This window comes from Pinus tabuliformis, chromosome 6, assembly GCF_031772625.1.
Source record: "Pinus tabuliformis cultivar Carrire ecotype Pingquan chromosome 6, CPIR1, whole genome shotgun sequence".
NCBI classification, from domain to species: domain Eukaryota; kingdom Viridiplantae; phylum Streptophyta; class Pinopsida; order Pinales; family Pinaceae; genus Pinus; species Pinus tabuliformis.
Window position 1 is genome coordinate 1,246,435,144 of NC_142292.1, and position 72,089 is coordinate 1,246,507,232.

Genomic DNA, 72,089 nt, shown 5'->3' on the forward strand with positions numbered 1-72,089 from the left:
CTTTATATGTGATGATCTGATACACTGGTTCGTTTTGGTGAAGGTGCATATACACGCTGGTTCAGCTCTTCAAAGTAGCGTATGAAAAAAGAAAATCTTGATGTTCAGGGATGACTGACCTATCATATCAGTACTACTGTTTGTCAATGATGTCTTCTTAGATATGAAAGTAGAACTAAATGTATAAGGAAATAGAGTCTGATTGATTGATTGATTGAGTAAGAAGAGTGATCCTTACTGCTATCTGTTTAGAACTCTGTAAATTGACAGTAGATCTTCAGAATGTCATTGATTGGTACAATTTGTGGTTCAGAGGTTTTATGATTCAATATCTTTAGAGGTATATGCAGGTTGGGCTAAAGGAAGTTGCGTATACACGCAGGTTGGCTTCATTGAAGAAGTGTATACAATCTGACACATGATTTTTGAGGTTACAGTTGGTTCTGACTTTTGATGCAGTGTTCTGGGTTCATATCTGTGTATTGGTTACATTGATCTATCTGTTCCAGTTGATTGTTTGAATTTGATTAAGTTTGAATGAATGGTTGATTTAGTTTTATCAAAGGTTCGTGATTGTTTGATTCAGTATGTCAGAGGTTTCAGTGATTGATTGATTCAGTTATGGTTGATTCAGAGATTGATGATTGGTTTCAGTTATGTCAGAGATTGATGATTGAGTTTTAGTGATTGGTTTTGCTGGTTGTATTTCCGTGGTGATTGATTTTGAGCTTCAATGTTACTAATGGGTCTAGTGTGAAAATTTGATGAAATGTGGCCTTCATATTGTAGTATTATGTACGAGGAGTATCCAGTGTGAAAATTTATGAAACGTGTTCCTTGGACGATACTGAGGGTTGGAGCCTTCAGTGAGGAAGTCGAAGCTTCCTTCTAGTAGTGGCTGGTGATTTGATAAGGCGGTTGGAGCTCTCTTCCAGTAGTAGCTGGAGAATGAGTGAAGGTTGTAGCCTTCTTTAGGTTGGAGCCTACGTACTAGTAAACATATCAGCTAGTACAAGAACTAGGGGGTTGTATTGTTCTGCAGGTGGGTGCTTGTGTACTAGTATGAGTCTGCACCAATACAATATTGTAAACAGATTTTCTTATTATTAAAAGAAGATAGAGATGACAACAACAGGTGGTTTTCACCCACATTGGGTTTCCACCTTAAATCTTGGAGTTCATGTGTGTTGCTTATGTGTGATGGTTTATTCTGTTATTACTGCACATGGTTATTGTTTAATGTTTAATAAAGTATTGATGCACTGATTAAAGATCAAGATATGATGAATTAACTGAATCATAAGTTCACTGGATATATGCTGGTTGCCTTAAGAATAGTTTCCTGCACACACGAGTTCCCTTCACTAAAGTAGCGTATATAAATCTAATTATGGAAATGAAAAAGTTATTGATTTGTAAATACTAATTCACCCCCCCCAGTATCATTTCCAACATTTTCTTTATATAATTTGGGGACCCTTTCTTCATAGACATGAAAGGGTTTATATAATAAAAATAGACATTACATGAAAGTGCTGAGGAGGTTAAAACAAATCTCCTTAAAATAAGTGACAAAAATACAGAAATAGAAACTGTTGAAATGATGAGCTCAAGAATGCAATTGTGTCTATTCTTTCATTTTTTTTTTTGAGCTCGCAAATATCCATCATTGCCTTAACTTCAGGAGGCTGACCTATCCTCATGCGTAGCTATTCTGTATACATTGCATCTGAAAGTGTAGGAAGCATATGGGTGGATGAGTCAACAAAGCAGCGTAGCATTAGCCACTGACTGTGTGGCTTCACCAGATATTTCCAATACACTTCCCAGTCGAGTTTGGTCAGCTGTTTAATTACCTCTTCTGTTGCTTTTGAAGTTTCTTTCCATTTATTTTCCAAGAATTTGATATCAGGAAGACTACTAGGTGGGCATTCTTGAATCAAGTTAGCATTGCACAGATTATCATTGATAGTTTCAATGATATTATTTACAACATCGGTTTCTCTGGAAACTTCTCTTTCTTTCCGCTTCAATTGAATGTCCCAATCAATAAAGAGGATTTCTTTGTGTGATCCCTTTATTCTTGGAAGAGCTGCTGCTTTGCCCTTTGGAGTATCCTTCCATGTTATGTATCCCGATATTTTATCATCAATATCATTGAAATTCACCCTCAGATCGAATGATTGATTCATCAGTGAATCACTTGTAATACACATTGGATTGATGATAGACAATAATTGACAGAATGTTGCTTGTTATCTTGACAACAAAGTGTTGAGATCTAATGCTTCTTTTATGAAATCCTCCACTTTAGGATTATCCTTCATCTAATCAAGTGAAAACTAGACCTATTGTAATTGGATATCCTTAGCACTTGTCCCTACTTGATATTGGAGCTTTAATTGATCAAAGATTTGTTGTAACTAGGACATTTATGTTTTCACTTGATGGCCAATACTTTATCTCTCTTCTTCCAACTACTGCTTCAACTGCTGAATTCTCTCTTCTTTCTCTCTGACCAGTTGTCTAACATTGACTGCCTTGTCAATCGCAGCAGGTGCATAAGCACCTGAAAAATGTGACAATTTTGTCAAATTCTCTGAAGTATCTATGGGAGTATCCTTCCATACTATATCCATAGGTTCATCACTAGGAATTACTGTTGAGGATGGTTATGTTATTCTCCCTTTCCTCTGTCATTTCACCACAACCCGATGTTTGTGACTATAAAAGACATCAAGAGGAGGGATTTATTCCACTTTGAGGATGATTTTAGATGAAGGGAAGGCCAGGAAGATCTCAATTTATTTTTTAGCGACAGCTTTATCAATATCCTTCGAAACTTTTTTTGATTTCTATTCAGAATCCTTTTATGAACTCTTCTCTGATTTTTTCTCTGAGTTCTAATCTGAGCCCTCTTCTGAATTATGCTCTGAACCTTGTTCTGATTTGTACCCTGAATTCTATTCCAAAGCCTGTTTCGAGCCATTTTATGAGTCTTTCCCTGAACCCTACTCTGAATCTTGCTCCTCTTGGATAATCAGTTGAGGGATTATCAACATATCCAAAGGGATATTTTGCAGTCTCCTTTCAATGTTTTGTCGGAATTGGGCTAGCCTTTCTGGATCCAATTTTAATGTGGCCAAATGTTGTACTTTTGAAAATAGTTCAAAAAACTCAAATAGGTTGTCATAGTCATCATCTTCATGACTGAACTGTGTAATCTTCACTTCGGCAGTGAAATACTGTACACCTTTGTTAGGGTCTAACTCTCTGCCAGGAATGGTGGCAAGTTTCAAGCATGTAATATGATCGATTTCAAGAACAACATGCTTGAAATCATGTAGTGCATAAACACCTCATTGGAGGGGGAATGAAGGGTAAAGAGACTTCTTGGATTCCTTTAGGGCATGTGTTAGCCCATCCCCTACAGTTTGATAGGAAATCTCCCTAGCAAATAATTTATCTGGGATATACAATGGGAGAACATGGGGAGGTGCTAGGCTTCCATAGACTCAGACATAGGTAAAAATTTCTTCTCCAAACCACCTTCCTATTGGTATGAAATCAATTTTTGCCTCATTAGACAATCTTGGGGCTGTTTTGTCAAAATCGACTCGGTGGATTGGTAGCATAACTCCTTGGCACATTTTATAGAAATGGGTGTGGAAATTAGATCCCCAAAAGATTTTATGGTATATATGGATGGGAGTGGGATCTTGAAGGGTCCATTTCCACCCCATGGTTGGGAAACTGGTAGTGAAACAGACCACATCCATAATATATGCACTCATGAAAAATCGTGGAACTACTCTGGTATAGACATGGCGGTGTTGTCTAAACTCTCAGATTTGGAAGGAAATATTATTAGAAAGGATAGTGCCCCAATTCATTATAAAAGAATTAACTGCTGCATCAATTAGAGGAACCCATTAAAATGAGAACTTAGCTATATTGGCGTGCCTAAACAACCTACACATCATAACTGTGATATAAGAATAGGGAGTGGTGAGAGAAGATATAGAATACGTACCTGATTTCTCATGCTTGCGTTTGTTCAGGAAGGATATCCATTGTTGCATTCAGTCTGATGCCACATCATTCTCGCTTGAAAAGTGCTCGAGAAAGGCTTTGTCATACACCTTCTTTGGGTCAGTTATATGATACATTTTCTTCAATTCTTCAGTTGTAAAGGATTCGATATCTGTTTTCCTTGAAGTTAGGAATATCTGATCGATAATGTTAATACTTTAAATGATCCATTTTACCATATCGGTATAAGGCAGAATCTTGGGTTGAGCAACAATTCTGTGAATAAAAGAGCTTGCAACTTCATAGTGGGAGGCTTTAGAAGAGGAAGTAGCGTCTGTTGTTTCCACTCTTTCAATTATCTTAGGACCTTCGCTCTCTAGAAATTGGTACATGGATTCCCATGAGGAGGTTCCATTGTCGATTGTGCATGTAGTATCTAAGAAAAGTGGGGGAATTTTTGTTACCTCAGGGGTAGAAGGTATGGATTGTGAAGTCTCTATGGTTTTATTTCCTTTATTCGACTTAGTCATCCTGTTACACAACTTCTTCTCGGGTTAAACCTGGAAATTGGAAAAACAGAGGAATGAAGAAAAATAGGTGTGAAATGCGAAATCGTTTGAACATACAAGGCTTGAAATGACGAGAAACATAGTTTAAATGTGAATCAATCTATATAGGCCATCAAACCACTGTGGGCTTTTAAATCATAAATACCGTTAGAATTATTTAATAACTAAAATCATGGCTTCGTGTGGTTATTTATTATCTCATTAACATATATCACATCGGAGAAGCCTTTCAAAAGGTATATAAAACCTATTTCCATGTTCTATAGTGATATGCAATAGAGATATCACTATATTGGTTCATTGGGTATGGGAGATGTGCGATGCAATGATCGTGATATCACAATCAGAGGTTTTTGAAGAGTAGAGGTGAATGGATATAGTTGAAGGTTTTTTGCAATTGCGAAATCGTGAGAAATGCCGTGGCGTTGTAGCGGGCCCAACTGATGATTAACAAGCACAGATTTTCCTTTACATTATTCAATATTATTATGTTATTAAAGAGCACCTTTTAACAGGTAGCTTTATCGCAATCGAAAGCTTGGAGGTGATACAAGTGGCGATCTTTTTTGCTAATTTGTGATCCATCTAGATGCGATATGTTTATAGTATGTGTTAATAGTTTTATTGAGTCCGAATAGCTTATCACATATCACAATGAGAATGATCCTTGGGTTTTTTGTATATCGCGTTCATTAAAAAATTGTGATGTGGCCAAGTTCCAACATGAAGTAGTTTCTTGGCAATACTTGAGCCTTTTGAGATTTGAACATGTTTGGTTCTCGAGGGCTATTATTTATCACATCATAAGTTTCGAAAGGATAAAACAAGGCATTGGTCATTGAAACTTGCAAAATGCGACAAGTCGAGATTTTATTTAATGTAGGCTTATCCAATTTGTTTGGGCCTAATGAATTTGGATTTGTTTATTCAAAAATTCAAATTTGTCCTTTTAAAACCCTAAACTATGTTATTTTCCTATGTTTTTTAAATTTTAAAGGGTCCCCATTTATTTATATAATAATTTCCTAAGAGATTTATATATAACTAAATGGGGGGTTGTTGCACAACACAACAATTGGTGATTCACTGGAAGAACCAGTTATCTTTGATTTACAATAATAAATTCTAAAACTTTCCTAAGTAAAAATAATTTAGGAAAGGAAGAGTATTTTCGAAATATTTAGATAAGTAACATTACTTTGAATATAAAAAAAATCACTTAATCATAATTCCTTTTATACCCTCTTATAGATGAAAATACTTTTTGTCTATATCTCTTTAATTGGTTGTAAAGATAAAGTAGGAGGATTTTTAAAACTTAGTATTTTAATATACTCATTTGTCAAGCATTCATAACCTCGACAGGGTTAACTTTTTAACCATCAATTTTTCAGAATCCCATCCATTTAAGAGTGCAATCTTTAGAGATAATTTCAAAAGTATATATAAATTCCATTTATTTATTTACTTTTCTTTTGATAAATTTTTCATTACCTAAAAGCCATTGTCATGGTTTGGTGACCAGAAAGTGAGAATGCCATTCACTGGTTGCAATTGAGTTGAACAAGTTGGCTCATGATGAGACCTCTTGTATTAAAATTAAGATAATCATAAGCCATTACCTTGGCTTGGTATTTAGTGTTGGTAATGTCAGTGTATTATTTCCCTATGAACATGGTAAGCAGGCTCGTGATGAGACCCCTTATCTTTTAAGGTTAATATATTTTTGAATTACACTCTAAAAAAAGTAAAGTTAATGAATGGGGAGAATCATTGACTCCTTAAGAGTTTTGGATGACAATCTTAGAGTTGGAGATTCTTAGCTGCAAATATTCTTTACTTTGTTAAAGATAACTTTTCTTGACTAATAATAGAATAAAAAGATTTTATAAAGTTTAGGGATTTTCAAAGAATTTACAACTTCAATTGAAAAAGAAAATTTGAGAGCTTTATGATACTTAGATAATTTTCAATGTTGTGATCATTTCCTTAAGAATTCCTACTTTCAAAGCGAAAGATCATAAAATGTTTCAAGGTATTTTATTGTAAAGCCAAAAGTAATGCTAATTAACATATTTTCTAACATAACTAAAAAAAGTAAATGCAATAATGTTACAATAGAAGATATTATCTTCTAAGAATATAATTTTTCAAAATAAGGCCATTGACAGGAAGAGAATCTCTCTTTCCTGATAAATCTTGCAATATGAATGTTGATGGGCCTACTTGTTCAGCAACTTGAAATGGTCCAAGCCACATTTTCTGGAATTTATTATGCTTTCATTTTTCCTAATGTGCCTTGTCCCATTTAAGGACTAGATATCCGATTTGAAAAGATTTTGTGGAAACAAAACTTGCATCAAAAGAGCATTTGACTAGTTGTTGATGGCGAGTATGTGTAAGTTTGGCTTTCTCCCTTTCTTCTTCTAGTTTAAGAATTTGAGACTGTTTGAGCTATAAAGAAGAAGAAGGTGTTTCTACGATAAATTGGACTAGGGATAACGAGGGAAGATCTATGTTTGAGGGGATGATAGCCTCTTTCCCATATACTAGATTGAAGGGAGAAGTTCCTATTTAGGCCTTTTGATTTATTCAATCTGCCCATAGAGAAAATGTGAAAGATTTATGCCAAGTCTTTTGGTGTTGATAAACGGTTCTTTTAATAATTCTTATGAGGTTCTTGTTGGTTGATTCTACTAAACCATTTCCGTGGGGGTAGTAGTTAGTAGAGTACTTAAGTTTAAAACCCATCTTAAGAGAAAATTCAGTCATATTATTTCCTAAAAAGTAAGATGCATTATCAAACATAAGTGCAGTTGGTAAGCCAAATCTAGTAATAATGAATTGATCAATGAATTCAATGATAGCATCAAAATTGGCTACCTTTAGTGGAATTGCTTCCACCCACTTAGTAAAATAGTCTATAGCTGTAAGGATATAATTATGTTGCTAAGAGGAATGAGGAAAAATCTCACTTATGATATCTAATCCCCATTGTTCAAAAGGTTGTTCAATGTTGACTAGTTGCATAGGTAAGGCTGGTTTCCATTGTCTTCCAGTAGCAGTCTGGCATATTTTGCATTTCCTCACGTATTCATGGGTATCCTTGAACAAAGTTGGCCAATAGTACCCAACATGCAGGATCTTATGTGCAGTAGTATCTCCTCCAAAATGTCCACCTGCTAGTCCACCATGGAGTTCCTGCAAAACATTCCGTGCTTCATACTCATACTTTTTAAGGCATCTTAATGATGATTATGATGATGATGATGATGATGGTGGTTAACGTCCACCGAGATCAAATTGGTCTATCAGACCTATAATTTTCTTAGTTCTTAATTGTCTGGCTTCTCGTCTTTCTTGGCGAGATTGGTGTTGTAGCTTTCTTTTTTTTTCTCTACGGTCTTCCAACTTCCTTTATCTTGCCTCTTCTTAATCTCTTCTGGTTCTTAGGACATTAGTGTCTTGGCTTCATGATCTGTGGTGTTCGTCCTTTTGAAGATAGTTGGAGAAGAAGTTTGGTCTGGGAGATCTGCTTTGCTGTTAAATGAAGATTTATTTTGTGCGGTATTCGAATCCTCATAACTATTGATGCTTGAGGGGTTGTCAAGTTCACTTTTTTGTTGTTGGGTGGGGCTTTCCCCCTGCTTCTCTTGAGAGTTGTTTCTTTCTTGCCCGATGTCTTGCAATTCAGAGTTTTCTGGAGAGTATTCTTCCTTGATGACAGTGTAATGTTCTTTTTGTGCTCCTTACCACCATGTAGATCTGTGGTGATTCTTTCTAGCAGAATTTTTCTGGTAGGCTTTTGGGAAATTTTTGGCTAGATGCCCTGTCTCAAAGCAGGATCGACATCTGAAGAGGACAATTTCATAATCAAGTTTCTGGTTCCACACATAGTATTTACTTGTTAGGTTTATTTCATAATCATAATTTCTCCTTAATAACACATCAGCAATGATTTCATATTGTTTTTCTTTTAATCTTAAATCCCTTTTCCTTTTGTGATTGAGTTCAAGGGGAGAATATCCATTTTTCAAATAGAAAATGAGATCCATGTATTAGGACTCTGAATCGTTTAGTATTACCTCATATATGTATGCAGTGTTACCTGAGTCCTCATCAGTTGGTAGGTTGGAAGCCCCTATAAGCAACCTGCAAAAACCTTTTCCTTTGACAATTTTGGCTGGTTTAATATCAATATCATATTCTTGCAGGGTTGTTACCCAATTTGCCCTTTTTTCCCCTACTCTTTGCACAAGCAATTTTCTCACTACTGAGCATGGGACTATTATTTTAGTGTGGGTTTCTAGGAGAAAAGGCCTGAAGTGATTTACAGAATTGAAAACAAAAAAAGCTTGCTTCTCCACCTCTGAATAATTTAGTTCCACAAATAGCCATGAAGTTTCTTAGACTAGTCTCTACTAATAATTAAACCATAAAATTTGGGAATATCAAAAACTAGTATGTCAATTACCTGACAAACTTTTGGATTAGAAGAAAGTCTAATGGTGACTGAATTCATTTCCCCTAAGACTTCAACTTTTTTTCTATCAAGTTGAACAATGTGAAATGTAGATTTTTGGGGTGAAACATTTAATTTGGTGCAGAATGATCTTGACATTATGTTTGAAGAGGCCCCTGAGTCTATTAAGCAATTGCATAGATTTTTATTGAAGATTTCATAAGTCAAGAGAGAAAGGGGGAGTATGTGAGTTAGATCTATCGCCAATTAAGATTGCATTGGTAGAATCAACCTTATTTCATGAATCGTTGGGAGGCTTACCCATTCCTCTAGAAGCTTTGGATAACACAGCAACAGGAAGAGGAGAAGCATGAACTGCAATCAATTCTTTTAGTAATAGATTTTGCTGGTGTTTAAGCTTACTGAGCTCATGAAGAGAGATATTTTCTCTGGCTTTCTTCATGTCCTCCACTATGTTATATTCCATGGTATCAACAACTACCAAGGTTTTGGATGAAGATGGAGGATTAGATGAGGATGGGGTTGGTTGAGGAGATGTAGGAGAAGAAGTTTTACTGACCACTTTATCCTTAGTAGTAGAGGTTGAGGGATTTTTCTTTTGGGTTTATTGTGTTGAATCAATAGAGCCTTTACTCCTAGTGCTAATAGGTAAATCTTCTTGCTCATCTTCATCATCGGGAGTATGTAGGACAAAATCCCATATACCATGTACTTCAACCAATTCTTCATCTTCAGTCTCATCATCAGATAATGCAGTTTCTTCATCATCTTCATCTATATCAGACTTAGCATTGGATATTGTATTTGGAGGTTGAGGATTAGATGTCTAATTCCTATATAAGGATCTAAAAAGTTTCTTAGAAGAGGATTCAACCACCTGTTTCTTAATTTCTACCATATAGTTTGACATCGTTTTAAGGAATTTTTGCAGGCCTTCAAGATCAAAAGGATACTTAGGAGATTTCTTCTTTGATTCATCCTTAAATGTGACCTCTTTCGTCTTTCTTTCTTCCTAGGCAGTCTTCTTTTCCAATGCAAATATTCTCTTTTCTACAAACATGGCTTCTTTCATGTTTTTTACTAAAGTAGCCTTATTGGCTCTATCCACAAAAATCGCTATATTGGAAGGAAGAGAAGAAATATACCACTCGACCTAGACATCAACACCAGTGCTTAATGTGGTTGGGATTTTGTTTAGGAATTTATTGAATTTGGAACTGAAATATTTGATCTTTTCACCTAACTTAGCTTTTAAATTAGAAATATCATTAATAAGGGATGCGATTGTTTAGTCATCACCAAATTTAGCTAAGAATTTTCTTCAAACATGTCCCAATTAGCAATAGATCCTGGTGGTAATGAAAAATACCATGAACTTGCTGATCCTTAGAGGGTGTAGGGAAATAATCTTACTACAGACTCTTCTTCAACTACTCCATTAAGATAATTAATGGCTATGATCCAGGTGGATGTTGGTGGCCAACCACCTATCCCATTTGGACCCCCGCAACTATCTCTTTCAATTTTTCAGTTTCCATAATTGTAGTACAACTTACTATTTTTAGTAGTTTTTCGGGTCCTGAACTTCCGAAGCTTTTTTGAGGCCATAAACGACATTTTTTGGGAAATCTGGGGGCAACATGGGTCCATGGACCGATGTTGCCCTTCCCAAAAGTGGTAGTGCTCAGATAGATCTTTCTAACGAGCTATTGTACGCGTCAAACAGAGATCGTATGCTAAAGTTACGACCTCGGGAAGTTGATGTACCAATTTACCCAAACGGGGCCCACAGTTTGGCGTTTCATCTTCTAGGGTTAGGTTTTGGGATGTTAAGGGTTTTCCATTGTTTTTCAACAATAAATAGGCCTTTGAACCTCATTGTAACACAGTTCAGAGGCATGTAGCCACCACATCTCTTCTCAAAGATAAGCTACCATCGCCCTAGCTAGTTTATTTCCATTACTGTTTGTAAGCATATTTCAGTATTTTACATTAATGAAATGAAGTATTATTTCCGCTGCATATCTGTGTTTATGGTTATCTCTGTAATTTTTTGCGTTCCTGTGTAAGTCTGGATCAGTGTTATTAGAGCGGTCTGCTTTTTCATTGTTTTTCTTTGCATGTCCCCAACGAGGTCGAGATATAAGGAGTTAGGGCTTGAACTGGTCAAACCTTTGCAAGACCAGCCTCGCAAATCTGAGTGGCCTCCCATGGCGGATGAGAAAAAAGACAAGGGGGCAGGAGATCCTATCAAAATCTTGCTCGAAGAAGCCCTCGAGCGACAACGGAACGCGATGATGGACAACTTTGCCCAGATCCTTCAACGACTACCTAGAAGCGACACATCGGCTTCTAGCAGCTACTCTGGAAACACCACGCCCTTTAAGGTACAAGTTAATTTTGAAATCCCCATATTCGAGGGTTAGATAGATGTAGATGCCATAGATAAATGGTTAAATCTGCTAGAGGGTTATTTTTCTATTCATGAATTTTCGAGTCGGGAAAAGATTGTTTTTGCTCTTCTCAAAGCAGCCCCCCATGTCAAGGACTGGTTGGAAAACTACCGCGAGCAGAAGAATGAAAGTACTGGCTCACTATTTTCAGCCGCACCCACTTGGAATTCATTTCGGGATGATGTCAAGGAGCAATACTACCCTGTCAAAAACTATGAGGACAAATACATCAAATGGACCACACTGTGGCAGGGACGAGACCAAGATGTTCCAGAGTTCACAAATATTTTTCATACCCTTCGCACACAGTTGGGTATCAAAGATTCTGAGCTGCATTTGGTACTCAAATACTGTGGCTACCTACATAGATACATCCAGGAAGAGATGGAGTTCCTGAACATCTCCTCACTCAGCACGGTGTACCGATACGCTGTCAAAATAGAGCAAAAGTTCAAACAGAAGAAGCGAGACTTTGGATCTGCAAATCCAAAGCCCAAAGGACAAAGTCAAGGCTAGTGACCCAAGACAACCTGTCAAAGCCGCAAGAAAAGAACAACACCATGAAGCCAAAGAAGGACATAGGAAAGTGGTGTGAGTTCCACAAGAGTCCCACTCATAACACAAGTTAGTGTCGGACCAAGTAGTCGTTGGTGGCCCAGTTGAAGGCTTCCAAATCAGATGCATGTTCTAAACTTGAGCCAGAACCCGACAATGGGAATGGCAAAGGGAAGCAAATCATTGATGCGGATCCCAGTGCCACTATTTCCACCACCAAGATCCAAAAAAATGAGCTCGAAGATCCAGAGGAGAGGGAACATCTTTTCCACTCACAGATGTGGGTGAAGGGTTTGCTGCTGCAATTCGTTTTCGACAGTGGCAGCTAAAAGAACCTCGTTTCAACAGATGTCATGAAGTGGTTGGGCCTACTGACTACACCGCACTCGCAGCTGTACAATATCGGGTGGCTTCACGAAGGACGAGATCTTAAAGTTCGCCAGCAGTGCCGCCTTCCCTACAACATCAAGCCCTTCACAGACGAGGTATTGTGTGATGTTACACCTTTGGATGTTTGTGATGTACTATTAGGCCAACCATACTTGTGGAGGCGACATGCTGTGTATGAGTCAAGGCCTCGTGCTGTCATTATTTCTTTGGATAATTCATTATACAGGATACCGGATGTAGCCCCACCTACCGCCACCTCTTTGATCACTGCCAAGTAAGGTAGCAAGCTCATCTCCCAGACTAGGAAATTCATTTTCTATTTGGTTCGCTCCCAAAGTAAGGGGAAGATCGTTGCTACATCCATGACCCCCACAAAGGGTTCCTCCACACAGCAGCGACAACAAAGGGATACGGTCATGAAAAAACACAGGAATAACTTCTCCTCACCCATAGGGGTACCACACAAGTTTCAGTTGAGAAATAAAGTCTGGTTGCATCGACAGAAAGAACGCCTTACCAGAACCCATCAGAAGATCAGACCACTTCGACATGGTCCTTACAACAGTACCAAGGATGTGGGGAACAATGATTTGGAGCACATCATTCATCCATTCCTTTTCCTGCACCAAGTGTTCAATGTGGATCATCGTTGGCCATGCTTCGCACCATTACTAGACACATCAGAGACTGCAAGGCAAGTTCAGCAGATGGAGGAACTCAATGTAATGGGGACCATTGCTTCCTAAGGGGGGAGGAATGATCCAGGTGGATGTTGGTGGCCACCCACCTATCCCATTTGGGCCCCCACAACTGTCTCTTTAAGTTTTCAGTTTCCGTAATTGTAGCACAACTTACTATTTTTAGCAGTTTTTTTGGGTCCTGAACTTTCGGAGCCGTTTTGAGGCCCTAAACAGCGTTTTATGGGAAATCTAGGGGCAATATGGGTCCATGGATTGATGTTGCCCTTCCCAAAGTGGTAGTGCTTGGATAGATCTTTCTAACGAGCTATTGTACGCATCAAACGGAGATCGTATGCCAAAGTTACAACCTCGGGAATTTGATGTACCAATTTACCCAAACGAGGCCCACAGTTTGGCGTTTCATCTTCTAGGGTTAGGTTTTGGGATGTTAATGGTTTTCCATTGTTTCTCAACAATAAATAGGCCTTCGAGCCTCATTGTAACACAGTTCAGAGGCATGTAGCCACCACATCTCTTCTCAGAGATGAGCTACCATCGCCCTAGCTGGTTTATTTCCATTACTGTTTGTAAGCATATTTCAGTATTTTACATTAATGAAATGAAGTATTATTTCTGCTGCATATCTGTGTTTATGGTTATATCTGTAATTTGTTTTATTCCTGTGTAAGTCCGGATCAGGTTAACATATAATTATGGAGATGCTCTTCCATAGGTAATCCATCGTCAGGATTAAATTTTGTTAGCGATCTTTTAGGATGCTTAGGTAGATCATGGAGAGGTGCTGCCATTTCCACAACTCTAGGATTGGCCCATGGTCTGACTGGTGGTGGTGGTTTTTGTTGTCTTCCTACCATTATTGGAGTTTGGGAAGAGGTGGATATTGAGCATGATTGTGTGGAAGAAGAGGCAGATTGTTTATTAGTGCTGGATGAACTAGCACCAGTACCTTGAGAAGAAGGGGTATTAACAGGAATGAATGGAGGGAATGAAGGTGTTTGTGGAGGAGAATTAAAAACCTCACTAGTTGATGTCTGTGACTCATATTTCTTTGTCTTCTTTTGAAAATAAGGAAGAGGAAAATCAAAGGTAAGAACCCCAAGCTTCTCGCTTTGAGAATGAGTTAGAATCCAAGTAGATTGCAAAATAGAAGTAATACTTCCTTCAGAAGCTTCAGATGGCACAAAATTTTATGCTGAAATAGAGATTTCTTCTAATTTCTTTATTAAATTTTTGACCTCAGGTGATTCAGGATAATAATCTGAAGAGGGTGCTTCAAGAAATGTGCTAGGATATTTCAGAGGTGATTTCTCAAATTTTGATCTAGAAATATGAGCTCTGAATGAAGATCTAGAAGTTGGAAGTGATTTTGAGGGGGAGTCACTCTTGGAATGGCTTGTTAATTTAGATTGAGTTCTATTTTCCATTCATAGTCGATGGCATTCCTTCTAGCACCAAAATGTTGAAGCCTCGAAAATCGCTGTAACAACATGGGGGAAAACCACCTAGTCAAGGACTTGAATATCACCCCTTATCTGTTTGGAATAGTGGCTCCGACTGGATATAATGGGATCAGTTTCCCAATAGAAATGTGATAGGATGGATAAAGTGTTGATGACCAAAAACCAAGTGATAGATGGGGTGGTTTTCAACTGGAATACATGTATATTAATCTATCTATTACCTGGGGTTTACTTATGTTTATGTGATCTAGAAAAATTCGTCTTAGTGTATGATAATAAATATTGATCAAACACTTACAGAAATGGACATATTTTATGATAATTATTTTGATTAAATAGTTAATCACAATAATTGATGAAACACATATTGCATCAAATAAAGTTCAAACATTGTTCATATATGTATCAAGGATGATAATTATAGCATGTTTAGAAGTCAATTAATACATAACTTCATTAAAAGAGATACATATAATAAACAATAAAAATAGAAATGGCCATCAATTCATGAAAAAAACAAATATACAATGTGTTGACGGTGCTGGACCCGCCAACATGTCAGGGGATCTCCCTGGTAAGAAGTCCCAACTAGATCTTAGGCAGTTTGGTGTAGGAGTCCTAGTAGTGGGTCGTACAGTATCACCTTGACTGCGGTTGCACGCAGAGGCAAGTAATATGTCCCCGTTGGTAGTGAGGGTTTGACATATACAACAAGTCAAGGAAGGTGCATGAGTGGTTCTAACACATGGAGGGTGAGGTGAGTGCGCCCCTTGGAAACCTGTGAAAGCACGGAGTTAAGAAGGGAAAATGCATCACAAACTGGAAGGCAAGTAAGTTAGCAATCCAAAGTGATGGTTAAACCAATAACACATTTTAGTAAGATCCATACATATTTATATAGGAAAGACATACATGCATGCGTAAGAAAATAGATACCTATATCATTTAGAGTAAACAAGATAGCTGAAATATAATACGACATATGTGTGAAACATGCTAGCTCTGTTATATTAAGAAGTGAAAGTTCTAATCATACAATACAACCATGACCAACCACTAGTTTCGATAGTGGAATGTTACAGTCACTGCTGCTTGCTCCTCCAAAGAGATATACTAGCTCTACACAATGGAGAAGCCAAGGCTCGTTACAATACTCTCCAGGCTTTCTCTAAGATACTCCTATCAGAAGCTTGGCTGACTAAAAGCCTCCACAATGAGTTATGAGGGACTATATATTGAAAAGGGTGGGGTGACCCTTGACATTCCCCTTTATGACTGTTCATCTACCCTCATGACTCTTCAATTACTCTATGACTGTTACATTCACTATCGAAACTTGAACTTCCACTTGACAAGATGTTACATACAATCTGCACATGTACCCATGTGAGACAAAATAGGCTTGACCAAGCCATGCAAGCTATCACTAACACTTGGACAGTTGTGGTGAGACAAACTCTTTGACATCCTTGCGATGATTGACAGTGGCGAATTGATGCCAAGCTTGGTCATCCGTGATGGTGTCCATGCACTCAATAGTGACATCCTACTGAAAGCGAACTCTTGCCTCCGTTGCATCCGGGTACACTGCTATGGCTCCTCTATCCAACTCATCTGATAATATGTGCATCACTATCTTGAGTGCAGCTGGACCAACAACATACTGATGCATAGTGTCTGTGCTGGTGACCATGTGCATCAACTTGTCAAAATATAGGTTCAGCTCCAGTCAGACTTGCTTCTTGTCTTCTCCTGGGTGAGTGTGCAAAATGGGTGGGATTGCATGTGTGCGCACAATGACATCTAGTATTTTGAATACCCTTGCATGCGATTGATAGCACTACTCACCTTTTCTACTCCATGCCAGCTACTGAATGGATCTATAACCTTTATTGGCGCAGTTTCATTAGTCTATGCATGTTGTGCCTCTTGTTGTACCTATTCCTATTGCAACTCCTTCTCTCGTCTATGCAACTCCTGTTCTTCATTTAGGCAATACTTTTGTCGCATCGTTACCTCATAGCCTCATTCTCCAAAGTTGGTTTCATCACAAGTGGATCTACTGGAACGTGCAACTTTGCTCCGCCTCTAGGCTTTCAACAACCTTCCTCTTGCATGTGTCACATGCAGGTGTGATACCTTCTATTACTGCTGATGGTGTTGTTCGCTATGATGTCGCTACCATTTCATCTTGATATCCTTGTCCATGAATAACTTGGTGTCTTCATAGATAAGAAAGTTCATAGACACTTGATCGACTGCATCCCCAGTTGTTCTATGAATGGTGTCATCGAGTCTGCTCTCCTGGAAGCCATTGTACCTATGCTGCTGAGAGGCAAACAAGTAGCTGTGAGACATGGAGACATAACAACACTTATGACAAACAATCTATCAATCGAAAATGAAAACAAACTGGAGGACTGACATGAAACATGCTTGTGTGACTGTTTGTGAAGTTTGTGTAATTTTCACCAGGAGGCTGAGAGACTGACCACCAAAACTGTGCAAGGAATAGTCCGGGCTCTTGGGAGGCTGAATGACTGTTGGAACTATGCAATGCATAGCCCATCTTGGCATGCTGAGGAATAAAACTGTGCAATGCACAATTTTAGTCAGTAGTGACATGTAAACCAGCAAACTACATTGCGCAATTTCTGGGGCTAGCAAGGCACTACCTCCCAGAATTGTGCAATGCAAGCCTGGAGGTCAGTGCTGGGCCAGACTTCTGCAATTTCTGGAGGTTTTATAGACATTTTTGTGCCTCGCAGCATGGAGCATAAAATGTCAATAATTACAGGGATCCTCAGTCCCTAAACATGTTGTTCTTACCCCTAGAGGAACAAGGTCAGCAAACCACAGCACTTCCTATCAGTTCTCCACCTGAAAACACTCAAAAACAGGCTATTTTTGGATCATGTCAGCTGCTCCACTGAGCATCTGCGCTGAATGTCAACTGCTCCTCCTTGTACCTGCGCTGAAAGTCAAAACCAATGAAGGCTACCTGCGCTGGGCGAGATTGGCCAAGTGGCACAGTCATTCTGCAAGGTGTCAACTGCCCAGGAAGCTTCCAAACTGACACTTGGTTCAAGGAATTCGCCCTATGATGAGTAAGAGGTACTTGATCTCCATGTGGAAGCAAGGATCTCCAAGTGGACTCAAGAACTGAAGTTTAACTGAAGAGGGAGAGGACACAAGGCAGCTTTAGGTCAGTCTCAAGCTGACTCATCCTTTCTCCAAATCTCCTATATATAGAGCTCTTCTATGAGGTCTAGGGAGGCTGGAATTTTGTGCAAAGTAAGGAAGTGCTGTTGGTTTACAGTTAGAGCTATTGGGTGATTGCTTTTATAGAGGGGAAGAGGAGATTTCTTGCTGCTGGGGAGGTGCTGCTGGATTGGAGCCATTTATGGTTGTAACCTTCTCAGAACCTTTTTCTTCTATCAATAAAGCTTTGGTGTTCTCCTATATACTTGTATTGCAATGATGTATTGTTTTCATCTGTATATTTGATTCATCCTAATCCATGCATCAGTTATGAGTACATGTTTCTTGTAGTTTCCCTCTCTTGTTTTTGCAGGATCTTTTTGTAGCTGGGCCGGCAAAAGGAGCAAGGAGCTGGGAACAAGAGGCAAAGAGAGAAGACAGGATCGACAAAAGCGAAAGACATCGGTTGGTCAATCTTTTCTTCCTTCTCTGTACTTTCGTAAAGGAAAAATATCAAAGCTTTACTTTCAGTTGTTGCTAAGGAACTATCACCCTTAGAGTAGGGATAGGGTCATTCCGAGTCGGATACTTTTCCCCACAACAAACTAGCGACTCCGCTGGGGATCTAGTATCTTGTTGGTTTATTGTGTTTCTTGCTATTCATCTCATAAACAAGGAGAGCACCAAATCGAACTGCAATTGAGTCCTTCAATTGCAAAGTAGAGGGCAGCTGCTCTGGCTCAGTTTCTGAGCAAGTTTATGATTTGAAGAGCTGATCCACAAGGACTCTTGTGCTCTTTGTGATAGCTTTTCATCCTCTTGATCATCCCTTAGCTTGTACTTGACCTATAGCTTTTTATTTCAGCAAAAACAGTGAATTTTTGAGGTTTTTATGACCCGGAAACCCTTGTAAACGCAACTCTCGTGTCTCAGTGCAGGCTGTCCAAAGGCAGTCTGCATTTCAGCGCAGGTACTCCCTTCGGGAACTACGCTGAGAGTCAGTTTGACAGACCAGAGCCTGCGCTGAACCAGTTAGGCTATGTCTTCCTGAGGTTTCCCACTGAGTCTTGGCCTTGTTTTCACTGTTGTTTTGCTGCTGATTGCTTGTCATTTGTACTTGCTGTAAACCAACTTTCCTTGACATTATTCCGCCTCAGTTGTGTGATGAAACTGTGATTGTTCTTTCAGTATTTCTTGTTTCAGTTACAGTTTCCCATTGTGAAAAGCAAACCAGTATAGCTGTGGCCTCTTAGATCCTGAACTGTAAAAGTGTCTTTGTGATCTTAAGAGCTAGTTTTATTACTGTTCATGGCTGTTTGAGTTTGTTTGTTTTTCATTTTGTGGTTTGAATCTTTACATTTCCAGTGTCTAAACAAGTCGATCTTAAGGTGTCTTTTGATTTTGGACAAGCTTGTTTACTTTCGCTTGAAATTAGATTCAAAGTTATACAACAGTTTCCTTTTTGTCTTACATCAACATTAAGGATAAAGAAAAGAAATATCTGCATTGTGCATGTGCATTATTGACAGTTTGCATGTTGATTTAGGAAAAAGTGCATTTAGTGTGTGTGCTATGATCTGTGTGAAAAGTTGATGTCTTTCTTTTCCCTCAGTAGATTAAGGTTTTCAAAGTTGAAAGATTGAAAAGTTTTGCTTCTCATCTTAGATTGCATTTAGGAAGTTGTATATATACATCTCGTGGTGATCCTTAAAGGCAAACTGCTAAGCAAGATCAACATTAAAATGAATTGAATTTACATAACAACGCATTGAAACATAACACAAACACATAGAGGTCTAAGCTAGAGACGTGTTCCGGCGTCGTTAAACGTGATATCTTAGCGTTGAGTGGTTGGGTGATTCCTCCATGGTGAAGCGATAAGTATCAATACGGACTTGTGCTCCCGCGTACCGTCGAGTATATTGGGAGACCCCTATAGGAATAAAGCCTTTATCCTTAGGAAGCCGTGTCGGCCGCCCTACTGATCGCGATGCAGTGAACACAGCATTCACGAAGATCGACCACCCGTACCGTAAAACGTATTCTGTGGTTTCGCGAAAGGTTTGGCACACCCTCTGCCTAGATCTCCAGAGCAGTTTCTTTTGGCTTTTTTCAAACTCTATAACTGAAAAAGTCCAACCGAGCATTTGTCACTTCGGGCTCGTTAATACATCGAAGGCGACTAGAGTCATCTTTAGCTTTTTCTCGACTCTTAAAACATGAAAAAGCAAAGTTGTGTCTAATAAAGCGTCGTTATAAAATTCATTTTAAACGGAACATAATCACCTCTCATTCCCGCGTTGATCTGTAAGTTGAGAACATGGAACGCCCCAACCAAGGAAGTCCACAAGATGGAAGTCCTAGTCCTTTCTCCTCTTGGGGAGAAGTTGGTGCGCCCCATATGGCCACATTGTCGCTTCCAGGACTGACAATAGGCCTGCCAGTTTGGCTGTTCTCAACCAATGTAGTTCAGGCCACCATGGTTCCTGATCAATCGAGTCAACTGTTAGATCAGTCTAGAGCTGCCCACCAGCCTTCTACTTCTGACAACTCTTCCTCCAATCCTTCATCTTCGCAAGGTAGAGCCGGCAAAAGTCAGCCTCCCAAGGAGAAGAAGGAGAAGAAGAAGAAAGAGAAGAAGAAGAAGGAGCCTAAGGTGACTGGGGGCAAGCAAAAGGCATCTGACAAAAACCCACACACTGCACAGACCGGGCCTAAATCGCCATGTGTCATATGTAGAGGAGACCATTTCCACAGAGATTGTCCTTGTATTCCTCGGATACTAAGGGACTGGTCCCCTCGTCTGCACAATTCGGGGGCATCAACCTCTGACAATCAGGTTGATTGCTTTCCGTCAACCAGCGAAAGTGAAGGATCAAGACAAAAAGGGGGAGTAAGATTCCCCTGTAAGTTGTGTGAAGGCAGTCATGCCATCCACCGTTGTCCCTTCTTAGACGAAGCGAAGAGAGTTTTGGAAGATTGTCCGGTTTCACCGGTAAAACTTCCTCCTGGATACAAAAAACTCGTGCCAAGTCCTTCGTTGGTTGAAAATATAGCTGGCCCGCTCAAGTGGTCGGCTGAAGCGTCAGTCACTGAAAATGAACCTACTAAATCCAGATCGGACGAAAGTCCAAAGGTCGATACGGCAGTTGACCCGGTTCTACCTTCAGAAGTTTCATCTTCAAATGACACCGTCGCCGAAGAGTCATCTTCATGCGACACCCTCACTGAAGAGAATAAGGATGACACCATCCAGGTTCTTTTCATCAGCACCGACTCTGATGAGCGTCAGGGCAATGCGCCCATTCCTTTATCGCAGGAAGGAACATCATCAGGGTCATACCCGGCCGTATATTCGGTCCCACCACCAAGCAACCTGGTTGTATCCTTTGATTGGAATCAACTAGGCAGACCCCGGTTACCAGCCAGTATACCATTCAGAATCATTGTCCAGATCTATAGAATGATTATGGCTGGTACTATCATTGATGAAGGGGCGTCTGTGAGTATCCTTTCCTCTGTTGCTTGGAAAGCACTGGGTTCCCCGGCGCTTTTACCTGAGTTAAGAAATCTCTCAGGTTTTGATAAAGGAACCAGTCGACCATTAGGAATCCTCCCCAATGTGCCTGTTACATTGAAAGGGAAGACCGTTAATTTGAACGTGATGGTCGTCCAAGGACCCTTGGATTATAACCTACTCCTTGGACGTGACTATATTTATTGCATGGGAGCGATAGTCTCCTCACTCTTTAGAGTAATGTGTTTTCCACACGAAGGGAGGGTGGTCAAGCTCGTAGACCAACTTTCATTTCCGGGATCTCGCATCGCAAATAGTCAAATACCAACCCTAAATGGTCTGTTCACTCAAGATATGCCTCCACCCCCAGTCCTCCTTCCCGATGAGTGCGAGTGATTCGGAAAGAAAGACTGGAACCCAGGGGGCATGCACCCTGGTCTGCTTCGGGCAGAAGAAACCCTGGGTATAAGGTAGAATTTCCGCAGAAGAATATGACTAGTCCGTACCCCGTCCGTGGATGGAAGAGGGGTTGTTCTGGAATAGTATTCTTTTGTTAAAATTATGTGTTTGGCAAAAGAGTCATTCACCTTTGTCTAAAGAGGTGGGCAATGCCCAAGTAGGAATTCCCTTATTGCGACAAGCAGTAACCATCTTTGGGGAAAAGCAAGCCTCACCCATTAAAACAAATGTTTTGAAGGATAAGTAGGGGCAGCCTCCAAAGAAATAGATTCTATTGTTGTGACATAGGGTAACCATCTTTGAGTAACCTAATGATAGACATCGCCGAAGAAAGAGATTGATTTGCGGCAGCAAATAGAACCCTCTTCGGATAATAAGAAAGAGGCAAGCCTCCCTCAATAATACCAATGTTTTGTCTTTGAGTAGTGTTCTTCTCTTGTCACGAATAGCTGTTCGTTAAAAGTTGGTCCGACGGGAAGACAAGTACCGCGTAAGACCCCTTAAAATAACGAGAAGACTAGTATCGTTAACATTAGATTGGCAAGATGACAAGTAGCTGTGAACACCCAAAGAAAAGCAGAGGTGGGGGAGAGGAGGGGCAGCCTCGAAATCCTACCCTATACCTGGGGGCATGCAAACCTTTTGGAGTGCAAGCTAGGGGCGGTTATTTATCTGGTTTTAAGATTAACCGTTTTCGGAACTTACATAAAGGAAGGATGAGTTGGAGCATAGCTGTGGTAAGGCGCAAGCTCTATAAAAAATGGATCCTTAGAGGAGGCATTCTTATCTTATGACTGGTATATCGAGCAGTTTTAGCACATGGTTCATGCTCGTTAAAAAATAAACGCAAGATCCGAGCAGTTTTAACGCGGTCTTCATGCTCGTTAAAAAATAAATAAAAGCAGTGAGCAATGTTCCCTCCAGAGTTTAAGCTCATTTTTATCTAAAAAAAGAACCTATTCCGGTAAACAACCTTCTGAGATCGTAAATTCATCAGCCATAAAAGCCTTGGTCGTGTTTGTGCACCGTCACCTCCACCGTCATTTGGCCGATCATTCACTTCCATTTGTGTGTTTACCCATTTTGAGGAACATCTGCGAAGAGTGATTTCACCTAGCCATCCTTGTGACACTGCCGTGATTGGAAAATTCCAATTTTGTACCTGGAATCAGTTGCTATCCCTGTTTATCACTCGTTCCTCAAAAGACGAGTCATCCTTGAGCTCTTTTCTGACTCGTAAAATATGAAAAGTTTGCCGAGTTCTGGCCTTCCAGCTCGTTAAAGGGACCGGAAGAGCTATCTCTCTTTTAGACTTTAATCTTTTTGGACCTGAGGGATTATTACACAAAAAGATCGAGCGCTTGTCTTGTTCGGCTCGTTAAAAGTACCGAACACCCATCCCTTCTGTATTGTTTTATACTTTTTCGGACTTAAGGGATTAGATGACGAAAAAGGAATTATGGAGTTAACTTTCTGTACCTTTTCAGACTCTCTAAAAATGAAAAGGACCGAGTTTTCCTTGTCGTTAGACTCGTTAAAATGATTAAATAGCGACAAACTTGTCTTTAGACGAGAACGAGTTTCCCTATCGCTAAGCTCGTTAAATCATAGCGATGGGCTTGCCCGAAGGGCAGGTTATAGAACAAGCATATGTTATCCTCCTCAAGCTTGACAAAAATAAAGAGGTACTGGTCAGAAATGACTGGGGAAAAATTGGGAGAACATCAAAGCTTAATGGTAGCAAGTCGCTCTTGAACATGACACTTTTCTTCCGTACCACATCGGGTTGGGTTGTTTCATTCACCGGTCTCATCACCATGGTCTTCGCCAAACCATCCACATTTTGGGGTAATGCTACCGATCCATCGCATCAGTGTCGTTATATGTTCAAGAGAGGTCATTCTGAAAGTGTCAACCGTGTCCCATCCACTGCCATACATTATCCTTCATCCATTCATGATCGCCACCCTGAATCATATGTCACAGTTTGTTTTCACCTCCACTAAAATCATTAGCTCCGTTTCGTGTCATTGATGTGGGATTCATTAAGGCCCTCCTTTGACGGATCGCTTCTTGTCGACTTCAGCTCATTATCCAAGAAGTTGATCTAGGAACAACCCCATCAGTACTTTGAAGCTTGCATGCCTCAATGGCAAGTTTCTCACTTCCGGCGACAGGTATACATCAATGACCTTCAACCAGAAGATTTTGCGTGGCGTTCGACGCCAAGTCCTTTATTCACGCCACGTGAATTGTACTGCAGTACCTTGAGGGTCATCATCCTTATCGGTGATTCCTCTCGCGCTTGTTAACGGTTTACATCATTGACCGGTAATCAAGCGATGTCTTTCCATGTTCGACTTCAAGAAATTCTCACATGGATCGACTTGTACATCGAGTGAAGATCGGAAGAGATTGAAGACCCCGGATCTAGTTTCATCCATCCGGGCTGCGATATATATTCAGGACATAAAGACATTTGATATGTACATCATTACAGCAGATGATCATCCTCCTCAAAGGATGATAATTTCAGCAGAAAATTATCAGTCTACCATCAGACGATCGTCTGTTCTATGTACCAAAATGTATTTATAAAGCTGAGCATGGGAATGCCCGCCTCAGCTAGATCATGAAAACAGAATGAAAAATAATGTATTGTATTGTATTGTATTACAGGGCACCTCTCAGCACTTGAATGAACTTCGGACCCTCTGGATAAAGCATTTCACCCGATAAACGACCTCATACTTTAGGGGGCAACTGTTATAGACATTTTTGTGCCTCGCAGCATGGAGCATAAAATGTCAATAATTACAGGGATCCTCAGTCCCTAAACATGTTGTTCTTACCCCTAGAGGAACAAGGTCAGCAAACCACAGCACTTCCTATCAGTTCTCCACCTGAAAACACTCAAAAACAGGCTATTTTTGGATCATGTCAGCTGCTCCACTGAGCATCTGCGCTGAATGTCAACTGCTCCTCCTTGTACCTGCGCTGAAAGTCAAAACCAATGAAGGCTACCTGCGCTGGGCGAGATTGGCCAAGTGGCACAGTCATTCTGCAAGGTGTCAACTGCCCAGGAAGCTTCCAAACTGACACTTGGTTCAAGGAATTCGCCCTATGATGAGTAAGAGGTACTTGATCTCCATGTGGAAGCAAGGATCTCCAAGTGGACTCAAGAACTGAAGTTTAACTGAAGAGGGAGAGGACACAAGGCAGCTTTAGGTCAGTCTCAAGCTGACTCATCCTTTCTCCAAATCTCCTATATATAGAGCTCTTCTATGAGGTCTAGGGAGGCTGGAATTTTGTGCAAAGTAAGGAAGTGCTGTTGGTTTACAGTTAGAGCTATTGGGTGATTGCTTTTATAGAGGGGAAGAGGAGATTTCTTGCTGCTGGGGAGGTGCTGCTGGATTGGAGCCATTTATGGTTGTAACCTTCTCAGAACCTTTTTCTTCTATCAATAAAGCTTTGGTGTTCTCCTATATACTTGTATTGCAATGATGTATTGTTTTCATCTGTATATTTGATTCATCCTAATCCATGCATCAGTTATGAGTACATGTTTCTTGTAGTTTCCCTCTCTTGTTTTTGCAGGATCTTTTTGTAGCTGGGCCGGCAAAAGGAGCAAGGAGCTGGGAACAAGAGGCAAAGAGAGAAGACAGGATCGACAAAAGCGAAAGACATCGGTTGGTCAATCTTTTCTTCCTTCTCTGTACTTTCGTAAAGGAAAAATATCAAAGCTTTACTTTCAGTTGTTGCTAAGGAACTATCACCCTTAGAGTAGGGATAGGGTCATTCCGAGTTGGATACTTTTCCCCACAACAGGAGGGTAGGCAAAGCCTTCACCTCTAGAAATGCGTAATGCTAGGCAGGCAAGGCAAGGTTTGGGCTAAGGCAGACCAAACCCGCCGACGGGTGACTGAAAGCATGAGAAATCTGAATGCATGGTGATACTGAGTGTAAATGTGAAAGCATACATGTGTGTGAAGCGAGTCGCTGCAATGGCGACTGTCGGTGCAAAAACAGTGTCATGCATGCCACAACAGTGAGATGCGAACAAAAACTAAAACGGTGCTTGTACAAACTCACATACATTGAAATGACAACAAGCGCTCACTGAAATCAACCAGACAACACTCACACAAGACGAAACACAAGAAATGACAGAAACGCAGTGCAAGACATGCAAAGTGGGCTTACCTCGAAACAACTGAGATGAATGTGCCGACGACTCCTAGATGTGATATGGGATGTCAGAGTTGCAAGATGGATGTGAGGAATGAGCTCTGTAGTGTCTGGTTCATAAATTTTGATAAAATTGAGGTTATGACGCACATGCCACAAATCTAGGAAAAGCGACACTTGGCAGGAGGTTTCTAAAATGAGCATTGCATGTAACCTCTAGCTACTAAAAATAGATATCTAAATCTAGGGATGCCTTTTCATGCTACCTTGGGAAAAGTAGTCCATGCATAAAAATCAATTTTTGCTTGGTCCCGAAGGGAACCAGTCAACCTGAAGGCACATGCATCGGTCTGCGAGCCTAGGATGAAAATTTGAGCAATTCTTGGGCTGAGCTAGGTTAGCTGTCCCAGAGGAATTGCACAATTTCTGGGGTTAGTAGGTGACTGCCTCCTAGAATTGCGTAATTTTTGGGCTGAGTAGCAACGTTGGGTTAGATTGCGCAATTTTCTGGAGGAAGACTGCCTGACTGCTCTATGCAATTCTGGAGCCCAATAGCTTCCAAGCTGATTTGCACAATTTCTGGAGGGAAGACTGCTTCCCCTCCAGAATTGCACAATTTTCTGAGGGAAGCCCGACAGATTGATTTGCGCAATTCTTGAGCTCATCAGGTTGACCAGTTGATTTACGCAATTTTTGGAGGGAAGTATGGTTCCCCTCCAGAATTGCACAATTTCCTGGGGTAGCTGCTTGGCCAACACATGGTCTAAGTCTGGAAAGACATTATGTGAGGGGAGTGAAACAAACTGACATGAACAGGCTGACAAGACATTGAGAAACAATTGAAACATATATGCTTGACGGTGCAAGACATGTTGCTGAGGGTGATTGGTAGGGAGGCTCCAAAACGAAGCTAAGGCAAAATTTTGGAGGGTGTTTGTAGCCACTACAACACTTGGTGACACACTAGTAGAACTCCAACTCTCTAAATGGACCTTGTTCGTGAAAATCAAGTCTAACACCTCCGGAATTATTGTTCAGTTCTCCATTAGTCTTGGTTTCCACACTTGCTTGATTGTAAGATGTAGCATCTGCCAATCCCTTGGTCGGTCGACACACATTCCAAGCTAAGTGAACATAGTTGTTTTGATTGGGGAGGAGGGGTATAATGGTGCACAAGCCATATGATTGTTAGAGTTGTAGTTTCATCTCTGGTGTTGCTCCGTTACCAGCAAGCCTAGACAGTACCCCGTCGGATTCACGTAGGAACACAAGCATCACCCCTCTGCTAGTGAGCCTGGTCACTACCCCGACGAAGTTACTTGCATCACCTCTCTGTGTAGGAAGCCTTTCTATTATTTCTCCTTATTCATTTTTCCTTTTTTAAAATTTTCACACTTTCATTTTTCATTTTTGTAACTATGCATAACACTTATTCATTTCAGAGGCAGAAGAGGGATCCTGACTTATTAAAGCAGAAGAGGTTTTTTTCCTTTAGAGAAGTAGTTTATATATACCTATGACGTGCTTGTTAAGGTTTCCCCCCTCACCTTACTCGACTTGAGTGAGCTGAAAAGGGTTAACCCAAAAATAACCGAATAGAGTAGGTGACACTAGTTAGCATGCAAGCATTTTGTTTTCACCAAGGTTCACTTCGAATAGTACGTATTTTCCATCGACGTATCATGGACTAAAGATAACAATTTCTTCATACAAAGGCAAGATGACAGATATACAAGTATTGATAACTGCACAAGTCCTCTTGTACTTTACCCATGTCATTTTAAGTGTCACGCACAGTCTCATGCGAAACTAACCTACGGTTGTAAACAATCAAAAAAAAAAAAAAAAAAGAAAAACAGAAGTAAATGCGTAAGAAAAGCGAGTAAGAAAACAAGCAGGCAAACACACAAGCATGCAAAGTAAGAAGAACACACGCACACAAGAAAACAAAACAAAAGCAAACACTACTCCTACTCCTAAGCTAATGGTGCATGGGTATGCTTATGTAAAGTGATACTTCCAATGCAGCCATCGACACATTGGTCGACCCATGTTGGTGAAGGAATAGCTCTCGTACAAGACAGTTGTGCAAACCAGAAAACAAGAAAGATATAACAATGAAGACAAACACACTCTGAGTTTAAGAGCATCCACAAAACATAAGTGAGTGAAAGCGCATGACATGCAGTCTGTGGACTTGCCATGGTGCTGTGCTACAGTGTGTGTAGATGTGAAGTGTATGCATTTTCTTGACTGTGACGTGCAAGAAAATGTGAGAAAGGTAGACCACTTACGTTGCACAAGTGTGCTTGTTGTTTAAGATTCCTCTAATGCATGAGCAATGGGATCATGTAGTTCGAGTGGAGGAAGAAAAATCTGTGGGTGAGATTGACCTTCAATGCATACAAATGAGTGATGAGGAGCCTTAGGCATTTGAACAATTTCTTGATCGGAAGTGAAACCAACCTCAGGACAACGAGAACCTGACATAACCATCAGCTCGAGCTGAAGTGCTTTGACAGTCTGCGGGGTTTCGACTCCATCGAAATGTAGATCATCGTAGACAAGTGTCTCAGACAAATTAAATACAATTGAATCAATATCGTGATTGGATGAAGAAGTAGAGAGATCATGACAATCAAGATCAGAAAATTCAGGATGTTTTTCAGCATCCTCATGGTTTGATGAATCAGACAGAGGGGTAGATGAGAAGCAATAATGTTCATCCTCTACATTTTCAGAAAAAGAAGATGAAAAATCAAGTGGATTTTCAATGAATGATTGGTCCTCTCCATTGTCAGATGATGGGCTAACATACGATGTGTGTTGCGGGTAAGAACACCCTAGGGTCTTGGGTTGAAAACCCCAACAGAATGGAGGGAAAACAACAACAAGAAATGCTCAGACAAACAATCTAAATGCTTATTCTACTGAACTGGGAAGAAGTGTCCTTACCCAAAGGTCCTATGTTTGGGTAGATCCTGTAGGGTGAAAACCCTCTGCTTCTCTTGATGCCTTTGAAACCTGTAAATTATTGAAGCAAAGCATATACAACAGTAGAAACGTAAAGCATATTCATGATATATACGTTAGATCATATAAGCGAATGAATAATTACGCATTAATATAAGATTTATAAACAAATCACAATATATATCAATGCATAAACATGATTAATATTAGGAACAAAACATCATTTCTTTATTGATGTAAGCTACAAGAAAGGTGGAAAACTACAACCTAAGTCTTCCTCCAGCTCCAAGTGGAACCATCCTCCGGATCCGTCCTTTCCCAGCCTCAGCAATCTTCCTCCATCATCATACACAAGGATATCTCAAGAAGGATGAAGGATATCTCAAAAGAGGAAACAAGGGTTTCCTAAGGCTTTGGGGAGTGCAGGAGGCATAGGGATTTTGATTTTTTGTTTTTGTTTTTGTTTTTGTTTTTGGTTTTTGTTTTTGTTTTTGTTTTTTGTTTTTGTTTTGTTTTTTGTTTTTTGTTTTTTGTTTTTTGTTTTTTGTTTTTTGTTTTTTGTTTTTTTGTTTTTTGTTTTTGTTTTTGTTTTTGTTTTGGTTTTTTTTTTTTTTTTTTTTGGTTTTTTTGTTTTTGTTTTTGTTTTTTTTGTTTTTGTTTTTGTTTTGTTTTGTTTTTGTTTTGTTTTTTTTGTTTTTTTGTTTTTTGTTTGTTTGTTCGTTTGTTTTTTTGTTTTGTTTTGTTTTGTTTGTTTGTTTGTTTTGTTTTGTTTTGTTTGTTTGTTTGTTTTTTTTGTTTTGTTTTCTCCAGTTGGGAAACAATTGGGCCACAACTATAGGAGGTGAGTAACAAGTAAAACCTGTGAACTCTACCTGAAATTAAGGAAATTTATTATTTTTAAGTGTTTTAACACATGTACATAGGTTGGATATATTCTAACCCACGTGTACACGCTTTTATCATAGGGCAAAGTAGTGTATAGGAAATAAAACACTATTTTTTTAGATTTTGGACTAAGTCTAGAAAGGAAAGGTTGCCCTAGGCTATCATCAGAGCATTGGATCTACCAAGAGTGGTAGATGGTGCTATAACATATGCCCCATGATAGATGAGGTTAGAACGAGTACATGATGGCCGAAATGTATTAAGTGTATAGAAGGAATCATGTCAAGACCGAGGAGGAGTTCACCAGAATTCAGCCTGCCAAGCCAGTGAAAGAGATAAAAAAGAAACCGTTGTCTGAGGTGGGCATACCCATGCTCAGAGATAGTAAATCATGTCCGCATGTCAAGTACAAAAGCAGATCCAATATGAATAGAAGTATAAAGGAACTGAAAATACATAATGGGTCATCCGATCATATCCAAATAAGTACATGTCTAAATATCACATATAAAGAACTGATTAATGATGCTAAAGTATGAAGTTGATCACTGAAGTCATAAAGCTTATCCAAAAAGTACCAAGTCAAATGGTGGAATAAATGGTACTACACTGCAACTTGGGTGCCAACATATAGGATGTCACTGTAAGGAACTGCAACATATAATGTGGATGGTGTCAACTAGCAGAAATAGGAGCAACTGACAAGTGAACCAAGAAATGTTGATGCAAACCCGAGGTCTTCACCAATTGCTGTGGTACATTTCTACACAATGGGAATAAATGATCTAGAGTCGACCATGTGAGAAATCATTTGATTACCAATCATTGATGTATACCATTAACAAATGCGAGGCTACTCACTGATAATGATGATGAGAGCCAAGGTACCCAATACAAACTAACAAGTGCGAATAAATGAGCTGTAGTCAAATACTTGGAAGAATCTATCAATGACGAGACAATGATGGCTTCCCACTATTGATAATGAAGGAGTCTGCCACTGATGACTGCAAACCCTAAGGTACTACCAAATGGACTCTAGATCTCTTTCCCAGAGAAATGAGCTAAATTTGATGGGAAGAGATCCGCTAGAAGGAAGGCATTAAGGCATCCTTCATCAATCTAGCACGAGTGTAACCCATAGGCCAATAATGTGGAAGGAATCAGACAAATAAAGATGTAGTAACCCAACTGAAGCATGTTTCCGGTGTACACAAGATGTGGCTAGTGCATGATAGAAACCCTCTGAACCAACCAATAATGAAAGCTGTCACAGAGGCGAGGAATCCACCAATAGGGTCAAATGGAAACTAAGGCACTACACGAATCCCAATGTGTGATAATGAAAACTGATGTCAAACACAAGGGAAACCACTTAGTCAAAGACCCATGATACTTATCGATGCTGAGCACAAGGTGACCTATCAATAATGAAAATAGGGCTAGGGTGCACCTCTAGATCTGCTCTCAGAGCAATTTGTCGTAGTCAATAAGAGAAAGACCTGCCAACAAGAAGTTAGTGGAGACCTTCTCAAACCAACACGAGCAAAGGACCAAATAGCTGATGTGATAACGAACATGACTCTGACAAGTAGGGATGGCTGACTGAAAAATAGGTCAAGAGACACCGCAAAGAGGCCGACTCAAGTTTACTTCCCTTGAACAAAAGCACGACTCAACTGTGACTACATGGAAACATATGATAACTTTGTATAAGTTTTTCATGCAAGAGGCATAAGCAAACTCTCCATATGATTGGAAGAGATAACCAATCAGAGGAGTACTAACTCAATAACAAGGTTAATGCTCTCCTAAGTCAAACTAAAGCCCATCCCAATGGAGGAAAGACTTATTTTTTGAGTGCTTTGCTAAAGGGAAACACAACTAACTCTAGCTGCCATCAAATATGGAAATAATGTCCCATTCCCGCTCTTTTTTGGGATATATAATTTTTTTGTCTTTTTCATTTTTATGAAGCCTAGAAAAAGAATAAAAGAATGTTATAGTATAGTGGAAAGAATGAGTGTAAAAAAGGAAAATTCTCTAGTTCCTGAGAGGGGAACATTCCTATGCTCAATGCAAGGTGGAAAAACTTGGTCAATGACACTCAAAGGAATGTTATTTCCACGGGTGAAAGGGTGCGTCAAGTTGTAGAGGCTGAGTGATTTCAAGGTTGATTTTGCAGAACACATGGTCAAAAAGTGGCTTAAACACGAGTTCAAGTGAAGCTGGCTCAAGGCAAAAAGGTGAAAACAGTTAATATGCAATGCAACAATACAACTCAACACAAAGGAACCTCTAGGGTATAAAGCCAGAAAATAGCGAAGAAGAATGAGAATGAGTCTCCAACGCACAAGTCATGGTGGGACTAAAGAGGACTCCTGAGCCTACTCAATATAGCAGCATGGGCAACATATGTCAGTGAGGATCTAACTAAGATTCCCATGTAAAGGTTGGCTCTACCATCACGTCATGATTTTAAAAGTCGGCGAAGGAAAATGGTTTGTGAATCAAGACATGATGGGGTTGACCCTATGGAAAAAATATCACAGTATGGAGGCTAGTATGCAAAATGTAGCGGAAAGTGATATTCCCTAACCTATATTCGAGTAAGAAAGCGATACCTACCATGACAGGTCTGCAGTCATGGGACCAAAGTGTGGTGAAGTAAAATTATAAGTGCGGACACAAATGAATTCCTCTAGCCCGATGATGGGTCTAGCCACAACATGTACATTCTATGGAATATTTCCTTAGGTTAGAACCAATTTAAGAGGGCCTACCTCTTAGTCTGCTTATCCTATTTGATGATGTCATTGCTTGCTCGCTCCATCTATCTCTCGCTTCCTTCTTCAAGCACCTGAAACAAGTAAACAACAACAAACAACAAACGTAATAATAGACAAATTGCAATTCAACCTCCTTAACAAGTCAAGAAAAATTAAGCCATGAATATGTAATATTACAAAACATGTAGGAAATCAATCGATAGTTGCATATATTAATATCAAAGAGAGATTACAACCATTTTCCTTGACATTGCAGTCCTCCTCTGACAAGACCAGGTTCCCACACACTTCTGCTAGCATTCCATGATGGCCTCAATCAACAATAGTTTTAAGGCTCTTCCCTTGAGGCTTAACTCCAAACCAAATCACACTTCTCCCTCACATAACTAGATAGCTACAACTAGTAATAACTTGTTGTCTACTCCAAACCAAAATAACATTAGCACATCAATATCAACACTTCCACACTAACACTAGCTTGTGCTTAGGAAGAAGGGAGGTTTATATAGGATGAATGAATGGGAGATGGATCCTCTTCTCATGGGAGAAGGTCTTATCTCTTGAGGTAGTTCCATCATTATAGGGGAAAGGAGCCCAAATTGACATCCTCGACCCCATCTGGCCAAACCATTTACCAAACTTCCGTTACGAAGCTTCTAGAGATGGAAACTTCAGCTCTTAATTTAAAAAACTTTCCATAACAGGACCAACACGTCTGGAACACAACTTAGTCGCTCTGGTTGGCACTAGGGATAGTGGTAATTTTTGCACATCAGTGCAGGGAAGACAAGGGTCATTAGCACTGGTCTTGTAAACTAGGCAGAACAAAAGTTTCAGATGAAATGGTGCAAAAGGGAATTGATTTACTCATAAAGAGGGACACAATGGGAGTCTATACATGAAGGAAAAGCATGTGGGGTTCACTGTAGAGGTCCTCTAGGATCAAGGAATGGGGAGTACAGGGACAATGACAAAATGCTGTGTAACACAAAGCGATTTCTCAAAAAAGTCTCCAAAATATCCTATAAAAATAACCCATTCTCGACACTCCAAGCCAAAAGGTCAAAAAGTCCATAAGATAAAAAATAACTTTCATTTTTCAACCTATATAAGGAATTTTGGACTCACATTTATGTCATTTGTGTTTTGAGTAAGGAGCTGTGTAGAAAAACTCAAACAAACTTCCTCCATCAAATTCAACCGTTCAAATTGCTTCAAATCTTCCAGGTAACCCTTTAATCATGCTTTTGATCTTTTTTATGCTTTCTAGATGTTTTTTCATAATTTTGACTGTAGGAAATTATGTTAAAAATTTAAATTCCGCATACACTTAGGTTGGATACAGGTTAAATGCATATACGAGGGCCCTACATGCGACTGTGTAAAAAGAGAACCTGCGTGTGCGCAAGTAAAAAATTTCAAAAATTGATTTAATGATTTGAAACATATTTTTTGGCAGGATGACAATTACCTAGTGTGAAAGGGAGCATAGTGCCATTGATAACCAAGTGATGGAGGATAAAAACGCCTTAGATGCTTTGAGAGGTTTTGGTTTGTTAAAATTATTCAAAATGCCAAACATGAAGGTGAATACTCGATTGCTTGAGTTTCTAATTCACTATTGGAGTGTAGAAGATTATGCATTGATGATTGATCAGATGCCCCTAAGGATCAAGGTAGAAGACATTTATTTCATTACAGGTATTTCCCGAAGGGGGGAGAGAGTGAACTCAACTAGCGGGACGAGAGGTAGTCTCAGTGTAGAAGACTGCATCCGTATATACTGTCCTGGCAACCCAAAAAGGTTGGAAGTCAGATTCCAATCAAGTATGTAGAGAGTTTATCATTGAAAATCCTACTATTTACCATAGCCAGGGTAAACGGTTCTGCTGCTCTACATCAGGCTTCACGTGTGTCCATGAGCCTAGCAGTGGATTGACTCACTATTGTCTTTGATTGGTGTACACCTCTGCTGACCAACATGAAGAAACAAATCACTTCCATTCAGAAGGGTCAGACGAATAATTTCAGATACGCATTATCTTATGCTCGTTTATTTTTGACAGAGTGCTTGGGCTTCATCCCTAGGTATTATCTACCATCAGTAGCCCTAAAGATCCACGGATGGGCAGATGGGCTGATTTGATGAAATGCCTAGGGGACAGTGAGGTCCCTAGGATGACTTTTTATGACGAGTTTTTCCTTTGGTGGGATCAACACGTCATTGTAGTTGACCACTACTCGTATGCCAGAATGGATTTTCGAGGAGATCCAGATCTAGTATTGCCAACAGACGCAACATGGGGTTCCATGGGTATAAATGATTTTTTAATTTTTGAATTTTTAATATTTTTTGGATTTTCAATATAAATGAATTAAAAATATTTTTGATGAGACAAGACACTTACAAAATTTACTGATCATGTTTTAGATGTGGGACCAGTGAGACCTGATGGATTTCCTTGACATAGGCATCATGGAAGAGATGCGGAAGGGGCTATAGTTGAGACTGAGAGAGTTCTCCATGCAGTCCAGAGAAAATTGGTGAGATTGACTCACCAAGTACCCATGGTGGCCATTGGTGAGCCCCAGTATTGTAGCAATAATGCTACATCTCCTGGAACTCCCTTCTTTAATTTTATCAACCCGGTAGTTCGTAACAAACTTGGAAGCGACGGTGCTGTATGCACAAGTACTAGCTCTTGCCGCAGCTGTCACTTGGTCAGCTGGCACAAGTCCACTAGGAGCTTAAGCCAACTTCTATGAGCTCTTAGAAGAAGCTTTTAACTGATGGATGAAAGCTAACTCAAAGGAAGCTAATCTACTTGCGGAAAGAAACTGAAAGCCAAAAAAAAAGGCAAACCCTAGCAAACCCTAATTCTACCAGCTAGTCCTACTGACGCAAAGGAGAGCATGCAAACTACTAAAAGAGATGCCATTACTTCTATGAAGGTAAAATACATGTGCCTAGACTACCTCTATCTGAAGAAAACATCTTTTTGTATTTTTGTTTAAGTTGTTGGAATTATCATGCATGTGCTTCTAACTATTTTTGACTGTGCAGAGGTGGATCAAGGAGGAGAAATGCTTGGGAAAGGTTGGGAAGGTTCAGAGAGGGTCTAAGGGGTCCCTAACACCCTTCCAGAGAGTCTCACAAAGTTTGGCTGCCAAGAAACCGTGTTTATGAGCTTCTACAGGAAGTCTGCAGGGGTTCTACAGGGTGTTCAGGATTTCTACAGGATGTTCTGTAATTCTTCTACAGGATGTTTCGAAATGGGATTTTGGAGCATGGATGGAGGGAAAAAGATGGAGGAATGAGTATGGAGGTGAAATAGGGGTGTGAAGAGGTCTAGGACTTGGTGGATGAGGCTAAGGAGCGATTGGATTTGTTCAAGGATGGAGGAAGCGATGATGCACAAGAATGTAGGAATTAGGGCAAGGTGGGGAAAGTATGGCAAATGAAGGGTACGAATCATGGACTAAGGGTTGGAGCAGATTATCTGGTGGATTATGGGTAGATAGAGAAGGATAACAGGTGCTCTGCAAGTTATTTCCAACTTAACCAACAAAGACATGCAAGAAAACAAAGATCTAGTTATGCTACCCTAATATGATCTAGCTAACAGTAACAAGAATGGACAGCAGCTTTATTTGCAAGGAAACCATGTATATTAACTATGCAATGAAGCATTCAAAGATCTGAACATGTAACCAACTTCTGCAAATGAAAACCAAACACTAATGATTGCATGGCAAAGCAAAGTCAGTGCTTTTGTGGGCAGCAAAGTCATCCTAGTCACAGCTCCTGATCCCACTAAGGGAGAGGTGAAACCACAGATGTTTGTTGGCCCTTTTCTTGAAGCTTTTTCTGTTAACAACCTATCAATGAAATCTGAGCATGAAAAGCTATTTTACATATAAAATAACAAACTAAATAACAAAACAAGAGTTAGATATAAATAGCAGATTTTATTCTAAGAATGCAGCAAAAACACATAAAGATAATCAAAGGAGGTATTGGGCGCTTGAGATGGGCCCAACCCCAAGAGCTACAGCCTCCTAAGAGAGATTTAGAGCTGGTGCAAAGCTGGATTCACCTTTATTGATCAAGAAATGAAGAGTTACATCAAAACTGTCCACAAGGAGAACTTGAAAATGAGCTGACAGCAAAACTAATCTATTGCCTAGAAATCGAACTACAAAATGACTACAACAAGACTATGAAATGACTAACTACCAGCTAACAAAATGACTAACCACTAGCTACTATCTACTGGCTAACTAGCTAACATCCACTGGCTAACAAAATGACTAATGGGCTAACCCAAATGAGTCCCTAAGCCTTCTTATTTATACAATTTGAGGACCCAACAGTCCTCCTAAAATTTAGGGACTTGGCTGCCCAAGACTTGTAGTTAATAGCAGTCCTACTTGACTTGCTTGGCTACCCTTGTGCTCATTGATTTGGTGGCCTTTGAACTCCGAGCTGATGGTGGAGAATTCGAGGTAAGGGCCCATAAATGAGGGGGACACCTTCCTACAAATCCTCTAGCTTGTTCTCCCACGAATTTGGCTGCCAAGTGCTCATTAAGACCTTCAATTTTGTCTCCAAGTGGACCAAAAAGGCTACACAAAGCACCCATTAGACTTGTTGGCATAATGACTAACCAAATTCACTCTATTAACATAAAAATAATAAAAAAAATGCAATAAACCAATGAGAATGGTGGATTAAGTCAACTTAGGAGGTTGAATGAGCCCAAATAATTGTACATTTTTGGGGCTCATCATCACCCCCCTACTGAAAGTGTTGCTCATCCTCTGAGCAACCAATCTCTCTCCTCATCTTTGATGGCCCTGGTGGCTTCTTTGGCTAACATCTCGGCCGATTTCTCCTTTGTCTTCCCTCTTTTCAAACTTCCTATAGAAACAGTTCGCTGGCTTCCTGTAGAAACAATCCTCTGTCTTCCTGTAGAAACAGACAACACCACTGTATCTTGCTTGGCTGTGGGCGATTTTCCTTTCAGCTGGGCTGTGGCAGCCTTCATCTTCTCCTCCTTTCTGCTCTTCTTCCCCACTGCCTGCTGCTTGCAACTCTGAGCTAGTGTGATTTGATTAAGTAATATTTGAATGAGTGAGGATTTAATGAGGAGGATCTATCTCCTATAATCTCTCCTCCTTGTCTCATTCAAGTTTCTGCTCTTAATTAGCCAAAATTGCCATGATTTTCTCCCAAAAACTCAATGACGAGGCTCATCAATATGCTGATAGGCCTGATGGATATGCTGAGAAACAAATTGGTGGTGGGGTAGAGGCTGGTACTTGAGGCCTTGGACTATGATATGTTCGCCATGCAACTGAACCTTCTTCCATCTCTCTTTATACCATTCAAGCTCTACCATGCTACTTTGTTTTACGCTTAATTCAATAGCTAGCTTATCAACATTTGTGTTATACCCTTTTTCAGTTTCGCCAGCTTTTCGTAGGGCCAGCTGTGCATGATCATTCTGAGCTCCAACGTCAATAGCTTCAAGCTGCAATAAAATACCCATCTCGTAAGGGGATTCTGAATTGGAATTCTCTATTGATCGTATCCCTCTTATGGAGTTTTGCAAAACCTCCTCCAAAACAGAATCATACCTTATGTGCTCTGAAAGACAGGCCTGTACAATCTCATCAAAAGAAGTTTGTTGGCTTCGCATAGTCAAACTATGCATTTCCAAAACCGTCTGAGCGTTTTGAATACAAGCTACACCATTGCCTGAGCAAAGCATGTAAGTGCCAAAAGGTCTGTATGGGATGCTTGGAGAAACAAAGATCTGTTTCAGAAGAGTCCTACAAGCATCTTGAATTAAAGAATTAGGCACATTTGTGCCCTGCCAATAAGGAAAAATGGTATTCAAGGAGTTAGCAATGGACTCAATCAGTGCAAGGAGCATCCGAGGAACAATATCATGCTTGGAAACCACGTGACAAAATTTTCCTCCCCAGTTCTCACGGCCAACTGCTTCAACAAGCCTTCCATGTCCGACCAGAGGGCAACCAAATGTGATACAAAAGGGAGAGCTTTACCTTAGCCTTTTCCCAGAACCCATAATGTGGCCAAGGTTGCAACTGCCCCTCCTATGGAGTGACCCACAAATATGATGGGCTTGAGTTCCTTTTGTTTGAAGTCCGTGTAAATCTGAAACTTTTCTTGGAAATCTGTTTTCTCGATTATATGGAGAAACAACATAAGAGCTCCTGGATGAATGAAGGCTGGTTCACCATCATCACCCTTGAGGCATTCAGAGGAGACCTTTTGAACAATTTTTACTCTGGTTGACAATGAAATCTTCTACTCTTTGAAGCGAAAGCGACACATACGAAATCTTCATGCTCATTCACAGTAAAGCCCTCTGAATTGCTTGCATGAAGAGACTCTTCCCAAACCTTGGGCAGTAGTCCATATGAGACAAGAAAAGTTGCAATCTCCTGACCACCAGTGAACTCTGGAGTTTTCGTTTCTGACTCCATGGCCTGCTATTGCTACTGGATTTATTCCACAATGGTGTCGGATCTCAGAGCTTTCTTCAAGCTCCAAACTGGATGAAGAACCTTAGGCTTCTCTGCTCTGGAAGACTCTGCTGCACTTTCCTGTAGAAGACCCCACCCGTTTCCTGTAGAATGTGATTCTGCCTTTGAGTGAGCCCGATGCACGAGTGAAATTCGAGAACAGGTAGGAAACTCAGCGGAGGACGATAGGTTAACTGATTGTGGGAGAAGAGGATGCATCTTCAGTTGAACAGGTTGCAAGTGCAAGTTGAATAACAGTCCATGAATTTCAGCGGAGCGCTCATTACTTTCTGCGTGATTTTTGGTGGAGTGAGGCGACAAAGACGTGTGCTGGCCCATGAACTACAGTGGTATCATGAACTGCATGTTCTACTTATTAAATGTATGCTTTCTTGTTGATCTGCTGCACTGGAGTTCAAGCAGCTGACACTAACTGTTTTTTTTTTTAATTTTCACGTGAGTCACCTGTCCACATGTACTGCGTGACTGCCGGCTGAGTTCTAGAGAAGACAATCAGCTTAACCTTGATAATTCGTGGCTTAATCCCACCATTCCATTAATTCGTGCAGTTTTTAAATTAAATTTATGTAATAGAAGAATGAGTTTCAGTCACATACCTCGAAGTTGAATGGCTGCCGTGAGCTGCTGTGGCCTGTCATTGCTGCATGCATTGGTTTTTCTGATTGCATGTGGCTTGGTTGCTAATCTTTGATTGTTTTTTTTCTTATGCAGGTGTCCTCTGGCCAGATCTAAGCTGCATGCAATTGTTTCCACGTTCAGTTCTGCACCTTCAAGCTACTGCTGCTGCATGGTCACAAAACCAGAACTTGTTTTTGCCATTGCTCTCAAACGGTAAATCGGATTGATCTGAAACTCGGTGAGCATGTTCCTATCATCATTATGCATCTCCCATAGCAAAATCGTGATCAATGGATGCACGGATTTCGAGAAAAATGGAAAATGGCTGAAGATTTCAGAGCTCGATTTCTCGAAAACCGTGCATCGGAATCGGCTGAAACTACTTGAGTAGGTTACCATCACTCATATGCATATCCCCATGAAACAGGTTTTGAAACGGATGGACGGTTATGGAGAAAATGCAAAAATGGCTGATGGTGATGGAGGCTGATTTCTTGGAAACCGTGCACCGGAATTGGCTGAAACTGCTCAAGCATGTTGCCATTACCCTTGTACAATTCCCCATAAAACGGTTTGTCAAATGGATGCATGGTTTTCAAGTTATGGCAAAAACAAATTTTGTTCTATGGATTTTTGCTTCAAGGCTTTTTGCAAATGTTTGCATGGAAGGAAAAATTGAGCTTGGGCTGTGATGCAGGTATGGAGATGATGGAGGAGGAGTTGGAAGATTGCATGAGGACTTCTGAACCCTTGAGGAAGCTACCATGTTCGCCAAACCACTTTTTGAAATCCATGTCTAGTTTCCCACAATTTCTACAGGAAGTTCCTGTAGAAGCACAATGAGAAGCACAATGAGGTGGAAAAAATGATGGAGAAAGGCAAGGGATGGCCACACAAGTGCTTGCAGGTCTAATCAACAGATTCCCACCATTAGATTCACTTTTGAAATTGGATTTGGCTCGTCCAAACGTTCTACAGGATGTTTCCTGTAGAAATACAGAGCTTCCTGTAGAAGGCACAAAAAAGATTCCTTTAACCTTGATTTGAGTGCTCCTCCTGTCATGAAACGTCCTTCTTGCAACCTGCAATGTCATTCTCTTTTTTTTTTTTTTGAAAAAAAACAACTAGGGCGCCTCATGGAGGTTTTCACCCTAATTGCCTGCCTTGGGCGCCTCCAAGGGAGGTTTTCACCCAAAGATCTTATTCTCTTTTCTCTTTTTTTTTCCAACCCATTGACCGCCTCATGGAGGTTTTCAATCAATGAGCCAATCTAAGGCGCCTCCGAGGAGGTTTTCACCTTAGATTTCTATTTTCCTCTTTTTTCATTTTTTCTTTTTCTTTTTTCTCTTTTTTTCTTTTTTTTTTTTCTACCCTACCCTACTTGAAAAACAAAATCGTTCTCAAGTATAAGAATACTTCCAATGGAGCCATGTGCACATCAAGATTAGAGACAAAATGATGTGGAGGCTCGAAATGCATGCTTGGATAGGTATCCAGATCTCAGAGACCAAATGATCTGACCTTGAAGGGATCAAACATAGCTGAGGAAGAGAGTACCGCTGCAACTTAGTGACTGTCTGGAACCATGTCTCAATATAGGTTTGATATCCTTGGTCCTTTTTCTGATCTGGATCATTCTTCATGTCACTTTCTATCATGACTTTCTCATCTTCCTCCTTTTGCTGATCTTTCTCTTGAATACATGGAAGATTTGATGGTAACCATGAGGAAACTCTCTCGATCTTTGATTCTGATCTATTCTCTTCATCAAGTGCAGCCCATGGTTCTTTGATCTCCTCTTTTGAATCTTGTTTTTCCGGATGTGGTCCTTCAATGCTTTCAAGATAATCTCTTTTTTGCGACACTCTTCCTGAGCTTTGGTGAACATCATTGAGCTCAAGAGGAGTCATTTGCACATGTTGTGCCTCAGCTTTGCAATTGGGTTGAGCTACTCCATTGTATGGCTTTGGAAATGGTACGGGTAGTTGAGTGGAGGTGTGAAATTGAGATGGAGATGGATGGCATTGTGGTTGGGTAGGCATTTGGGGTTGCCTTGGTGGAGCAGGAGGCGATGGTTGTGGATGAGCAGGTGGTGGAGGGAAAGAAGCGGGAGGAGTGTTGTATTGGGGCGTCCACTCCTGATGAGGTGCATTCCACTGAGGCTGTGGCTGAGCATAAGAGTGAAATGAATGAGCAACTGGTAGGGCATAATACAGATCTGTGAAGGAACAAGGAGGATATGACCAAGGAGGAGGTGTAGACCAGGAAGGATGAGCAGGGGGACCCCAAGAAGGCATGAAAGTGGCTTGATAAGGGTCATAATAGGTCTCGGGTGTACCTTGCATTCCCTGCTGGTAAGATCTAGGTCCATGCGGCCTCCTTTGGTTCATATAATGGAGTGGTTTAGTGGCTCCTTTGGCTCTCTGATATGCAACTTTAAGTCCAGGCAAGGAAGGGCACTGATTTGTAGGATGGTATTCTTCACAGATGAAACACACTTCTAGGGAGTGCATTGGACATTCGTTCCTAGGATGCTTTCTAGTGCACCTAGGACAAAAGATGACCCAAGCGCCCTTGGCTCCCTCTTGCTTCCTTTGGATCTGTAAGGTATCCAGTTGCATGGCAAGAAACTGCCTCATATCACTCTTGAAATCTTCCATTTGAGTTGCAAACTCATTCTTGGACAAGGTATTGCTCCCAACATTTCTGCTTGTAGCCATTTGCTCCAGAGGAAGGGTTTCTTCTTCTTCTTCCCTTGAGGTTCTTCAAATATGTCTTGCTGTCCACCTAAGGGTTCTTTAATCACAGCCATTGAAGAAGAGAGAAGGTTGGCTGTGTGAAGCAGTGGGGGTGTTGTGCAATCATTTTTCTAACTTATCTCTACTCCTACAAGGCATGAAATGAAACTTTTTTGGTTGATTTTTTTTTTCTTTTTCTTCTTGTACCTACAAAAACTAAAATAGATTGAACTGCAACTAACTATCTTGCTGAAATGAAAATGCGGAATTGAAATGAAAGCAGGAAATGACTAATCTATTTTGCTCAAATGAAATTGCAGGAATGAAATGCTAGTCTACACTTGCGGAATTGAAATGCTAATCTATGCTTGCAGAAATGAAATTGCGGATTGAAATGCTAATCTATGAAAGCGAGAAATGCTAATCTACTTTTGCATAAACGAATTTGCATCATGGAAATGAAATAAACTACTTAGCAGAAGGTTGTAGAGGAAAATAGAAGAATAGCAGCAATCACCAATACTCTGACGCTTCCCCGGCAATGGCGCCAAAAAGTATGGTGGGCCCCAGTATTGTAGCAATAATGCTACAACTCCTGGAGCTTCCTATCTCTAATTTTATCAACCCGGTAGTTCGTAACAAACTTGGAAGCGACGGTGCTGTATGCACAAGTACTAGCTCTTGCCGCAGCTGTCACTTGGTCAGCTGGCACAAGTCCACTAGGAGCTTAAGCCAACTTCTATGAGCTCTTAGAAGAAGCTTTTAACTGATGGATGAAAGCTAACTCAAAGGAAGCTAATCTACTTGCGGAAAGAAACTGAAAGCCAAAAAAAAAGGCAAACCCTAGCAAACCCTAATTCTACCAGCTAGTCCTACTGACGCAAAGGAGAGCATGCAAACTACTAAAAGAGATGCCATTACTTCTATGAAGGTAAAATACATGTGCCTAGACTACCTCTATTTGAAGAAAACATCTTTTTGTATTTTTGTTTAAGTTGTTGGAATTATCATGCATGTGCTTCTAACTATTTTTGACTGTGCAGAGGTGGATCAAGGAGGAGAAATGCTTGGGAAAGGTTGGGAAGGTTCAGAGAGGGTCTAAGGGGTCCCTAACACCCTTCCAAAGAGTCTCACAAAGTTTGGCTGCCAAGAAACCATGTTTATGAGCTTCTACAAGAAGTCTGCAGGGGTTCTACAGGATGTTCAGGATTTCTACAGGATGTTCTGTAATTCTTCTACAGGATGTTTCGAAATGGGATTTTGGAGCATGGATGGAGGGAAAAAGATGGAGGAATGAGTATGGAGGTGAAATAGGGGTGTGAAGAGGTCTAGGACTTGGTGGATGAGGCTAAGGAGCGATTGGATTTGTTCAAAGATGGAGGAAGCGATGATGCACAAGAATGTAGGAATTAGGGCAAGGTGGGGAAAGTATGGCAAATGAAGGGTACGAATCATGGACTAAGGGTTGGAGCAGATTATCTGGTGGATTATGGGTAGATAGAGAAGGATAACAGGTGCTCTACAAGTTATTTCCAACTTAACCAACAAAGACATGCAAGAAAACAAAGATCTAGTTATGCTACCCTAATATGATCTAGCTAACAGTAACAAGAATGGACAGCAGCTTTATTTGCAAGGAAACCATGTATATTAACTATGCAATGAAGCATTCAAATATCTGAACATGTAACCAACTTCTGCAAATGAAAACCAAACACTAATGATTGCATGGCAAAGCAAAGTCAGTGCTTTTGTGGGCAGCAAAGTCATCCTAGTCACAGCTCCTGATCCCACTAAGGGAGAGGTGAAACCACAGATGTTTGTTGGCCCTTTTCTTGAAGCTTTTTTTGTTAACAACCTATCAATGAAATCTGAGCATGAAAAGCTATTTTACACATAAAAAAACAAACTAAATAACAAAACAAGAGTTAGATCTAAATAGCAGTTTTTATTCTAAGAATGCAGCAAAAACACATAAAGATAATCAAAGGGGTGTTGGGCGCTTGAGATGGGCCCAACCCCAAGAGCTACAGCCTCCTAAGAGAGATTTAGAGCTAGTGCAAAGCTGGATTCATCTTTATTGATCAAGAAATGAAGAGTTACATCAAAACTGTCCACAAGGAGAACTTTAAAATGAGCTGACAGCAAAACTAATCTATTGCCTAGAAATCGAACTACAAAATGACTACAACAAGACTATGAAATGACTAACTACCAGCTAACAAAATGACTAACCACTAGCTACTATCTACTGGCTAACTAGCTAACATCCACTGGCTAACAAAATGACTAACGGGCTAACCCAAATGAGGCCCTAAGCCTTCTTATTTATACAATTTGAGGACCCAACAGTCCTCCTAAAATTTAGGGACTTGGCTGCCCAAGACTTGTAGTTAACAGCAGTCCTACTTGACTTGCTTGGCTGCCCTTGTGCTCATTGATTTGGTGGCCTTTGAACTCCGAGCTGATGGTGGAGAATTCGAGGTAAGGGCCCATAAATGAGGGGGACACCTTCCTACAAATCCTCTAGCTTGTTCTCCCACGAATTTGGCTGCCAAGTGCTCATTAAGACCTTCAATTTTGTCTCCAAGTGGACCAAAAAGGCTACACAAAGCATCCATTAGACTTGTTGGCATAATGACTAACCAAATTCACTCTATTAACATAAAAATAATCAAAAACATGCAATAAACCAATGAGAATGGTGGATTAAGTCAACTTAGGAGGTTGAATGAGCCCAAATAATTGTACATTTTTGGGGCTCATCAGCCATAGAGGACTTACCAGAGGAGATGCAGCGTCAGATGGTAGGAGTACCACAGGACTAGGTCTGACTATTTCAGCCTATGGCCAATGCCGTCATTTACTTTCTAGCTGCTCATCCTGAGAAGGATCGTTAGATAGAAGATCAGATCTTTTTGTGATTAGACATGATGATGGGCATAAGCCCAAATTTTGTAGGGTATTTTGTCTCAATTTTTGTATATTATTTTGGACACAAACACTCTATCTATATACAGACGATTTTATGATGATCATATATATAGATGATATTTCAATTATTTTTGATGTATTTTAATTTGATGAATGATTTATATGCCAGTCCAATGCTTGATTAGCAATAGAATCTGCTAAGGAATTTTCTGATCATGGAATGTGAACAAATGTGATGTAAACAAATGATCGTTGCAATAACCACACTCTCAGAAATTGGCAATACAAATAGGGATCTCATACTTGATAGATGTTATTTAGTTGAGATACTACCAGTTGTGAATCTAAATAGACTACTACCAAATCAATATCAAGAGATATCGATTCAGATTGTGAATTAATGACAGTGGTATATTCAACCATATTATTCGAAGCATGATGGATACATACTCCTCTCGATACCATCAACTAGCTAGATGGATAATAAATCAACCAAGCCACGGAAGCAAGGTTCTGGGTGTGTCTACTGGCACCATCGGCGAACCCTAGATATATCAAATCGTCCATCAATACCTACCAAAGTAGATCAAAAAAAATATCAACATCATTAAAACCGATAGATAGATATGTACAAACATACAATATATACAAACAAGTAAATGCACGGCCAAAGCCTAATCAAAGTACTTCTTAAGGTAGAGCCCATTTCTGGGTTCCATCAATTTGTTTCCTTCAAAGTCAATCAATTCATAAGCACCCTTTTTGAAAACTCGCTTGACAATAAAGGGACCATACTACATAGACTTAAACTTGCTTGCCCCCAAGGCATGTTTGTCTTGATTGTAGACCACGACAAGGTCGCCTTCAAAAAAATTTCTAGGATATATAACTTTATCGTATTGAGTTTTTACCCTCTTTTTATGGGCTTCGTTTATTGTGGTAGCATCTCGACGTTGCTCATCAAGATGCTCCAAATGAACGAGGCATTCTTTGAGACTAGAAATCTTAGGGAGAAGTTCAACAACTAGTTTAAGGGAAGGAATTTCACATTCGACAAGAAAAACAGATTCCAACTTGTAAACCAGTGGAAAGGGAGTAAAACCAGTGGCAGTATTAACTGACGTTTGGTATGCCCAAAGTGCCGGATATAACTTGATGTGCTAATTGGATCTAGCTTTGTTAATCGTCCTTTGCAGGATGATTTTAAGGGATTTGTTCATGGCTTCAACCTGCCCATTGGTTTGAGGATATAATACGGAGATGACTGATCCTACCAGAAACCCAACTTGAGAGCCAATTCAGACATCAGTTGATTTTGGAAATCACTGCCATGGTCAGTGACAATCTCTTTAGGAATACCGAACTGGAAAATAACTTGATTGAAGAGAAACAAGGCCACTATTTCACTGTCATTCTTGAAAGTAGGCATGGCCTCAACCCACTTAGTAAAGTAGTCTATGGCCACAATTATATAATTGTGATTTCCCGCCGAAGGTGGATTACAAGTAGTAAAATCAATGCCCCACTTTGTGAAAAGACCGACGGTGATAACAGGGAAAAGAGGAGCTGGATGTACGCGTATTTTCTGAGTATAGACCTGATAAGGATGGAATCTCTTGACCGCCTCAATACAATATTTGAATATCGAAGGCCAAAAGTGGACTGCTCACAAATTTTTTTGGGCTATAGCAAGCCCAGATAGATGACCAACACAAGCTCCACTATGGCAATCATTAAGCACTGACTCAGCCTCTTCCAAGGTTAAACAACGTCTAAGGACTGAATCAATCCCACGATGATATAAGGTGTCTGATCCAGATTTATATAGGAACGCAATAAAGTACGAAAATAACCATAAATACAGAGATACAACTGAAATAATACTTCATTTCATTAATGTAAAATATTGAAATATGATTACAAACAGAAATGGAAATAAACCAACTAGGGCGATGGTAGCTTATCTCTGAGAAGAGATGTGGTGGCTACATGCCTTTGAACTATGTTACAATGAGGCTCAAAGGCCTATTTTTGTTTAGAAACAATGGAAAACCCTAAACATCCAAAACCTAACCCTAGGAGATGAAGCGCTAAACTATGGGCCCTGTTTTGGGTAAATTGGTACATCAACTTCCTGGGGTCGTAACTTTGGCATACGATCTCCATTTGATGCACACTATAGCTCGTTATAAAGATCTATTCGAGGTCTAAAAATTTGGGAAGAGAAACATCGATCCATGGACCCATGTTGCTCCCATTTTTCCCAAAAAACATCGTTTAGGGCCTCAAAACGGCTCTGGAAGTTCAGGACTCGAAAAACTACTAAAAATAGTAAATTGTGAAACAATTAAGGAAACTGAAAAAATGAAAGAGACAATTGTGGGGGTCCAAGTGGGATAGGTGGGTGGTCACCAACATCCACCTGGATCATTGTTGTGAGGAAAAATGCCTATGCAGGACGATCCTATCCACCTAAGGTGTGACAGTGCCTTAGCAACAAACAGAGACAGCTATTCTAGTATTCTTCCTTTATGAATTAAGAATGAAGAGAGAGATGGATGGACTAACCGGTGTCTTCCGTTTGTCCCTTGATCCGGCTTCTCTTCTCTTGGAGAGTTCCCAGCTACTTGCCTTCTCGCTCGCCCAGCTTCAAGAGGTTTCTGCAAGATCACAAGAAGAGAACACTACACAAGACATGGATTCATATTCATAACTAGTTTAGGATTAGAAATAAACTAAACATACTAATGCAATCATACATCAAAGATACCTCAGTATATAGGAGAAACCAAGATAGCTTTATTGATGAATAACAAGGTTCAGGAAGAGATACAACCCAGAGGGCTCCAATCCAGCATCTCCTTCCCAGTAAATGGAATTCCTATCTTCACCCCCTTCAAAGCATTAAGCACCCAATGATTCCAATCTCAAACCAACAGCACTTCTTTGCAATAACAAAATTCCAGCCTCTGGATCTCATGGAGGAGAGATCCATATATAGATGTTTGGAGAGAGGATGAGTCAGCTTGAGATCTGACTAGTGTCCTCTCCCTCTGTCAGTTCTTGATTCCACTTGGAGGTTCTTGCTTCCACTTGGAGATTTGGAACCTCTTACTCATCACCAGTCGAATTCCCTGAGGCAAGTGTCATTTTGGAAGCTTCTTGGGTTTTGACACCTTGAGAAATGAGCTTGCCACATGTCCACTCTCATTCAACGCAGGTAGCCAGTGTTCCATTTGACATTCAACGCAGGTAGCCAGTGTTGGCTTTGACATTCAGCGCAAACAGCTAGTGTAGCCACTGAAATGATCCTGAATTGACTTGTTTTTGAGCAGTTTCTGGTGGAGAACTTCTGTGAATTGCTGTGGTTTGTTAGCCTTGTTCCTCTAGCGGTAGGAACAACATGTTTAGGGACTTTGGATCCCTTAGATTATGGACATTTCATGCTCAATGCTGTAAGGCACAAAAATGTCTATAACAGTTGCCCCCTAAAGTATGAGGCTGTTTATCGGGTGAAATGATTTATCAGGGGGATCCGAAGTTCATCCAATGCTGGGAGGAGACCTGTAATAAGATACAATACAATACATTATTTTTCATATTGCTTTCATGATCTAGCTGAGGCGGGCATTCCCATGCTCAGCTTTATAAATTCATTTTTCTGTACATAGAACAGACAATCGTCTGATGGTAGACTGATAATTTTGATGAAATTATCATCCTTTGAGTAGGATGATTATCTGCTGCAATGATGTACATGTCAATGTCTTTATCTTTCCTGAATATATATCGCAACCCGGATGGATGAAACTAGATCCAGGGTCTTAAAACTCGTTCTATCTTCACTCTAAGTACAAGTCGATCCATGTGAGAAATGTTCTGAAGTCGAACATGGAAAGACATCGCTTGATTACCGGTCAATGATGTAAACCGTTAACAAGCGCGAGAGGAATCACCGATAATGATAATGACCCTCAAGGTACTGCAGTACAATTCACGTGGCGTGAATAGAGGACTTGGCGTCGAACACCACGCAAAATCTTTCGGTCGAAGGTCATTGATGTATACCTATTGCCGGAAGTGAGAAACTTGCCATTGAGGCATGCAAGCTTCAAAGTACTGAAGGGGTTGTTCCTAGATCAACTTCTTGGATAATGAGCTGATGTCGACAAGAAGCGATCCGTCAAAGGAGGGCCTTAATGAATCCCACATCAGTGACACGGAACGGAGCTAATGATTATAATGGAGGTGAAAACGATCTGTGACATATGATTCAGGGTGGCGGTCATGAAAGGATGAAGGATAATGTATGGCAGTGGATGGGACACGGTTGACTCTTCTGAACGACTTCTCTTGAACATATGGCGACACTGATATGATGGATCGGTAGCATTACCCCAAATATGGATGGTATGGCGAGACCATGGATGTGATCGGTGAATGAAACAACCCAACCCGATTGTGGTATGGAGGAAGAGTGTCATGTTCAAGAGCGACTTGCTACCATCAAAGTTTTCTTTAGTTTCTCCCAATTTTTCACCAGTCATTGCTGACCAGTACCTCTTTATTTTTGTCAAGCTTGAGGAGGATAACATATGCTTGTTCTATAACCTGCCCTTCGGGCAAGCCCATCGCTATGTTTTAACGAGCCTAGCGATAGTGCAACTCGTTCTCGTCTAAAGACAAGTTTGTCGCTATTTAATGATTTTAACGAGTCTAACGACAAAGATAACTCGGTCCTTTTCATTTTTAGAGAGTCTGAAAAGGTACATAAAGTTAACTCCAAAAGTCCTTTTTCGTCATCTAATCCCTTAAGTTCGAAAAAGTATAAAACAATACAGAAGGGATGAGTTTTCTATAGTTTTAACGAGCCGAATAAAACAAGCGCTCGATCTTTTTGTGCAATAATCCCTCAGGTCCAAAAAGATTAAAATCTGGAGGAGGGATAGCACTTCCTGTCCCTTTAACGAGCTGGAAGGCCAAGGACTCGGAAATCTTTTCATATTTTACGAGTCAGTTGAAAAGAGCTTAAAGAAGACTCGTCTTTTGAGGAACGAGTGATAAACAGGGTTAGCAGCTGATTCCAGGTACAGGTTGGAATTTTCCAATCACGGCAGTGTCACAAGGATGGCTAGGTGAAATCACTCTTCGCAGCTGTTCCTCAAAATGGGTAAACAATCATATGGAGGTGAACGATCGGCCAATGGAAAAGTGGAGGTGACGGTGCAAACACGACCAAGGCTTTAATGGCTGATGATATTACATTCATAGTGGTTATTTATCGGGATAGTTCATTTTTTAACGAGCTTAAACGCGGGTGGAAACATTTGCTCGATCTTATGTTTATTTTTTAACGAGCATGAACTATGTGCTAAAACTGCTCGGATCTTGCGTTTATTTTTTTACGAGCATAAACTGTGTGCTAAAATTGCTCGAATAATCCAGTCATATGATAAGAGTGTCTCATTGAGATTCTATTTTTTATGGAGCTTCATCTCACAAAGCTATGCCCCGCATCTTTCTTTATGCAAGTTAGGAAACGGCTAACCCAAAAAACAGATAAATAACCGCTCTTTGCTTGCACTCCAAAAGGTTTGCATGCCCCCAGGTATAAAGTATGATTTCGAGGTTACCTCTACTTATTTTCCTTCAAAACAATTGTTTTAAAGAGATAGGCTTACCTCTTTCAGGTTACCCAAAGATTGTCTCGTTAATCTTTCAAACAAAACACTTCCTCGGCAATGTCTACCGAAATAGACAAAGGTGAGTGACGATGCCCGCCAACTTACATAACTTTGACAAAAGAATCTTATTCTAGAATAACCCTCTTCCAGCATGGGCGGGGTACAGACTAGTCATATTCTCCCGCGGAAACCTACTCTATACCCAAATTTTCCCTGCCGAAGCAGACCAGGACGCATGCCCACTGGGTTCCAGTCATATCCTCCCGGATTACTCGCGCTCATCAAGAGGACGGACCGTGGGTTGAGACACTTCTTGCGTGAATAGACCATTTAGGGATGGTAAATGACTATTTGCGATGCGTGATCCGGGAAATGAAAGTTGGTCCACGAGCTTGACCACTCTTCCTTCATGCGGAAAACACATTAGTCTAAAGAGTGAGGAGACGATAGCTCCCATGCAATATATATAGTCTCGTCCAAGGAGTAGGTTATAATCCAAGGGTCCTTGAACGACCATCACGTTCATTTGAACGGTCTTCCCTTTCAATGTTATGGGCACATTGGGGAGGATCCCTAAAGGTCGACTGGTTCCTTTATCGAAGCCTGATAGATTTCTCATTTCAGGCAAAAGCGCTGGTGAACCAAGCGCTTTCCTAGAAATAGAGGAAAGGATACTCACAGATGCCCCCTCATCAATGATAGTGCCAGCCATTACCATTCTGTATATTTGAACGATAATCCTGAATGGTATGCTTGCTGGCAACCGGGGTCTGCCTAGTTGGTTCCAGTCGAAGGACACAACCAGGTTGCTTGGTGGTGGGACCGAATAGACGGCCAGGTATGACTCTGACGAAGTTCCTTCCTGCGATAAAGGAATGGGAAAATTACCCCCTGGTTCATCGGAGTCTGTGTTGATGAAGAGAATTTGGATGGTGTCGTCTTTATTCTCCTCTGTGATGGTATCATTCGAAGATAGAGCCTTTGAAGGCAAAACCGGGTCAACTTCCGCCTCAACCTTTTGACTTTCGTCAGGCATGGATCTAGAAAGTTCATCTTCAATGATAGGTGCTTCGGCTGACCACTTGGGCGGGCCATCCGGGTTCTCAACTAGTGAAGGACTTGGCAGGAGTTTTTGATATCCAGGAGGAAGTTGCGCTCGTAAAATCGGGCGATCTTCCAGAACTCTTTTAGCCTCATCTAAGAAGGGACAACGGTGGATGGCATGGTCGCCTTCACACAGTTTGCAGGGAAATCTAGCTTTCCCTCTTTGTCCTAGGACTTCACTTTCACTAGTCGACGGTGAGCTGTCAACATGGCTATCAGAGGTCGACGCTACCGAATTGTGCAAACGGGGAGACCAGTCCCTTAGTATCCGAGGGATGCAGGGACAATCTCTGTGGAAGTGGTCTCCCTTGCATATGACACATGGCGATTTAGGCCTAGTCAGTACTGTGTGTGGATTTTTGTCAGACGACACTTGTTTGCCCCCAGTCGCTTTTGGCTCCTTCTTCTTCTTTTCCTTCTTCTCCTTAGGAACTTGGTTTTTTGTTTTACGAGTTCCGTCAAGCAAAGAGGAAGGAGGAGAGGAAGAGTTAGATGAAGTAGAAGGCTGGTTGGCAACTCTGGTTTGGTCTAACTATTGACTCGACTGTTCAGGAATAGTGGTGGTTTGAACGACATTGGTTGAAAAGAGCCAGACCGGCAGGCCAATTGTCAGTCCTGGAAGCGACAATGTGGCCATATGAGGCGCACCAACATCTCCCCAAGAGGAGAAGGGACTAGGATTTCCACCAAGGGGAATTCCTTGGTTGGTGTGCTCCATTTTTTCAACCTAAAGATCAACGCAGGAATAGGGGTGATTGTTCCGTTTAAAATAAATTTTTAACGACGCTTAGACACAACTTGCTTTTTCAATTTTAAAGAGTCGAGAAAAAGCTAAAGATGACTCTAGTCTCCTTCGATGTTTTAACGAGCCCGAAGTGACAAATGCTCGGATGGACTTTTTCCGTTATAGAGTCTGAAAAAGGCCAAAAGGAACTGCTATGGAGTTCTAGGCAGAGGGTGTGCCAAACTTTTCGCAAAACCGCAGAATACTTTTTAGGGTACGGGCGGTCGATCTTCCTGAATGCTGTGTTCAGTGCATTGCGATCAGTAGGGCGACCGAAACGGCTTCCTAAGGATAAAGGTTTTATGCCTATAGGGGTCTCCCAATATATACGCGACGGTACGTGGGAGCACAATCCGTACTGGCACTATCGTCCCTCAGGAGGAATCACCCACCATCCACGAGATCGACAGTCACCAGGCTTTACGACGCCAGAACACGTCTCTAGCCTAGACCTCTATGTTGTGCGTTATGTTGCAAAGTGTTGTTAAGTTCATTCAATTTATTTTAGGTTGATCTTTTTAGAAGTTTACAATTCCTAAATGCAGTCTAAAGATGATAAGCAAGCTTTATATCTTTTCAACTTTGAAAATCCTAGCTACTAAGGGAAAAGAAAGACACCATCTTTTCTCAAAGAGCAATCAGCACACTCTAATGCACTTTTCCTAAATCCAACATGCAAACTATCAAAATGCAAATGCACAATGCAGGTGTTTGTTTTCCGCTTTCTTAGTATTGATGCCTACAAAGAAAGCTTTTTGTACAACTTTGAATTTGCTTTTAAATGACAAATACAAACAAGTTTACTTTTTCGAAATCAGAGAGGGTAGAGGAGATTACAACACTTAACGATTTTCGAAATGAATACTTGTTTCGACACTTAAAAGAGACAAACTCAAACCAATAAGCAAGAGTAAATGTATAATCAACTGCAAACAACCAATGAACTCTCTCCTAAGATCACAATCAACAGATCTGAATCAAGGGCTACAGGATGACTATTTCACTCTTGCAAAGGAAAACTGTAAATGACGCAAAAACACATAAAAACACTCACAGTCTTTTTGTACAAAAGGAGGCGGAATTTAAGCAGAGAAAAGGAGTTATCAGACTGGTACCTATGCTGGTTACAAGCTGCAAAAATCAGAGATCAAAACAAGGCAAAACAGAGCAGAGAACCCCAGCTGCACAAGGGCAAACTGGTTCAACGCAACCTCAACATAGGGGTTTTGACATTCAGCGCAGGTAGCCTTCACGGGACCTGCGTTGAAATGCAGAATGCCTTCACTGGGTCTGCGCTGAAGGAGAAACTCTCGTTTCCCACAGGTTCTGGGTCACAGATTGCTATTTAATTCACTGTTTCAGGCCAAATAAAAGCAACAAGCAAGGTGCAATCAAAGGGATGCTTTGAGGGGGTGATAAGATCTATCACAAAGGATCATCAAATCATTTGTGAGTCCATTGTTCAGATCATAGACAAGTCCAGTGATTGGATCAAAGCAGCAACTGTCTACTTTGCATCTGGGAATAGCAGATGCAGTTCGATTGTTGCTGTCAAGTCTATGAAACAAACAATGATGGAAACACAAATAAAATGACTAAACAGATCTCCCCAGTGGAGTCGCCAATTTGTTGTGGGGAAAAATGCCTATGCAGGACGATCCTATCCACCTAAGGTGTGACAGTGCCTTAGCAAAAAACAGAGACAGCTATTCTAGTATTCTTCCTTTATGAATTAAGAATGAAGAGAGAGATGGATGGACTAACCGGTGTCTTCCGTTTGTCCCTTGATCCGGCTTCTCTTCTCTTGGAGAGTTCCCAGCTACTTGCCTTCTCGCTCACCCAGCTTCAAGAGGTTTCTGCAAGATCACAAGAAGAGAACACTACACAAGACATGGATTCATATTCATAACTAGTTTAGGATTAGAAATAAACTAAACATACTAATGCAATCATACATCAAAGATACATCAGTATATAGGAGAAACCAAGATAGCTTTATTGATGAATAACAAGGTTCCAGAAGAGATACAACCCAGAGGGCTCCAATCCAGCATCTCCTTCCCAGCAAATGGAATTCCTATCTTCACCCCCTTCAAAGCATTAAGCACCCAATGATTCCAATCTCAAACCAACAGCACTTCTTTGCAATAACAAAATTCCAGCCTCTGGATCTCATGGAGGAGAGATCCATATATAGATGTTTGGAGAGAGGATGAGTCAGCTTGAGATCTGACTAGTGTCCTCTCCCTCTGTCAGTTCTTGATTCCACTTGGAGGTTCTTGCTTCCACTTGGAGATTTGGAACCTCTTACTCATCACCAGTCGAATTCCCTGAGGCAAGTGTCATTTTGGAAGCTTCCTGGGTTTTGACACCTTGAGAAATGAGCTTGCCACATGTCCACTCTCGTTCAACGCAGGTAGCCAGTGTTCCATTTGACATTCAACGCAGGTAGCCAGTGTTGGCTTTGACATTCAGCACAAACAGCTAGTGTAGCCACTGAAATGATCTTGAATTGACTTGTTTTTGAGCAGTTTCTGGTGGAGAACTTCTGTGAATTGCTGTGGTTTGTTAGCCTTGTTCCTCTAGGGGTAGGAACAACATGTTTAGGGACTTTGGATCCCTTAGATTATGGACATTTCATGCTCAATGCTGTAAGGCACAAAAATGTCTATAACAATCATTCCTCCCCCCTTAGGAAGCAATGGTCCCCATTGCGTTGAGTTCCTCCATGAGACGAGGAAACTACTGCTGAACTTGGTCCTTGGTGAGTTGTTCTGCAATCTCTGATGTGTCCAGTAATGGTAGGAAGCATGGTTGAGGGTGGTCGACATTGAACACAGTGCAAACAAAGGAATGGGGAAATGTTGTGCTCCAAAACATTGTTTCCCACAACTTTGGTATGGGCTCTTGTAAGGCGTTCTTTCTGTAGATGTAACCAGACTTTGTCGCCCACTTGAAACCTGTGTGGCACCCGATGTTGATCATGTCAGTGCTTGTACTTGGAATTTTATAGAATGGAGTGGTGATAAATTGACCTGTTGGGTAGAGGTGCTTCGGAAGTCATATCAGATGAATGGTTGACCTGATAGTGCAACAGTGTCCCTGTGGGTGAGGAGAAAATGTTCCTATCTACTTTCATGACCGTATCCATCTGCTGCTATTGCTGCATGGAGGAACCCTTTGCGGGGGTCTTGGATGTGGAAACGATCTTCCCCTCACTTTGAGGGTGAACCAGAAAAAAAATAAATTTCCTAGACTGGGAGATGAGCTTGCTGCCTTTCTTAGCAGTGATCAAAGAGGTGGCGGTAGGTGGGGCTACCTACGGTATCCTATATAATGAATTACCCAAATAAATAATAACAGTGCGAGGCCATGACTCATACACAACATGTTGCCTCCACAAGTATGGTTGGCCTAATAATACATCACAAACATCAAGAGGTGCAACATCACACAATACCTCATTTGTGAAGGGCTTGATGTTGTAGGGAAGGCGACATTGCTGTAGGACTTGGAGATCTCATCCTCGGTGAAGCCACCTGATACTGTATGGTTGAAGGTGTGGTGTATTCGGTAGGCCCAACCACTTCATGACCTCTACCAAAATGAGGTTCTTTTGGCTCCAACTATTAATAATGAATTGCAACAGCGAACCCTTCACCCACATCTGTCAGTAGAAAAGATGATCCCCCTCCTCTAGATCTTCGGGCTCATTCTTCTGGATCTTGTTGGTGACAATAGTGGTGCTGGGCTCCGTGTTAATTATTTTCTTCCTTTTTCCATTCCCCTTGTCGGGTTCTGACTCAGGGTCGGAACATACATCATATTTGGAAGCCTTCAACTTGGCCACCAACGTTTGCTTGGTTCGACACTCACTTGTGTTGTGAGTGGGGCTCTTATGGAACTCACACCACTTTCTTGTGTCCTTTTTTGACTTCATGGTGTCTTTCTTTTCCTGCAGCTTTGATGGGTTGTCTTGGGTCACCCCACCTTGGCTTTATCCTTTGTTATTCAGATTCGCAGATCCAAAGTCTCACTTCTTTCGTTTAAACTTCTGCTCGATTTTGACAGCGTATCGGTGTGCCGTGCTGAGAGAGGAATGAATTCCAAGTGGGTGTGGCTGAAAATAGTGAGCCCATACTTTCATCCTTCTGCTCACAGTAGGTTTCCCACCAGTCCTTGACGTGGGGGGCTGCTTTGAGAAGAGTGAAAATAATCTTTTCTCGATTGGAAAAATCATGAATAGAAAAATACCCTTCTAGCATATTTAACTGTTTATCTATGACATCTGCATCTATCTGACCCTCAAATATGGGGATTCAAAGTTAACTTGTACCTTAAAGGGTGTGGCATTTCTAGAGTAGCTGTTGGAAGCCGATGCATTGCCCCTAGGTAGCCGCTGAAGGATCTGGGCAAAGTTGTCCATCATCGCGCTCCTTTGTCGCTCGAGGGCTTTTTTGAGCAATATTTTGATAAGATCTTCCGCCCCTTCATCTTTCTTTTCATCTGCCATGGGAGGCCGTCAAGATTTGCGAGGCTAGTCTTGCAAAGGTTCGACCAATTCAAGCCCTAACTCCTTATATCCCAACATCGTTGGGGACATGCAAAGAAAAACAGAGAAAGAGCAGACCGCTCTGATACCACTGATCCAAATTTATACAAGAATACAATAGAGTACAGAAATAACCATAAATATAGAGATGCAGTGGAAATAATACATCATTTCATTAATGTAAAATACTGAAATATGCTTACAAATAGAAATGGAAATAAACCAACTAGGGCGATGGTAGCTTATCTCTGAGAAGAGACATGGCAGTTACATGCCTCTGAAATGTGTTACAATGAGACTCGAAGGCCTATTTATTGTTGAGAAACAATGGAAAACCCTAAACATCCAAAAACCTAACCCTAGGAGATGAAGCGCCAAACTATGGGCCCCGTTTTGGGTAAATTGTTACATCAACTTCCTGGGGTCGTAACTTTGGCATACAATCTCCGTTTGACGTGCACTATAGCTCATTAGAAAGATCTATCCGAGGACTATAAATATGGGAAGAGAAAAACCCATGGACCCGTTTTTTTTCCCAATTTTCCCAAAAAACGTCATTTAGGGCCTCAAAACAGCGCTAGATGCTCAGGACCCAAAAAACTGCTAAAAATATAAAATTTTGCTACAATTAAGGAAACTGAAAAACTGAAAGAGACAGTTGTGGGGGTCCAAGTGGGATAGGCGGGTAGCCACCAACATCCACCTGGATCAACATAATTCTTAGCGAGGTGACGCAATTTTCTACGCTCGTCCTTGGAAAAAGTGGGCATAAACTTCGAAGTCTGGAGATATATAGTGATATCTCCATACCAAGGATATTGTGAGGAAATAAGAAATAGATATTCATCAGGAAAATTTTCCTCGTGCATGATTTCTTCCTCACAAGGCAACTCTGATATCAACTCTGCAAACACTAAATATTTCTTAGAGTTAGCTGACATGAATTTGAGGTCAAATTCTTGTAAAATGACAATCCATCTATTAGATTTGCCCCCAATCACTCACCTACTGAGAACAAACTGAAATGGATTAATGACCGCTAAGATGAACGTTTTTCAAAGCATAATATAATGTTGAAGCCGCTAGACATCGTGGACAGATGCTGATCCATATTTAAACAGGAATGCAACAAAATACAGAATACCCATGTACATAGAGAAGTGGCAGAAATAATACTTCATTTCATTAATGTAAAATACTGAAATATGCTTACAAACGAAAATGGAAATAAACCAGCTAGGGCAATGGTAGCTTATCTCTGAGAAGAGAAGTGGCAGCTACTTGCCTCTAAAATGTGTTACAATGAGGCGTGAAGGCCTGTTTATTGTAGAAACAATGGAAAACCCTAAACATCCAAAAACCTAACCCTACGCCAAACTGTGGGCCCCGTTTTGGGTAAATTGGTACATCAACTTCCTGGGGTCGTAACTTTGGAATACGATCTCCATTTGATGTGCACAATATCTCTCTAGAAATATCTATCCGAGGACTACCACTTTGGTAAGACCAACATTAGTCCATGGAGCCATGTTGCTCCTATTTTTCCCAAAAAAGCGTTGTTTAGGGCCTCAAGACGGCTCCAGAAGTTCAAGACCCAAAAAAATTCTAAAAATAGTAAATTGTGCTACAATTAAGGAAACTAAAAAAATGAAAGAGACAATTGTGGGGGTCCAAGTGGGATAGGTGGGTGGCCACCAACATCCACCTGGAGCATTCCTCCCCCCTTAGGAAGCAATAGTCTCCATTGCATTGAGTTCCTCCCTAAGGTGAGGAAACTTCTGTTGAGTTGGGTCCCTGGTGAGTTGTTCTACATCCTCTGATGTGTCCAGTAATGGTGGGAAGCATGGTCGAGTGCGGTCCACATTGAACACTCGGTGCAAGCAAAGGAATGGGGAAATTCTGTGCTCCAAAGCATTGTTTCCCACAACCTTGGTATGGGCTCTTGTAAGGCGTTCTTTCTGTAGATGCAACCAGACTTTGTCGCCCACTTGAAACGTGTGTGGCACTCGATGTTGATCATGTCACTACTTGCACTTGGAATTTTCCACAATGGAGTGGCGATATATCAACCCATTGGCAGAGGTGCTAGGGGAGTCAAATCAAACGAATGCTTGACCTGACAGTGCAACGGTACCCCTGTGGGTGAGGAGAAGATGTTCCTGTTTGCTTTCATGACCACATCCATCTATTGTTGCTACTGCATGGAGGAACCCTTCGTGGGGGTCATGGATGTGGTGGCAATCTTCCCCTTACATTGGGAGCGAACCAGACAAAGAATGAATTTCCTAGTCTGGCAGATGATCTTGCTGCATTTATTAGCAGAGATCAAAGAAGTGGTGATAGGTGGTGCTACCTCCGGTATCCTGTATAATGAATTACCCAAAGAAACAATAACAACACGAGGCCTTGGCTCAAACCAAGCATGTCGCCTCCACAAGTATGGCTGGCCTAATAATACATCACAAACATCCAGAGGTGCAACATCAATCAATACCTCATCTGTGAAGGGCTTGATGGTGTAGGGAAGGCGACACTGCTGGCAGACTTAGAGATCTCATTCTTGGTGAAGCCACCAGATACTGTATGGTTGCAGGTATGGTGTAGTTGGTATGCCCAACTACTTCATGACCTCTGCTGAAATGTGATTCTTTTGGATGCTACTATCAATAATGAATTGCAACGGAGAACCCTCCACCCAAATTTGTGAGTGGAAAAGACGCTCCCCCTCCTATGGATCTTCGTGCTCATTCTTCTGGACCTTTGCAGTGGCATTAGTGGCATTGGACACTGCATCAATGATTTGCTTCCCTTTTTCATTCCCCTTGTCAGGTTCCGACTCGGGGTCGCAACATGCATCTGATTCGAAACCCTTCAACTCAGCCACTAGTGACTGCTTGTTCTGATACTCACTTGTGTTGTGAGTGGGGCTCTTATGGAACTCACATCACTTTCCTATGTCCTTCTTCAACTTCATGGTGTTGTTCTTTTCTTGCAGCTTTGACGGGTTGTCTTGGGTTACCCCACCTTGGCTTTGTCCTTTGTTCTTTGGATTCGCAGATCCAAAGTCTCGATTCTTTTGTCTAAACTTCTGCTCGATTTTGACAGCGTATCGGTACGCCGTGCCAAGAAAGAAGATGTTTAGGAACTCCATATTGTCCTGGATGTATCTGTGTAGGTAGCTGCGGTATTTGAGTACCAAATGCAGCTCAGTATCCCTGATACTCAACTGTGTGCGAAGGGTATGAAAAATGTTTCTGAACTCCAGCACATCTTGGTCCCCTCCTTGCCGTAGCGTGGTCCACTTTATGTATTTGTCCTCATAGCTTTTGACAGGGTAGTACTACTCCTTGATGGCATCTTGGAATGAATTCCAAGAGGGTGTGGCTGAAAATAGTGAGCCCGTACTCAGTTTGATCATGAGGCAAAAGACTGCCCTTCGGTGATAGCAAGGATGCACGGAAAGGGGGTCTGTGTTATAGACATTTTTGTGCCTTACAGCATGAAGCATGAAATGTCGATAATCTAAGGGATCCAAAGTCCCTAAACAGGTTGTTCCTACCCCTAGAGGAACAAGGTCAGCAAACCACAGCACTAAATATCAGTTCTCCACCTGAAAACACTCAAAAACAAGCTAATTCTGGATCATGTCAACTGCCCCACTGAGCATCTGCGCTGAATGTCAACTGCTCCACTCTGTACCTGCGCTGAATGTCAACTCTAATGAAGGCTACCTGCGCTGGGCGAGATTGGCCAAGTGGCACAGTCATTCTGCAAGGTGTCAAATGCCCAGGAAGCTTCCAAAATGACACTTGGATCAGGGAATTCGCCTTGTGATGAGTAAGAGGATCTAGATCTCCAAGTGGAAGCAAGAAACTCCAAGTGGACTCAAGAACTGAAGTATAACTGAAGTGGGAGAGGACACTAGTCAGCTTCATGCCAAACTCAAGCTGACTCATCCTTTCTCCAAAACTCCTATATATAGAGCTCTCTCATGAGGTCTAGGGAGGCTGGAATCTTGTGAATGTAAGGAAGTGCTGTTGGTTTGAGTATAGAACTATTGGGTGATTGCTTTGAGGGAGGTGAAGAGGAGATTTCTTTCTGCTGGGAGGTGTTGCTGGATTGGGCCTATTATGGTTGTAACACTCTCAGAACTTTACTTCTTCCATTAATAAAGCATTTGAGGTTCTTCTATATGCATGTGTCTCTGTGGCGTATTGATGCTTGTATATTTGATTTATTCTAATCCTTGAATCAATTATGGATGTATGCTTCTTGTAGTTTCCCTTTCTTGTGCTTTTGCAGGATCTTTGTGTAGCTGGGCCAGTGAAAGAGCAAGGAGCTGGGAGCAAGCAGCAAGGAGAGAAGATTGGATCAAACATTAGCGGAAGACAACGGTTAGTGGATCTCTTTCTCCCCTCTCTTACATCTCATAAAGAAGTAATCTTGAATAGCTTTGCATTCAGTTGTTGCTGAGGTACTATCACCCTTAGAGTGGGATAGGGTCATTCCGTATTGGATACTTTTCCCAACAACAAATTGGCGACTCCGCTGGGGATCGTATCTTGTTGGTTGTTTGTGTTTTTTGCTATTCATTTCATAAACAAAGGGAGTACCGAATCGAACTGCATTTGGATCTTTCAAATGCAAAGTAGAGGGCAGCTACTCTAGCTCAGTTTCTGGGCAAGTTTATGATTTGAAGAGCTGATCCACAAGGACTCTAATAAGCTCTTAGTGATAGCTTTTCATCCTCCTTGTCATCCCTTAGTGTGTCCTTGACTGATAGCTTCTGATTTGGCCAAAAACTGTGAATTTTTGAGCAATCTGTGACCCGGAAACCAAGAAAAACGAAAGTTTCATTCTTCAGTGCAACTGCTGTGAAGGCTGTCTGCATTTCAGCGCAGTTCCCGAAGGGGCTACCTGCGCTGAAAGTCAAACAGACAGTGTCCCACCTGCGCTGGACCAGTCTTGCCTTGTGCTACTGGGGTTTCCTGCTGTTTCTTGCCCTGTTTTCACCGTTGTTTTTGCTGCCTGTTACCAGTCAATGTGCCTATCTGAAACCAACTTTCCTTGCCACTATTCCGCCTCGGTTGTATAAAGAAACTGTATTTGTTCTTTGTGTATTTCTTACATCATTTACAGTTTCCCATAACGAAAGTGAACTAGTATTGCTGTGACCTCTTAGATCTAGACCTGTGATAAAGTGTCGTTTTGATCTTAAGAGTTAGTTTGTTTGCTGTTCATAGCTGATTGAGCTTTTGCTTTCGTCATATGGTTTGAGTTTATATATTTCTAGTGTCGAAACAAGTAAATCTTAAGGTGTCTTTTGATTTTGGACAAGCTTGTTTGCTTTCACTTGAAATTGAATTCAAAGTTATACAACAGCTTTCTTTTTGTGTCGCACAAACATTAAGAAAGAGAAAATAAATACTTGCATTGTGCATGTGCATTATGACAGTTTGCATGTTGATTTAGGGAAAAGTGCATTAGTGTGTGCTCTATGATCTGTGTGAAAAGATGTTATCTTTCTTTTCCCTCAGTAGTTAAGATTTTCAAAGTTGAAAGATTGAAAAGCTTGCTTATCATCTTAGACTGCATTTAGGAGTGTTATCATACATCTCGTGGTGATCCATAAAGGCAAACTGCTAAACAAGATCAACCTTAAAATAAATTGAATTTACATAACAACGCATTGAAACATAACGCAAACACATAGAGGTCTAAGCTAGAGACGTGTTCCGGCATCGTTAAACGTGATATCTTAGCGTTGAGTGGTTGGGTGATTCCTCCACGGTGAAGCGATAAGTATCAATACGGACTTGTGCTCCCACGTACCGTCGCGTATATATTGGGAGACCCCTATAGGAACAAAGCCTTTATCCAATAGGAAACTGTGTCGGCCACCCTACTGATCGCAATGCAGTGAACACAGCATTCACGAAGATCGACCACTCGTACTGTAAAACGTATTCTGTGGTTTTGCGAAAAGTTTGGCACACCCTCTGCCTAGAACTCCAGAGCAGTTTCTTTTGGCCTTTTTCAAACTCTATAACTGAAAAAGTCCATCCGAGCATTTGTCACTTCGGGCTCGTTAAAACATCGAAGGAGACTAGAGTCATCTTTAGCTTTTTCTCGACTCTTAAAAAGTGAAAAAGCAAGTTGTGTCTAAAGCGTCGTTATAAAATTTATTTTAAACGGAACATAATCACCTCCAATTCCCGCGTTGATCTGTAGGTTGAGAACATGGAACGCCCCAACCAAGGAATTCCACAGGATGGAAATCCTAGTCCTTTCTCCTCTTGGGGAGAAGTTGGTGCGCCCCACATGGCCACATTGTCGCTTCCAGGACTGACAATTGGCCTGCCAATCTGGCTATTCTCAACTAATGTAGTTCAGAACACCATGGTTCCTGAACAGTCAAGTCAACAGTTAGATCAGTCTAGAGCTGCCCACCAGCCTTCTACTTCCTATAACTCTTCCTCTAATCCTTCATCTTCGCAAGGTAGAGCCGGCAAAAGCCAAGCTCCCATGGAGAAGAAGGAGAAGAAGAAGAAGGAGAAGAAGAAGAAGGAGCCTAAGGCGACTGGGGGCAAGCAAAAGACATCTGACAAAAATCCACACACAGCACAGACCGGGCCTAAATCGCCATGTGTCATATGTAGAGGAGACCACTTCCATAGAGATTGTCCCTGTATTCCCCGGATACTAAGGGACTGGTCCCCTCGTTTGCACAATTCGGGGGCATCAACCTCTGATAGCCATGTTGATCGCTTACCGTCAACCAGCGAAAGTGAAGGTTCAAGACAAAGAGGGGGAGCAAGATCCCCCTGCAGACTGTGTGAAGGCGATCACGCCATCCACCGTTGTCCCTTCTTAGACGAAGCGAAGAGAGTTTTGGAAGATCGCCCGGTTTCACCGTTGAGACTTCCTCCTGGATACAAAAAACTCGTGCCAAGTCCTTCGTTGGTTGAAAATACAGCTGGCCCGCTCAAGTGGTCAGCTGAAGTGTCAGTCATTGAAAGTGAACCTACTGAATCCAGACCAGATGAAAGTCTAAAGGTCGATACGGCAGTTGACCCGGTTCCGCCTTCAGAGGTTTCATCTTCAAATGACACCGTCAATGAAGATTCATCTTCAAATGACACCCTCACTGAAGAGAATAAGGATGACACCATCCAGATTCTTTTCATCAACACCGACTCTGATGAGCATCAGGGCAATGCGCCCATTCCTTTATCGCAGGAAGGAACATCGTCAAGGTCATATCCGACCGTGTATTCGGTCCCACCACCAAGCAACCTGGTTGTATCCTTTGATTGGAACCAACTAGGCAGACCCCGGTTACCAGCCAGTATACCATTCAAAATCATAGTCCAAATTTACAGGATGGTAATGACTGGAACTATCATTGATGAAGGGGCATCTGTGAGTATCCTTTCCTCTATTGCTTGGAAAGCACTGGGTTCCCCGGAGCTTTTTCCTGAGATAAGAAATCTCTCGGGTTTTGATAAAGGAACCAGTTGACCGTTAGGGATCCTCCCCAATGTACCTGTTACGTTGAAAGGGAAGACCGTTCAGATGAATGTGATGGTTGTTCAAGGACCCTTGGATTATAACCTACTCCTTGGACGAGACTATATATATTGCATGGGAGCTATAGTCTCCTCACTCTTTAGAGTAATGTGTTTTCCACACGAAGGAAGAATGGTCAAGCTCGTAGACCAACTTTCATTTCCAGGATCACGCATTGCAAATAGTCAAATACCAACCCTGAATGGTCTATTCACCCAAGAAATTTCTCCACCCCCAGTCCTCCTTCCCGATGAGTGCGAGTGATTCGGAAAGATGGGACTGGAACCCAGGGGGCATGCATCCTGGTCTGCTTCGGGCAGAGGAAACTTTGGGTATAAGGTAGAATTTCCGCGGGAGAATATGACTAGTCCGTACCCCGTCCGTGGATGGAAGAGGGGTTGTTCTAGAACAGGATTCTTTTGTCAAGGTTATGTGTTTGACGGAACAGGGTCATTCACCATTGTCTACTTCGGTAGACAGTGCCGAGGAGATGTTTTCGTTTGATGGTGTTAACAAAACAATCTTTGGGTAACCAGAAAGAGGCAAGCCTCACCCTTTAAAACAAATGTTTTATCGGATAAGTAGGGGCAGTCTTGAAATTATACCTTACACTTGGGGGCATGCAACCTTTTGGAGTGCAAGCAAGGGACGACTATTTATTTTTTAAATTTTTAGGTCCTCCCTTTAAACCTGTAGGTCTAACCCTTTAAACTCGTAGGATTAGCCGTTTCCAAACTTGCATAAAGAAAGGATATGAGGAGCATAGCTTCGTGAGATAAAGCTCCATAAAAAATAGCTATCTCACAGGAGACATTTCTTATCTTATGACTGGTATTATCGAGCAGTTTTACCGCGGAATTTATGCTCGTTAAAAAATAGAAAAGCGAGATTCGAGCAGTTTTACTGCGGAATTTATGCTCGTTAAAAAATAGAAAAGCGAGATCCGATCAGTTTTAATGCGGAATTCATGCTCGTTAAAAAATAAACATAAGCATTGAGCAGTGTTTTGGCGCATTCAAGCTCTTTAAAAAATGAACCCAATCCCGGTAAATAACCATTGTGACCGTAAATTTATTAGCCATAAAAAGCCTTGGTCGTGTTTGCACCCGCCACCTCCATTCCATTTGGCCAATCGTTCACCTCCATATGATTGTTTACCTATTTTGAGGAACAGCTGCGAAGAGTGATTTCACCTAGCCATCCTTGTGACACTGCCGTGATTGGAAAATTCCAACCTGTACCTGGAATCTGTTGCTATCCCTGTTTATCACTCGTTCCTCAAAAGACGAGTCTTCTTTGAGCTCTTTTCATCTGACTCGTAAAATATGAAAAGTTTGCCGAGTTTTGGCCTTCCAGCTCGTTAAAATGACCGGAAGAGCTATCCCTCCTCTAGATTTTAATCTTTTTGGACCTGAGGGATTATTGCACAAAAAGGTCGAGCGCTTGTTTTATTCGGCTCGTTAAAGTTATCGAAAACTCATCCCTTCTGTATTGTTTTATACTTTTTCGGACTTAAGGGATTAGATGACGAAAAAGGAATTTTGGAGTTAACTTTCTGTACCTTTTCAGACTCTCTAAAAATGAAAAGGACCGAGTTTTCCTTGTCGTTAGACTCGTTAAAATGATTAAATAGCGACAAACTTGTCTTTAGACGAGAACAAGTTTCCCTATCGCTAGGCTCGTTAAAACATAGCGATGGGCTTGCCCGAAGGGCAGGTTATAGAACAAGCATATGTTATCCTCCTCAAGCTTGACAAAAATAAAGAGGTACTGGTCAGAAATGACTGGGGAAAAATTGGGAGAACCTCAAAGCTTTAATGGTAGCAAGTCGCTCTTGAACATGACACTTTGTCCTCCGTATCACATCGGGTTGGGTTGTTTTCATTCACCGGTCTCATCACCATGGTCCTCGCCAAACCATCCACATTTGGGGTAATGCTACCGATCCATCACATCAGTGTCGTTATATGTTCAAGAGATGTTGTTCAGAAAGAGTCAACCGTGTCCCATCCACTGCCATACATTATCCTTCATCCACCCATGATCGCCACCCTGAATCATATTTCACAGATTGTTTTCACCTCCACTAAAATCATTAGCTCCGTTCCGTGTCACTGATGTGGGATTCATTAAGGCCCTCCTTTGACGGATCGCTTCTTGTCGACTTCAGCTCATTATCCAAGAAGTTGATCTAGGAACACCCCCCTCAGTACTTTGAAGCTTGCATGCCTCAATGGCAAGTTTCTCACTTCCGGCGACAGGTATACATCAATGACCTTCGACCAGAAGATTTTGCGTGGTGTTCGACGCCAAGTCCTTTATTCACACCACGTAAATTGTACTGCAGTACCTTGAGGGTCATTGTCATTATTGGTGATTCCTCTCGCGCTTGTTAACGGTTTACATTATTGACCGGTAATCAAGCGATGTCTTTCCATGTTCGACTTCAGCGCAATTCTCACATGGATCGACTTGTACTTAGAGTGAAGATCGAACGAGTTTGAAGACCCCGAATCTAGTTTCATCCATCCGGGCTGCGATATATATTCAGGAAATATAAAGACATTTGATATGTACATCATTGCAGCAGATGATCATCCTACTCAAAGGATGATAATTTCAGCAGAGAATTATCAGTCTACCATCAGACGATCGTCTGTTCTATGTACCAAAATGAATTTATAAAGCTGAGCATGGGAATGCCCGCCTCAGCTAGATCATGAAAGCAGAATGAAAAATAATGTATTGTATTGTATCTTATTACAGGGCACCTCTCAGCGATTGAATGAACTTCGGATCCTCTTGATAAAGCATTTCACCCGATAAACGACCTCATACTTTAGGGGGCAACTGTTATAGACATTTTTGTGCCTTACAGCATGAAGCATGAAATGTCGATAATCTAAGGGATCCAAAGTCCCTAAACAGGTTGTTCCTACCCCTAGAGGAACAAGGTCAGCAAACCACAGCACTAAATATCAGTTCTCCACCTGAAAACACTCAAAAACAAGCTAATTCTGGATCATGTCAACTGCCCCACTGAGCATCTGCGCTGAATGTCAACTGCTCCACTCTGTACCTGCGCTGAATGTCAACTCTAATGAAGGCTACCTGCGCTGGGCGAGATTGGCCAAGTGGCACAGTCATTCTGCAAGGTGTCAAATGCCCAGGAAGCTTCCAAAATGACACTTGGATCAGGGAATTCGCCTTGTGATGAGTAAGAGGATCTAGATCTCCAAGTGGAAGCAAGAAACTCCAAGTGGACTCAAGAACTGAAGTATAACTGAAGTGGGAGAGGACACTAGTCAGCTTCATGCCAAACTCAAGCTGACTCATCCTTTCTCCAAAACTCCTATATATAGAGCTCTCTCATGAGGTCTAGGGAGGCTGGAATCTTGTGAATGTAAGGAAGTGCTGTTGGTTTGAGTATAGAACTATTGGGTGATTGCTTTGAGGGAGGTGAAGAGGAGATTTCTTTCTGCTGGGAGGTGTTGCTGGATTGGGCCTATTATGGTTGTAACACTCTCAGAACTTTACTTCTTCCATTAATAAAGCATTTGAGGTTCTTCTATATGCATGTGTCTCTGTGGCGTATTGATGCTTGTATATTTGATTTATTCTAATCCTTGAATCAATTATGGATGTATGCTTCTTGTAGTTTCCCTTTCTTGTGCTTTTGCAGGATCTTTGTGTAGCTGGGCCAGTGAAAGAGCAAGGAGCTGGGAGCAAGCAACAAGGAGAGAAGATTGGATCAAACATTAGCGGAAGACAACGGTTAGTGGATCTCTTTCTCCCCTCTCTTACATCTCATAAAGAAGTAATCTTGAATAGCTTTGCATTCGGTTGTTGCTGAGGTACTATCACCCTTAGAGTGGGATAGGGTCATTCCGTATTGGATACTTTTCCCAACAACAAATTGGCGACTCCGCTGGGGATCGTATCTTGTTGGTTGTTTGTGTTTTTTGCTATTCATTTCATAAACAAAGGGAGTACCGAATCGAACTGCATTTGGATCTTTCAAATGCAAAGTAGAGGGCAGCTACTCTAGCTCAGTTTCTGGGCAAGTTTATGATTTGAAGAGCTGATCCACAAGGACTCTAATAAGCTCTTAGTGATAGCTTTTCATCCTCCTTGTCATCCCTTAGTGTGTCCTTGACTGATAGCTTCTGATTTGGCCAAAAACTGTGAATTTTTGAGCAATCTGTGACCCGGAAACCAAGAAAAACGAAAGTTTCATTCTTCAGTGCAACTGCTGTGAAGGCTGTCTGCATTTCAGCGCAGTTCCCGAAGGGGCTACCTGCGCTGAAAGTCAAACAGACAGTGTCCCACCTGCGCTGGACCAGTCTTGCCTTGTGCTACTGGGGTTTCCTGCTGTTTCTTGCCCTGTTTTCACCCTTGTTTTTGCTGCCTGTTACCAGTCAATGTGCCTATCTGAAACCAACTTTCCTTGCCACTATTCCGCCTCGGTTGTATAAAGAAACTGTATTTGTTCTTTGTGTATTTCTTACATCATTTACAGTTTCCCATAACGAAAGTGAACTAGTCTTGCTGTGACCTCTTAGATCTAGACCTGTGATAAAGTGTCGTTTTGATCTTAAGAGTTAGTTTGTTTGTTGTTCATAGCTGATTGAGCTTTTGCTTTCGTCATATGGTTTGAGTTTATATATTTCTAGTGTCGAAACAAGTAAATCTTAAGGTGTCTTTTGATTTTGGACAAGCTTGTTTGCTTTCACTTGAAATTGAATTCAAAGTTATACAACAGCTTTCTTTTTGTGTCGCACAAACATTAAGAAAGAGAAAAGAAATACTTGCATTGTGCATGTGCATTATGACAGTTTGCATGTTGATTTAGGGAAAAGTGCATTAGTGTGTGCTCTATGATCTGTGTGAAAAGATGTTATCTTTCTTTTCCCTCAGTAGTTAAGATTTTCAAAGTTGAAAGATTGAAAAGCTTGCTTATCATCTTAGACTGCATTTAGGAGTGTTATCATACATCTCGTGGTGATCCATAAAGGCAAACTGCTAAACAAGATCAACCTTAAAATAAATTGAATTTACATAACAACGCATTGAAACATAACGCAAACACATAGAGGTCTAAGCTAGAGACGTGTTCCGGCGTTGTTAAACGTGATATCTTAGCGTTGAGTGGTTGGGTGATTCCTCCATGGTGAAGCGATAAGTATCAATACGGACTTGTGCTCCCACGTACCGTCGCGTATATATTGGGAGACCCCTATAGGAACAAAGCCTTTATCCAATAGGAAACTGTGTCGGCCGCCCTACTGATCGCAATGCAGTGAACACAGCATTCACGAAGATCGACCACTCGTACCGTAAAACGTATTCTGTGGTTTTGCGAAAAGTTTGGCACACCCTCTGCCTAGAACTCCAGAGCAGTTTCTTTTGGCCTTTTTCAAACTCTATAACTGAAAAAGTCCATCCGAGCATTTGTCACTTCGGGCTCGTTAAAACATCGAAGGAGACTAGAGTCATCTTTAGCTTTTTCTCGACTCTTAAAAAGTGAAAAAGCAAGTTGTGTCTAAAGCGTCGTTATAAAATTTATTTTAAACGGAACATAATCACCTCCAATTCCCGCGTTGATCTGTAGGTTGAGAACATGGAACGCCCCAACCAAGGAATTCCACAGGATGGAAATCCTAGTCCTTTCTCCTCTTGGGGAGAAGTTGGTGCGCCCCACATGGCCACATTGTCGCTTCCAGGACTGACAATTGGCCTGCCAATCTGGCTATTCTCAACTAATGTAGTTCAGAACACCATGGTTCCTGAACAGTCGAGTCAACAGTTAGATCAGTCTAGAGCTGCCCACCAGCCTTCTACTTCCTATAACTCTTCCTCTAATCCTTCATCTTCGCAAGGTAGAGCCGGCAAAAGCCAAGCTCCCATGGAGAAGAAGGAGAAGAAGAAGAAGGAGAAGAAGAAGAAGGAGCCTAAGGCAACTGGGGGCAAGCAAAAGACATCTGACAAAAATCCACACACAGCACAGACCGGGCCTAAATCGCCATGTGTCATATGTAGAGGAGACCACTTCCATAGAGATTGTCCCTGTATTCCCCGGATACTAAGGGACTGGTCCCCTCGTTTGCACAATTCGGGGGCATCAACCTCTGATAGCCATGTTGATCGCTTACGTCAACCAGCGAAAGTGAAGGTTCAAGACAAAGAGGGGGAGCAAGATCCCCCTGCAGACTGTGTGAAGGCGATCACGCCATCCACCGTTGTCCCTTCTTAGACGAAGCGAAGAGAGTTTTGGAAGATCGCCCGGTTTCACCGTTGAGACTTCCTCCTGGATACAAAAAACTCGTGCCAAGTCCTTCGTTGGTTGAAAATACAGCTGGCCCGCTCAAGTGGTCAGCTGAAGTGTCAGTCATTGAAAGTGAACCTACTGAATCCAGACCAGATGAAAGTCTAAAGGTCGATACGGCAGTTGACCCGGTTCTGCCTTCAGAGGTTTCATCTTCAAATGACACCGTCAATGAAGATTCATCTTCAAATGACACCCTCACTGAAGAGAATAAGGATGACACCATCCAGATTCTTTTCATCAACACCGACTCTGATGAGCATCAGGGCAATGCACCCATTCCTTTATCGCAGGAAGGAACATCGTCAAGGTCATATCCGACCGTGTATTCGGTCCCACCACCAAGCAACCTGGTTGTATCCTTTGATTGGAACCAACTAGGCAGACCCCGGTTACCAGCCAGTATACCATTCAAAATCATAGTCCAAATTTACAGGATGGTAATGACTGGAACTATCATTGATGAAGGGGCATCTGTGAGTATCCTTTCCTCTATTGCTTGGAAAGCACTGGGTTCCCCGGAGCTTTTTCCTGAGATAAGAAATCTCTC